Source organism: Petromyzon marinus, chromosome 36 (genome assembly GCF_048934315.1).
Source record: "Petromyzon marinus isolate PM22_M1 ecotype Great Lakes invasive population chromosome 36, UKy_Petmar_22M1.pri1.0, whole genome shotgun sequence".
Taxonomy (NCBI): Eukaryota; Metazoa; Chordata; class Hyperoartia; order Petromyzontiformes; family Petromyzontidae; genus Petromyzon; species Petromyzon marinus.
The window spans coordinates 13,411,041-13,483,129 of record NC_133702.1 but is presented as its reverse complement, the minus strand read 5'-3'; the positions used below and the strand labels follow the sequence as shown (position 1 = coordinate 13,483,129).

General features: G+C 46.4%; 2 protein-coding genes and 2 long non-coding RNA genes across 5 annotated transcripts in view; 2 read left to right on the top strand and 2 right to left on the bottom strand.

The window, feature by feature from the left end:
• Positions 1–3,573: 3,573 nt before the first annotated feature.
• LOC142930100 (chitin synthase-like) lies at positions 3,574–12,401 on the bottom strand. Of its 2 annotated transcripts, none has more exons than XM_076072140.1 (3): positions 10,631–12,401; positions 4,879–4,989; positions 3,574–4,487 (listed from the first exon to the last, which is right to left on the bottom strand). In XM_076072140.1, exons 1-3 carry the CDS (start codon positions 10,697–10,699, stop codon positions 4,281–4,283), a joined length of 387 nt encoding a protein of 128 aa, XP_075928255.1. In that variant the 5' UTR covers positions 10,700–12,401; the 3' UTR covers positions 3,574–4,280. The 2 variants fall into 2 exon arrangements, with proteins under 2 accessions (XP_075928255.1, XP_075928254.1); XM_076072139.1 differs by lacking the exon at positions 10,631–12,401 and adding an exon at positions 7,589–7,692.
• Positions 12,402–16,641: 4,240 nt separating this feature from the next.
• LOC142905338 (uncharacterized) lies at positions 16,642–45,534 on the bottom strand. Its single transcript, XM_076072138.1, has 10 exons — positions 44,504–45,534; positions 42,629–42,724; positions 40,960–41,358; positions 39,530–39,692; positions 38,218–38,304; positions 35,349–35,490; positions 24,629–24,829; positions 23,362–23,646; positions 21,516–21,631; positions 16,642–17,900 (listed from the first exon to the last, which is right to left on the bottom strand). The coding sequence occupies exons 1-9, from the start codon at positions 45,532–45,534 to the stop codon at positions 21,534–21,536; spliced, it is 2,502 nt and encodes an 833-aa protein (XP_075928253.1). The 3' UTR covers positions 16,642–17,900; positions 21,516–21,533.
• A 243-nt stretch (positions 45,535–45,777) lies between these two features.
• Positions 45,778–48,958, top strand: LOC142930101 (uncharacterized). The gene is made up of 2 exons (XR_012946064.1): positions 45,778–45,866; positions 48,118–48,958. It is a non-coding gene; the product is annotated as an uncharacterized LOC142930101 (long non-coding RNA).
• Positions 48,959–70,798: 21,840 nt separating this feature from the next.
• Positions 70,799–72,089, top strand: part of LOC142930099 (uncharacterized) — an 8,516-nt gene continuing 7,225 nt past the window's right edge. The window contains exon 1 of the long non-coding RNA XR_012946063.1: positions 70,799–72,089. This exon is cut by the window's right edge and continues 358 nt beyond it. This is a non-coding gene — a long non-coding RNA (uncharacterized LOC142930099).

Sequence of the window (72,089 nt, the reverse complement as noted above, 5' to 3'; positions counted from 1 at the left end):
GCAGGGTACCACGGTGACTAGGAGATGTTAACTACCTCGCCTGCTATGCCTGTTGTATGCTTTGCCTGTTTGGAGATTGCATGCCTCTTTCTCTTCGTGGTCGCTGGGATTGTTCTCCATATTTGGAATCAAAGTGCGCTTAGAGTATTTGACTGCTGCTACAAATGTACACGTGATTAATGATCCACTTCGTTGAGCTATTATTTGTGGCCAGGTTGCTTATTTAAAAAAAAGCTGTATATCTTAGTGGACTTTACCTGGTAAAATAAAAATAAAAGTTTAGTTTCAGTAGCCGGGGTTGAACCCAGCTTCTCAATGGTACCAGTCCAGCGCTGATCTTTGAGCAACCTGGCTACCTCTCTAATTGTCGACACGACGACTATGCGATGTGGCATTATTTCAAGCGGTTGGTGCATACGCATTTATTTATTTGGATGTGGCAATGCTAAAGTGAGTGGTGCAGTATTGATTAGCGCGCTAAACTGTGAACCCAGCGATATGTAGATTTGGAGGTTGGTTTACTCCAGATAAGAATGCAAATTACACCAACGACCGAGTTCTAACGGCTGGAAGTCGTGTGGGGCGCTGTTGCGCAATCTGTAGGTGGCAGGCTGTCTCAATCGCCCGGAGGGGTGATTCATTGCAGGGCTGCGCCACTATCTCTATGCAAGCAGTCGAGAATACATGACTGATAACGGCTTGCAAAAGTTCAGTAAACTATATTTGTGCAAAGTAAAAAACAATAGGCTATAAAGTGTATATAATCAGTACGTGCCGTGTTACCACATTGTATGTTAATTTACTTAAATAGCATCGTGCAAATATGTTCTCCTACAAATGAACTCTATTCTCATTGCCATGAACTAAAACGTAATCTTGTCAAGTTTAACAAAAGCTATAAATCGCGACGTTATAAACTAAAAATAACCTTTGGGATTTATTGTCAACCAGAGGAGTGTAACCTACATTCATCTGGGGGTGATGGGGGAGGAGTGCACGTTTTACCGCTCACCACCAACGCCTTCGTGCTGTTCCACGTTTCAGACACCATGGGACCAACCCGACAACGCATCCACCAGAAAGACACAGAGCTTAACGTGTGCGTAACCACTATACGCGCCCAGCGAAGCGTGGACCTAAAAGGTTTGGATCGATCGTTAAGCGTTTGGTAAGTGACCTGTTGACCAAGACACTACCGTCCTCAGAAGGTGCAAGGGAATTCACAGTTTTATTTACCAGTTAAACTCAACTGTGCTCTTAGCTCTTGTTCATAGGCGAGCTTGTCACACGTAATGATAGCTGATGATCGCAGTAGCTGATATCACCACACGTGAGAATGTATAACAGCAGTCTAATCATCTGAACCAAGGAACCCGGATAAAAACCCAAGCTCCGACCACCAAAGCGAGAGCACACGCCGACTCCAAAAGTATAACAGAGGCACCGCCAGGGTCCAGCATTGAACCCATGACCTCCTGTGTACCGATCGAGGGAGATAACATCTTCTTCTTTGGTTCTTTCGGTAAAGTCACGTAGAATGAGAATAAAATAATAAATTGATAAAATAAAATAACACAATAATATTCTCATAAGTGAGAATAAAATAACACAATAATATTCTCATAAGTGAGAATATTATTGTGTTATTTTATTTTATCAATTTATTATTTTATTCTCATTCTATGTGACTTTACCGAAAGAACCAAAGAAGATGAATCATTGCAGTCACGAAAGCTTTAAATCGAAAGATAACATCTTCTCAGCGGCAAATAGCAGCGAAACATTGCCTTAGCATTAAAATTATGGATTCACATCTCCAATACAATATTTTGGGGAAACTATCTGAACGTGGTGCTCTGGATGGATGACTGCTTCTTCTCTGTCTTGTTTAATTTATCCACACAGTCTCAATGTAACTCTACATCTCTGTAAATAAACCACATTATACATATCAATCTAGCGTCCACGCAACGATCCCCTCCCCCTAGCCCACACACCCCCTCTTTCCCCCCCTTGCCCCGCCCCCCTTTCTTACCTAGAAACCTCTTACCATGGCATCTCTCTCCCACTTCAGTAGAAAAAACTTCTTGCTGTTGGTTTTCCCACCTGATGATAATTGCTTGTGTTGCAATAGAAACGTCGTGATTTATTTTATTTTATACCTACGTGACTTTACCGAAAGAACCAAAGAGTATTATAAATATCTATAAATATATGTTGGCATATATATCTGACCATCAGTGAACATGAAATAAAACTCGTGTTCATAGCCCTGCACAAGTATCTGAGCCTTAGGACGCTAGTTCGACTCCCACTCATGGCCACCAACAATAGTGGTGATTATCTAAACCGGTTCTGGGCCTCCCCTAGGTCGACTCAGCCTCAAATGATAAAATGGTGCGGTAATGCAGTTTTACTTGGTGCTGGCCACCCACCTTGTGTGCTGTGCCTGCCGTTATTAGGTGCTCACTAACAGCTCCATAAGGCTATTAAAGCGATATGGGGAATCGTTTTCTGTGTTTGGTAGAGAAACCTTTCTAAAAACAAGATTTCCCATGTGGGTCGCTCGACCTCTAAATTAATCAGGCGTAAAAATGTGATTTGATCAACTTCTATGGTTAACGGGACAGTCTATGTGTGGGTGATGTTTACATCCCTGATAGCATGGTTGGCTAAGTGCAGTGCAAAATAAATTGAACATACAAACAACAACAGGACGTTTCCTTCATCTGACCACTGCTACATAGAAGCGACTTCTCTGTCCGTGGCCAGGAGCAGCTTCAAAGCCCCTACATTTACTTTAGCCGATGATATCACAAGTGATGTCCACCGTTGTTGTTCAGCAGCCCTTTTGACTGCATTCCATTGTAATGAGAGGCTGCCCTGCTGCAATTAACACGTCACCACACTTGCGATCTAGAGGTCGATCCTTAGGCCTGGCATTTGGAGCGACGCTGCAAGCTTCTTAAATCTCGCTGCCTCTGTCCACCCAGCTGCGTAAATGGATACAGCACAGTTGGTCGATCGGCAGGTCGCATGCGGTGGTGGGGTAAAGCGTGGGTAACTCCCACCTCTTCCAACAAGGGAAGCATCTTGCAGGGCTGCACCTTTACTGACCGCACCATCATTGATAAACCACGACGTGCATGGGTCCACGTATGGCATGCGAGTAGGGGGTCCACGAGCAGCGTGCGAGGATGCGAGGAAGGGATTCACGTGCAGCGTGCGAGGAGGGGGTCCACGAGCAGCGTGCGAGGAGGGGGTCCACGAGCAGCGTGCGAGGGGGGGGTCCACGAGCAGCGTGCGAGGAGGGGGTCCACGTTCAGCGTGCATGGAGGGGGGCCACTTGCGGCTTGTGAGGAGGGGGTCCAGGGATCTGTAAGACAATCTCTCTGAGACGGCGCTGCTGAGCGTCATCGTCGTCTCCATCGTTGACGAATGCTTTGTTGTCTCGACCAACAGCACCCCTCTTTGACTGCTGGCCCGACGACGACTCCACGTAGGAGAGCACGTGCAGCAGCGTGAACAACCTGAACGGGGGCAGAGGGGGGGCACGGAGGGGAAGGGGGAGGGGCACGGGGCGCCACGGTGGCAAAATGTCAGGAGTTAACGGGACAGACTTAGGAGCCAATGGTTGACTGACTGAGATGACTGACAATGCACCAGCTGTGACCCCTACTGTGCCAAATTGTTGTGTTTAGCTGCCCGGTGCTCTGCTTATGGATGCGAGCATCGCTCCTCTGCCCTCCATTATTGCTGGTGGGCGACTGCCTCCAACTGCCAAGTAGCATCTCCTAAGGAGTGGCCGATCTTGAGACCGCTGGTACCAGTTATTGGCAAGTCCACTCATCTCTATATATCCTCTTGTACCATATCATTCCTTTTTTTCCCTAGCCCATGCCGTGCCCTTTTAGTCTGATCTATCCTGCCAAATAATAGCTGCTTTGCCATGCAGTAGCTGGGCATGGGGGCTACATGACCCAGCCAACACAGCCACGCTTGTGAGAGGAGCTCACCAATGGGAATGTGTCTAGATCTTTTAAGAATCTGTGAGCTCCTGACACAATCCAGTCTGGTTAAACCCAGGATGCATTGTAGGCAGGGTGACCTGAATGTTTCTAACCGGTGCAGATGTTACTTTAGACACCTATGAAGGCCGGTACGGCACAAGGGGGGAGGTCCAGGACCATTTCAGATAATCGTTACTGTTGTTGGTCACTGAGTCGGCATGCCCACACACCCCCTATGGCCACGCATGGGTCGACCCCCTCCCCTCCTCCTCACCTGTGGTACAGCATGGCCAGGAACTGGACAATGAGCATGCTGGAGAAGGTGATGAGGAACATGAAGACGAGGGGCTGCACGTCGATGACCGTCCCCTCGTTCTTCGTGCTCGGGATCTGGATGTAGAGGTCGGCTCCCACGAACTGCAGTGCCAGGGTCGCCACCAGCCACAGTGCATTGATCATGAAGTAGACGAAAGTGCCCTGCACGTTGGGACAGACAGACCAGGCCTGATTTACATTGCATTGGCCGAGTGGCGGGGGGGATGACCCCGGGCTGTTTATGGATCCCCTCTTTGTGCGTTCATTTTCCTCCCCCACTGTCCACTCTCGACGCCAAATGGTCACTTCTGTTGTTATTGTTTTATTGTTCATGTATTTTACAGGATTAGCAGATTTTTGGAACAATTGACAATTAATTCGAAGGAATAATAAGGCATAGGTAATTCAATGCCGTTTAAATCTTCTTCTACCACATGCCAAGTACGGTAAGTACTCGCTTAACGCCTGCTGTTTGCACAACGCGTTGTCGCTGGAACGCAATTTTTCTGTTATCGAAGCATCTCCGCTACTCGCGATGACGCGTTGCCAGTACCTTGTTTCTTATCTCGAAGAGTTCCTGCTTCACGCGTTTCCTGTGATCGTCATCTTCCTCCAGAGGCTTGAGGTAGTCACTGATCATGCTCTTCCAAAACTCGTCTTCCTCCTATACATTCCCATCTACGGGACAGAAGGTTCACTTTGTGCGATTGTCCAAATAACAACAACTTATTCCGATGAATAATATTAATATTGTAATAGTAATAGGTTTTACCCTTTTAACTGGCACAAAAACTGACACCTTTATTCAAGGCATCATGTTTGCAATAACCACAACACAAGCAATCAAAATGCAAACAAAAGAGACAACTCTGATAATAATATGCACTGTCCTTGAATTTGATTGGTCCACACCCAAGACAGCTTTTCTTAGAGCCTAGTCTCCACTGGTGTTAAATGCTCACCCCGAGCCCTCAATACTCTGATAGTGCACTGTTTTTGAGTTGTACGCCTTTTGGCGTCTTCTGGTCCAACACCAGTGGAGACTAGGCTCTAAGAAAAGCCGTCTCGGGTGTGGACCAATCAAATTCAAGGACAGTGCATATTATTATCTGAGTTGTCTCTTTTGTTTGCCTTTTGACTGCTTGTGTTGTGGTTATTGCAAACATGATGCCTTGAATAAAGGTTTCAGTTTTTGTGCCAGTTAAAAGGGTAAAACCTATTACTATATCTTGTTACTGGCAAAGGAGGTCTCATAATGAAAATATTAATATTCTTGGTTCTTTCGGTAAAGTCACGTAGAAGGGAAACAATAAAATAATAAAAATATAAAATAATACAATTCTTACGACATTTCGACTGCAACACAAGCAATCATCATCAGCTGTGAAAACCACAGCAAGAAAATTTGAAAAAAGTGGCGGTTTTATTAACGTTAGCACCACGTAGAGCGATTTTACAGTTTGTTCAGATGGACGAGTCCATCTATGTTCAGAAAAGATGAGGGGGGAGACGAAAATAATGGATGCGGTCTGAAAGCCACCGTAAGCGTGAACAATCAATTAAGACCCGAAATGGTTTATCAAATCCTTCCAATGATTGCTAAGCCACAATCCATCTTCTCGGTTTAAATTGTCTCTGTGTTTGTATACGTGGATAGCCTCATGAACGAATCTCTCATGGTAGCCAGATGGCTTGCAAAGAACCTCTGTCTTGGAGAAGTCAATGTCAGGTGAGCCTACTGAATTATAACAGTGATCTGCCACGGCCGAGGTATTGGTCCTACCATGTTTTAGGTCTGCTTTGTGTTCACGAATGTCGTTTGGTTTCTCTAATGTAACTACTACCACAGATAATTTTGTTGTTTTATATTTTTATTAGTTTATTGTTTCCCTTCTATGTGACTTTACCGAAAGAACCAAGAATATGAATCCCTGCAGTCACGAAGGCTTTAAATCAAAATTAATATTAATGGTAATTTGTAATGCCCGATCACTGCACAGTTATTTGCTCGCTTTCGACGAGAGACATAGGGAGGGATTCAGAGACACGAGGAGGAATCACATATAGATGGGAAGGCAGCAGCAATGCACACCATGAGACGGTGCTACCAACAATTGCCCAAGCTCTGCAGTCCTCTGCATATAAATGTGTTCTCGGCCAATTAAGGATTGTTCACATGTGGCAGAAAACCGGAGCAACCGGAGAAAATGCACGCGTGTGGGGGGGCAACGTTATATCCTATACAGACGGAACAGGTGGATTCTACATTTGCTGTACCACCCGCTCCTGGCAAGCCAGGGTGCGGCTCCTTTCTGACGCCCACTGGAACTGAAATTCACGGCATCTTCTCAGTGTGTGATCCACCAACCACGTGTAGCACCAGCCTAGCCACCACCACCTCCAAGAATCATGACATCACTTCCTGTCCACTCTCCAGAATTGTTATCCAAATTGCACTGTCCTTGCACGAGATAAAAACTGCGAGTGGAACTCTCCCAGAACAATGCAGTGCTAAGGTACCTTTTTTTCAAAGTCTCAAAGCCACACATTAGAGGAACGCGCCACTTGTTTGATCGTCACAGAAAACGACACTCAGTCAACTGACGGCAATATTTGGACATCTGGCCAATGCGTTGAACAATTAAGCGAGACAGGCAGCCGGGGGAGGGAAATGATGACTTCTAAATTAATTGAGTTGCTTAGTACAAGAACCCCAACATTAATGTAAAATCTTTAACGTAAACATCTCGATATTATTTTGATAGATTTATTTATTTCAGTAGGAAGGTCCCAATTAGCTGCCAGGCAGTTTCCCGATATATTTTCTTCATTGAAGTTGGTTGTTATCTTCTGGGCACTTATACACGAACTAGGACAAAGATCAAAGATCCCCCGTGTAGTCTTAACAGACTGCTGGGGCACGTGCTGTTAGCGACCACCTCTGAAGGCCAGCACGGTACACGAGGAGGTGGGTGGCCAGCACCACGTCCGGCCACCTTTGTCTCTTCAATTTGGGATATTTATACACTACACCAGGTACTGATTTGAGGCTGAGTCGACCTAGGAGGGACATAGGACCGGTTCAGATAATCGTCACTGGTGTTGGTGACTGAGCGGGAATCGAACTCAGGTTCGTCGTTTCTAAGCGCAGTGTGTTAACCACTGCGCCACCACTCCCCACAACGTATATGTAGCACACGTACAAAGACCGACACAGACATAAAAACACACAGACATAAAGACACACAGACACAAGGACGCACCTGATTGAGGCTGCACCTCTGCGTGATGGCGTAACCCTGAGGCAGGATGTTCTCAAACATGACCTGCATCTTCTGGTGGCGCTACCACACGAGGTCATGGCGCCGTGCAAGGGACAAAGTAGGATAGCGATGTGCGGTGCACTCCCACAGAGGCTCGGGAAAAAAGTTTACTGTGACTCAGCGAAGAGAGCTGCGCAGACGGTAGTGATTATTTTCATCGTTAGGCTGGTTTAGCCTGCAACAAAGCCTGGCTGAGTCGCAAGGCTCTGTGTTCATGAGGGTCTTACCAAGTTACTGTAGTAGAGGGGTGATGTTGCTGCTGAGTGCGGTCCAAATTATGTGATTTGCAGTTATCTTTTTCAGAAGTGTAAAATTTTGGCCAATACCAATGACACATCGGAGGAAACTGGAGAAAAAGATGCCCATGCAGAACAGGGGGAGAGAATTCCTCAATCTCCCACGCTTCTACTGCAGCAGCAGCAGCAACATGCCCAAATTACAGAGTGCTTGCCACAAATGAATCACAATAGCTTGCTAATCTCGTCTAGGAGCATTAACCATCACCCACACTTCCTTCATCCATTCATCGAACAAAGACAGTCACCGCATCGCGTGATTTCAGATGCGCGGTCTTGTTTAACTGGCAAGCAATGACTTCGCCTTTAATTTTCGATTTAAAGCTTTCGTGACTGCAGGGATTCATCTTCTTGGTTCTTTTGGTAAAGTCACGTAGAATGGAAATAAAATAATACAAATAAAACATAATAAAATAAAATTCTCACGACGTTTCGGCCACAACACAAGTAGCCTTCTTCAGGTGAAGGAACAGAACTGTCGGGACGACAACACTTCAATGAACGCTGCTAAGGTTCACAGCGTCTTTTAAGCTAGGTGGGACAAGTAAAGCGCCTTGCCAAAGGTGTTTACATATCAAACAGCATCTTTTAGCATTGAAATAGCGGTGTTAAAGTGTTGGATCAGCAGGGTGTTAAAGTCAGAAATTAGCTTGTAACTGGGAGATTAGCATGATGTTAATGTGAGGGATTAGCATGTGACTGGTCACGGAAATAGCTATGTTAAAGTCGAAGTTTATATATCAACAGAGGCATTTAGTATATGGACGCTAAAGGACTGCAACTACCCAACTATCATACAATAAACCAATGTGAACAAACTAAGTATAAACTACATCAATGTTATCAATAAACTCTATATACTCTCCAATCAGCTGAGCTACTAACAATAAGTCATTATACTAGTCCATCTATGTTCCGAAAAGATGAGGGGGGAGACGAAAATAATGGATACGGTCTGAAAGCCACCGTAAGCGTGAACAATCAATTAAGACCCGAAATGGTTTATCGAATCCTTCCAATGATTGCTAAGCCAGAATCTATCTTCTCGGTTGAAATTGTCTCTGTGTTTGTATATGTGGATAGCCTCATGAACGAATCTCTCATGGTAGCCAGATGGCTTGCAAAGAACCTCTGTCTTGGAGAAGTCAATGTCATGTGAGCTTACTGAATTATAACAGTGATCTGCCACAGCCGAGGTATTGGTCCTACCGGGTTTTAGGTCTGCTTTGTGTTCACGAATGCCGTTTGGTTTCTCTAATGTAACTACTACCACAGATAATTTTGTTGTTTTATATTTTTATTATTTTATTGTTTCCCTTCTACGTGACTTTACCGAAAGAACCAAGAATATGAATCCCTGCAGTCACGAAGGCTTTAAATCAAAATTAATATTAATGGTAATTTGTAATGCCCGATCACTGCACAGTTATTTGCTCGCTTTCGACGAGAGACATAGGGAGGGATTCAGAGACACGAGGAGGAATCACATATAGATGCGAAGGCAGCAGCAATGCATACCATGAGACGGTGCTACCAACAATTGCCCAAGCTCTGCAGTCCTCTGCATATAAATGTGCTCTCGGCCAATTAATGATTGTTCACATGTGGCAGAAAATCGGAGCAACCGGAGAAAATGCACGCGTGTGGGGGGGCAACGTTATATCCTATACAGACGGAACAGGTGGATTCTACATTTGCTGTACCACCCGCTCCTGGCAAGCCAGGGTGCGGCTCCTTTCTGACGCCCACTGGAACTGAAATTCACGGCATCTTCTCAGTGTGTGATCCACCAACCACGTGTAGCACCAGCCTAGCCACCACCACCTCCAAGAATCATGACATCACTTCCTGTCCACTGTCCAGAATTGTTATCCAAATTGCACTGTCCTTGCACGAGATAAAAACTGCGAGTGGAACTCTCCCAGAACAATGCAGTGCTAAGGTACCTTTTTTTCAAAGTCTCAAAGCCACACAGAGGAACGCGCCACTTGTTTGATCGTCAGAGAAAACGACACTCAGTCAACTGACGGCAATATTTGGACATCTGGCCAATGCGTTGAACAATTAAGCGAGACAGGCAGCCGGGGGAGGGGAATGATGACTTCTAAATTAATTGAGTTGCTTAGTACAAGAACCCCAACATTAATGTAAAATCTTAAACGTAAACATCTCGATATTATTTTGATAGATTTATTTATTTCAGTAGGAAGGGCCTAATTAGATGCCAGGCAGTTTCCCGATATATTTTCTTCATTAAAGTTGGTTGTTATCTTCTGGGCACTTATACACGAACTAGGACAAAGATCAAAGATCCCCCGTGTAGTCTTAACAGACTGCTGGGGCACGTGCTGTTAGCGACCACCTCTGAAGGCCAGCACGGCACACGAAGAGGTGGGTGGCCAGCACCACGTCCGGCCACCTTTGTCTCTTCAATTTGGGATATTTATACACTACACCAGGTACTCATTTGAGGCTGAGTCGACCTGGGAGAGACATAGGACCGGTTCAGATAATCGTCACTGGTGTTGGTGACTGAGCGGGAATCGAACTCAGGTGGCTCGTTTCTAAGCGCAGTGTGTTAACCACTGCGCCACCACTCCCCACAACGTATATGTAGCACACGTACAAAGACCGACACAGACATAAAAACACACAGACATAAAGACACACAGACACAAGGACGCACCTGATCGAGGCTGCACCTCTGCGTGATGGCGTAACCCTGAGGCAGGACGTTCTCAAACATGACCTGCATCTTCTGGTGGCGCTGCCACACGAGGTCATGGCGCCCTGCAAGGGACAAAGGAGGATAGCGATGTGCGGTGCACTCCCACAGAGGCTCGGGAAAAAAGTTTACCGTGACTCAGCGAAGAGAGCTGCACAGACGGTAGTGATTATTCTCATCGTTAGGCCGGTTTAGCCTGCAACAAAGCCTGGCTGAGTCACAAGGCTCTGTGTTCATGAGGGTCTTACCAAGTTACCATAATAGAGGGGTGATGTTGCTGCTGAGTGCGGTCCAAATTAAGTGATTTGCAGTTATCTTTTTCAGAAGTGTAAAATTTTGGCCAATATCAATGACACATCGGAGGAAACTGGAGAAAAAGATGCCCATGCAGAACAGGGGGAGATCATTCCTCAATCTCCTACGCTTCTTCTGCAGCAGCAGCAACATGCCCTCATTACAGAGTGCTTGCCACAAATGAATCACAATAGCTTGCTAATCTCGTCTAGGAGCATTAACCATCACCCACACTTCGTTCATCCATTCATCGAACAAAGACGGTCACCGCATCGCGTGATTTCAGATGCGCGGTCTTGTTTAATTGACAAGTAATGACTTCGCATTTAATTTTATATTTAAAGCTTTAGTGACTGCAGGGATTCATCTTCTTGGTTCTTTCGGTAAAGTCACGTAGAATGGAAATAAAATATTACAAATAAAACATGATAAAATAAATTCTCACGACGTTTCGGCCACAACTCAAGTAGCCTTCTTCAGGTGAAGGAACAGAACTGTCGGGACGACAGCGCTTCAATGAACGCTGCTAAGATTCGCAGCGTCTTTTAAGCTAGGTGGGAGAAGTAAAGCGCCTTGACAAAGGTGTTTACATATCAAACAGGATAATTTAGCATTGAAATAGCGGTGTTAAAGTGTTGGATCAGCAGGGTGTTAAAGTCAGAAATTAGCTTGTAACTGGAAGATTAGCATGATGTTAATGTGAGGGATTAGCATGTGACTGGTCACGGAAATAGCTATGTTAAAGTCGAAGTTTATATATCAACAGAGGCATTTAGTATATGGATGCTAAAGGACTGCAACTACCCAACTATCATACAATAAACCGATGTGAAAAAACTAAGTATAAACTACATCAATGTTATCAATAAACTCTATATACTCTCCAATCAGCTGAGCTACTAACAATACGTCGTTATACATTACAATGCCACATGGCGAAAAAATGTGTGGCGTTTTTTTTCTTTTCAACGTTACTACCACGGAAAGCGACGAGCTTTGTTCAGACGGACGAGTCCATCTATGCTTGGAACGGAGGAGGGAGAGAAACATCCACGATGCGCTGCTCTGTCCTGTGTTGCGTTACAACTATTTTATAAACTAGACTACTATACATTGCAATGTTATACCTTCCAATCTAAACTACATTGTATAATATCGTATACACAGCCCAATGTAAGCTCTAACATTATGCATTATATTGATATGTCTCCAACTAAACTTCTTTCTACATTACACGACTATACACCGTAATATACACTGGCATAGACAAACCCACCCTTGAATTATACAATGCGTTACTATACACTACCCTATACTTTAGACTGTAAAATATTAGATTTGTAATATTACACTGTATTATTCTACCAATCCTACTGTATACCACACTGCTGTATATTCACTACACAATTACGATACTATATATTGCCTTATAATTTACGTTAAACATTACGATGTTATACTATGTATTATTATACAACATACTATAAACCATACCTTTGACCGTTGTGTGAACGGTATTTAGAGGCAGTGCCAGCGAAGTCACCAAAGTTCCTGTACCTGACACCATTGAAGACTTGGTTCATCAAGGACTGCATACTGATGTACCCCCCCCCTGGTGAGACACTGTTTAACCAACACATACTTCACCTGGAATGGAACTTTCTACAAACAAACTGAGGGCACCCCAATGGGCACCCCCCTATCTCAGGTTGTAGCCAACGTTTTCATGGAGAAATTTGAAACTGACGCCATCCAGACTGCCACTCTACGCCCGACCTTATGGAAGAGGTACGTGGATGACACTTTTGTCATCTGGCCACATGGCCGGCCTGCTCTAGACCAATTCCTCGACCACATCAATTCCATACACCCAGCCATCAGATTTACCATGGAAGTCGATAAAGATGGCAAGCTACCCTTTTTGGATGTCCTAATTAGAAGGAGACCTGATGGTTCAATGAGCCACTGTGTCTACAGGAAAGCTACGCATATGGATGTTTACTTAAAACCAGATTCCCACCACCATCCGTCCCAGAAGAACTCCCTCATCAAGGCTCTATACCATAGAGCCCAATGCATTTCCGACCAGGAACACATTGCCAGTGAACTCTAGCACGTACACCAAGCTCTCAAGGCTAATGGTTACTCCGACTACACAATCCGCAAAGCCATCACTCCAGTCATGAAGAAGGATCCTCTTGAGGAGCCATTCAAAACCATCACCTTACCCTACATTGCGGGGGTCACAAAAAAGATCTCCAAAATCCTGAATAAACACAAGATCCAGGTCCGATTCAACACAGTACATAAAATCCGTGATCTGGTTCCATCTGTAAAAGATGTGGTTCCAGACATACAGTACCCGGGCATCTACAAAATAAGTTGCCTCTGTGGTAGCAGCTACATTGGAGAAACCAAACGACATATCTCGGACCGCATCCGTGAACATAAAGCAGACTTGAAACACGGTAGGACGAACACCTCAGCCGTGGCAGATCACTGTTATAATTTAGTGGGCTCACATGACACGGAGGTTCTCTGCAAGCCATCCGGTTACCATGAGACATTCGTTCATGAGGCCATCCACATATACAAACACAGAGACAGTTTCAAACGAGAAGATGGATTCTGGCTTAGTAACCATTGGAAAGACGTTATAAACCATTTCGGTTCTTAATTGATTGTATTTTACGGTGACTTTCAGACTGCAGTCCATTCCCTGGCATTGCCTCTAAATACCGTTCACACAACGGTCAAAGGTATAGCATGTTGTATAATAAATAGTATAACATTGTAATGTTTAACATAATTCATAAGGCAATATATGGTATCGTAATTGTATAGTGAATATACAGCAGTGTGGTATACAGTAGGGTTGGTAGAATAATACATAGTGTAATATTACAAGTCTATTTTACAGTCTAAAGTATAGGGTAGTGTATAGTAACGAATTGTATAATTTAATGGTGGGTTTGTCTATGGCAGTGTATATTAAGGTGTATAGTCGTGTAATGTAGAAAAAAGTTAGTTGGAGACATATCAATATAATGCATAATGTTAGAGCTTACATTGGGCTGTAAACGATATTATACAATGTAGTTTAGATTGGAAGGTATAACATTGCAATGTATTGTAGTCTAGTTTATAACATAGTTGTAGCGCAACACAGAACAGAGCAGCGCATCGTGGCTGTTTCTCCCCCCTCCTTCGTTCCGAGCATAGATGGACTCGCACGTCTGAACAAAGCTCGTCGCTTTCCGTGGTGCTAACGTTGAAAAGAAAAAACCGCCACCCATTTTTTCGCCATATGGCATTGTAATGTATAACGACTTATTGTTAGTAGCTCAGCTGATTGGAGAGTATATAGAGTTTATTGATAACACTGATGTAGTTTATATTTTAGTTTTTTATTAGTTTACTATATGGTATTCATTATATAGTGTAGTGTATACCCAGTTACTTTATGTTAATAGCTCAACTTATTGAAGAATATATTGAGTACATTTATTATATTGATGTAGTTTATACTTAGTTTTTTCACATCGGTTTATTGTATGACAGTTGGATAGTTGCAGTCCTTTAGCGTCCATATACTAAATGGCTCTGTTGATATGTAAACTTTGATTTTAACATAGCTATTTCCGTGACCAGTCACATGCTAATCCCTCACATTAACATCATGCTAATCTCCCAGTTACATGCTAATTTCTGACTTTAACACCTTGCTGATCCAACACTTTAACACCGCTATTTCAATGCTCAATTATCCTGTTTCATGTGTAAACTCCTTTGTCAAGGCGCTTTACTTCTCCCACCTAGCTTAAAAGACGCTGCGAATCTTAGCAGCGTTCATTGAAGCGCTGTCGTCCCGAGAGTTCTGTTCCTTCACCTGAAGAAGCCTACTTGTGTTGTGGCCGAAACGTCGTGAGAATTTTATTTTATTTTTATTATTTTATTTCCATTCTATGTGACTTTAACGAAAGAACCAAGAAGACTTTGCCTTTGTTTGATGAAAATATTACCTCTGGTATGGAGGGCGAGGTCTGTGTCTGATTGCTCTGGAGGTCGACTTTTGCTCTCTACTTCTTCTGGATGCTCTGTCTGAGTGCTCGCGATGTCTTCTAGTCTCGTCTCTGCTCCTTCTGAATGCTCCATCTGAGTGTTTGCGATGTCCTCTTCTCTCAACTCGATCTCTGCTCCTTCAGGATGCTCTGTCCCAGTGCTCGCGATGCCCTGTCATTTCTCCTCGCTCTCTACTCCTACTGGATGATCTGTCTGAGTGCTCGCGATGTCCTCTGGTCTCGTCTCTGCTCCTTCTGGATGCTCCATCTGAGTGTTTGCGATGTTCTCTCCTCTCGACTCGATCTCTGCTCCTTCAGGATGCTCCGTCGGAGTGCTCGCGATGCCCTGTCGTCTCGCCTCACTCTCTACTCCTTCTGGATGATCTGTCTGAGTGATCACGATGTCCTCTGGTCTCGTCTCTGCTCCTTCTGGATGCTCCATATGAGTGTTCGCGATGTCCTCTCCTCTCACCTCGATCTCTGCTCCTTCAGGATGCTCCATCTGAGTGCTCGTAGTGTCCTGTTGTCTGGCCTCAATTGGACGCAGCTTCATCTCTCTGTCGAGTTCCACCGCGCACGACTCCACTCGGCTGGGATGGATGATGATAAACTGTTAAACTAAACCATTATTTTTATTTTACCATGTAAGGCCCACTGAGATATAAAGCTTTTTTGTAGAATCGACCTGAATATCACAAATTATAACTCAATGAGCGGCTTATCACGTGGAAATTACAGCAGCCAAATACTCTAATCACATGATGATTCTAAATGAGGAGAGAAAAAATCAGGGGACCCGGAGAAAAATCCACACCAACATAGGGAGAGAAAGGAATAGACGCAGACTCCATATAGGCAACAGGCATCGTCAGGTTTGGGATCGAAGCCACTATCTCCTGCATACCAGGGGAGGTAGTTAACATCTAGCCACCACGGCGCCTAAGATACAAGCACAACTAGAATCACAATTGATAAGTTGAGACAAGACTCAGTATTGACTTGAGTAAAATGTTACATTGTAAATCCTCCTCCACCCGACACAGCCAATCAATAATCAGAATCTGTATTTCTACTGCAGGAGGAGGCCAATGAGCTATGAACCTCTTTTCACAGATGTCCAGTAGGTGTAGGGGATTAGAAAGTTAGAACATAAAACGATAGCAGTGCTAAGTATAGGAAAGATAAGAAAATAAATAAAGTATATGAGTGCAACTTGCATGAGTACATCAGTTACTGCCAATTTTTCAATACTAAATGCATAACTTGGGGCAAGGCAGCAAAACAACAGTCCCAAACCACACCAAGATAACACAGTCCCTCAATAATATGGGACATAAACATTGAACTATTGATACACGAGAGGTAAGGATCAAAGTTAAAAGCATGGCTACAGGCTCTCAGTGAGGTGGTGGCACCTTGAACTGTCATCCTCCTGACTCAGCGCCGAGTATTTATTCGGAAGGACGCTGATCCTCCACTGGAAGCAGTCCCACTCGAGTGGCAGTATACAGCATTTCGTTCCATTCAAACGATGCTTGCGTTCCTTCTTCTGCTGGGACAGGATGGGCATTGTGCTGAAGGCAGGGTCCTTCAATGATATCAAACCAGCGGGAAGCGCACACAAGCTGGAAGGCAGTTTCAGCTGCTCAGTGAACTGGCGCCAATAACTGTCCAAGCTCTGCGGTCCTCCATGTATGAATACTTTATTGGCGAACAAGAAACCAGAACACCATGGAATAGACCCACAAATGCGAGGGGGAAACATTGCGTTCTATTCAGATGGAACAGATAGAGTCCATAATTGTCATACTGCATTCTCCTGGAAAGTCAGTGAACGACTCCTCCTCGATACCCACCGTGTTGGATTAATGGACACGAGTGGCACAGCCACCACCACCGTTCTTGTCAAGAAACATAAACGATAATTTTGCAAACTCCGGTCATCCTCATCAGTGGATTTTGGCTAACCATTGAACAAAGACAGTGACCACATCGCGTGCTTTTGGGTGCGCTTGTGCGTCCATTTGGAACCCTCTTCCTTCCAATATGAGAAAGCAATTGGAGCTATGCACTTTTAAATCATTGCATTGAAAACTAATTTCTTAAAAACTGATCTTTGTGTTTAGAAACGTTCCTTCCTTCGCACCTCCAATTAGCACAGTTGGCTACACATGGTGTGAAAGAAGTTCAACATACATACATCTGGACCTGTCCTTCGCCTTCCCTAGATTGGCTCAGCCTCAAAAATAGCCAAATGTGATGTAGTAAACATGACAACAATGAAGACAAAGGCGGCCGGGCATGGTGCTGGTCACCTACCCCCTTATGTGCCATTCCGGACTTCACAGGTGCTACTCGCTAACAGCACTTGCCCCAACGGTCGGTTAAAAGCTACATGGGGGATCGCTGCCTTCGTCTTGGCAGGGGTTGTGGGCATATGTTACACTTTTTTTGCAATGTACGTAGCCAATCATGCTAATCGGAGGTGTGGGACGGAGCAACAGAGGAGAATGGAGCGACACTCCAAATAACGTTCGACACAAAAACAACAACGACAATAACGATAACACACAAAGTAACTCACCTCCTTGGGGGAGGGCTCAGAAGGCGCCTTGGTCTCACGTGTGCCCCATGATACGTTGTACATGTTGACCAATGAGTAGATGAGCAGCAGCAGGTATCCCGTGGGAATGCAGATGAGGTACAAGAATCCGTGCACGATGCAGAAGAACTCGCGTGATGAGATGGATGCCCGCGAGAGTGATGAAGAAGATGCCGCTGATTGTGAGGATACCGTTCTTGACAATGTCGCCGACCATAGCGAGCAGCGTGCCCGTCATGAGGAACATGTAGATCACGGTGAGCACCATGGCCACCTTAAAAAAAATACCAGGTATAAAGCTCTTTTCAGAAGCCACCTGGCCACAAATGATAGATCAACGAAGTGGCTCATCACGTGGTAATGTATATCAGCAGCCAGATTAAATGTGGAGGGAAGATAGAGAGAACACGTGGACTCCAAATACATAACAGGCGTTAAGGTCGGGATAGGGATCAAACCCACGACCTCCTGTATACCATGCGAGGGAGTTAACATCTCGCCATTGCAGGAGGAGACCTTAGCCATCGGCGTCACCATCGTCCTTTTGTCCAACCACCACCAATTCTTGGGAGTTACTTTGCATTTATTCCGCACTTTTCCACAAAGTCCTCAAGACCCTGCACTTTGCAAACAACAACAAAATAATGATAGCTCATTGTTCTTCTGGGTTCTTTCGGTAAAGTCACGTAGAATGGAGATGAAATAATAAAAATAATAATAACAGAATAAAATTCTCACGACGTTTCGGCCACAACACAAGTAGCCTTCCTCAGGTGAAGAAACAGGACTGTCTGGAAGACAGCGCTTGAGTGAACCCTGCCAAGCATGGCAGCGTCTTTTAAGCTGTGTGGGAGGAACAGAGCACCTTGACAAAGCAGTTTACATATAAATTAGCATGTAACTGGGGGATTAGCATGATGTTGGTGTGAGGGATTAGCACCACGGAGAGCGACGAGCTTTGTTAAGACGGACGAGTCCATCTATGTTCAGAACAGAGGAGGGGGGAGAGGAGTTTACATATCAACAGTAAATTAGCATGTAACTGGGGGATTAGCATGATGTTAGTATGAGGGATTAACACCACGGAGAGCGACGAGCTTTGTTCAGACGGACGAGTCCATCTGTGTTCGGAACGGAGGAGGGGGAGGAAGAGGAGGAAACAGCCACGGTGCGCTGCTCTATCCTGTGTTGCGTTATAACTATGCTATAAACTAGCAGTTCACATGGTGATGGGGTCGCACTAATTCACCGTGGAGAAATCTGCGTGAAAGTCCTGAGCGACTCATTAACAATCACATAATTCAAGCTGCTGCTTGTGAAAATAACGAACAGCATGTGGGGGCTTACGATCGCTGTCGTCTATCGACCGTCGACTTCACAGCTGTCAGAATTATTTTCCTAGCTTTCTGGTCTGCGAGACTGTGAGACATTTGGCTCTCGCTATATCATCTGTGATGACCAGAACTGTCCCGGACCGACTGGTTTTTATGGTAAAATCAACAGTGATCTCGCCGAAACGTTCGACAGTCAGTTTAACTCAGCACGTCAGCGGTGCAACATGCCGCTCAGGAAGTATACTGGATCACATCTTCACATACGGCGACGTCGTAACTTTAAACGACGTTTTTATCGAAGATAAGAACGTCAGATCAGTCTTGTAACGTGCAAAATGGCATTACAAATTATTTGCCCACCCATCACAACGATATCATACAGGAACTGAAAACGACTAACCCACGATGCTTTCAGTCAGAAGATCCGGTCATCATTGGCAAGTCTGAATAATGCATCGACGGTCTATTCATTTGCAGCTCAATTAGAACATGGCATCATCGCTATCTTTGAACGTGTGTCCATCCAAACAAGCACACAGAGAACGGGAAAGCACGAAGTGACTTACTGTCACTGGAGGCGATACTGTGAAGAAGACGCGGAGGAGGCTGGGGTGTCTTTGAAAGAAAACTAGTTTTCAGATTGTCCGACTGCTTACAGAGCCGCCTACAGATTTGAAAACTAGCTCATTATTGAGTCTCGCAGACCGTTCTATGGTCTGTGCATCAATGAGTCAGTTCGCGACCCCGTGCTCTGTGGCACATTGTGAAGGGTCTGTTGCACTCCAACCCCATCAACCAGTCAGCCGGTTCTGTGCACAGTACTTGCAACGTTCTTCGCCAATAAAGTGATGATTAAGACGGCAGTTTCTAACTTGCAAGCAACGCATTCTCCTGGTCTGTCATGTGAGTTTGATCAACCTGATAACCAATGCAAAACTTGAGACCCTGGCACCATCGTCAGTAGCAGAGGTGTCAATGTTCATTGCCCAGCTGCCAAATAAGACATCGCCGCTCGACTCCGTCCAGATATAAATTCTCAAATTATGCTTGGACGTACTTGCGCCGCTGATTGTCCACCTGGCAAATATTTCATTCAGCGAGGGCTGTTTGCCAGACCATTGCAAAATGGCGCAGGTAACACCGCTTCTGAAAAAGTTGGCTTGAGCCATAGTGACCATCCAGACTATCACCCGATCTCAAACCTGAGTACAATTTCAGAGGTCATTGAGTGCCTGTGTCTGAAGCGGTTAATTCCCTACGTCACTGGGATGGGCAAATTCAACCCATTCTAGTCGGTGTACCGACAATTCCACAGTCTTGAGATGACTCTACTAGATGTCACTGTTGACCTCTAAAAGATCATGGCTGACCGGTGCATCGCAGCATTGGTTGGCCTCGATTTCTCAGCCACCTTCGACACCATTGACCATGAGATACTCATTGAGCAGATAAGGTCAAGGTTCAGTGTATCGGGTATGGCACTAAAGTGTATTGAGTCATACCTGTATGGTGGATTACAGTTTGTCAAGCTAGGTGATGAAGTCATCTCCTATGCCATGCCTAGTCGGTATACCACAGGGTCCGCCTTCGGGCCCTATTAATTTTCAATATATGTCTCTCCGATCGCCGATATCATCTCAATATGAAGTTCTATATATATGCTGATGACTCACAATTGTACACCGCAATGAAGTCCAAGTTAAATGTGGAGAGCATCGGCAACCCCGAATATTGCAAGCGAGTGATGCACGTGTGGTTTGCATGAAACGAAATTGTGCGAGGATCAGGTGTGGCAGTCGCAGACTCAAGGATTCAGATTGTGATTAAAATAGCCTCGGCGTCACTCGACCAGAATATGTCAGGTGATCACCACATGCAAAATGTAGTCAATTTCTGTAATTTTCATATCAGGGCTCACGACACATTCGACCACTATTGAGCAGTGACATAACCACCGCGGTGATGTGTAGCATAGTATCGATAAGGCACAATTATTGCAACACACCGCTCTATGGGACGTTGGCACGTGTTGTAACAGGCATTGCAAGACCCGACCATGTCCATCCAGTGCTCGCCGAGCTGCTTTAGCTTCCAGTTGCCGACCAAATACATTGTTATAAGGTCGTACTCGTAACACAAAAAGAGCGTGCCACAAATGAACTACAATACCTTGATAACCACGTCAAAGAGCATAAACAATCACGCGAACTCCAGCTATCCTCGCAGTGGCTTTTGGCTAGCCATAGAACAAAGACCGTTACCGCATCACAAGCTTTCAGATGCGCTGCTGCGGCCATCTGGAACGATATTCCTTCCGATGTTAGGAAGCCACTGTAGTTTGCACTTTTAAATCATGTAGATTGAAAACTAATTTCTTTAAGAATGCTTTTTGTGTTTAGTTTTTTGTACGTCCCCTGCAACTCCGATGAGCAAGGTTGGCTACGTACGGTGCCAAAGAAGTTCAACATATATACGTACATTGTGTTTCATTTGTGGCAAGCACGTTGTGTGCAATGAGTGCCACGTGCTTCTGCAGAAGAAGCGTGGGCGCCCACCTTGATCTGCGTGTCCGGCTACGTTTTGAAGCAGACGGCGATGTATAGAGCAGGCGGAACGATGGAGATGAGAAGTGCCCAGTTTTGGTCCATTTTGAAAACGAAGGTGAAGCAACCTGAGCACCGGCACGAGACAAATACCACACGAGCTGAATACCATCATTAATACATTCCTGCGGAGGGAGCTGGTAGGAACGTTGGGTTGCTCGGTCAATGGCCAGGGTCAACGGCGGCGTGGTGTATTCCGCAAATATGCCCGACTGTGAGGGGAGACACAAACTGGTGTGAGTAGGTTAAACGTTGAGTTTTATAAGGGCACCACGGAGTGACCAGCCCCTCCCCACCCCTCCCACCCCCCACCCAGCCCCACCCTCCCCACCCTCCCCACCCAGCCCCACCCTCCCCACCCTCCCCACGCAGCCCCACTCTCCCCACCCCCCACCCAGCCCCACCCTCTCCACCCAGCCCCTCCCAGCCCCTCCCCACCCAGCCCCTCCCCACCCAGCCCCTCCCCACCCTCCCCACCCAGCCCCTCTCAACCCTCCCCTCTCCACCCAGCCCCACCCCTCCCATTTTATTCGGGTGTCCGGATACAAGTGAACAGACATCCACAGACATACACAATTAATCCCCTGCCTCCTGTGATAATCCCGGTTGGGCTTCCAGTCCACTACGTTTCCTACCAATAATGCCCACTAGGAGCGCATTTATTATATATCCGGGTGTCTGGATACACGTGGACAGACATCCACAGACGTACACAATTAATCCCCTGCCTCCTGTTAATAATTCCGGTTGGGCTTTCAGTCCATACAAGGGCACCACGGGGTGACCAGCCCCTCTCCACCCAGCCCCACCCCACCCAGCCCCACCCTCCCCACCCAGCCCCTCCCCACTCTCCCCTCCCCACCCAGCCCCTCCCCTCCCTACCCTCCCCTCTCCACCCAGCCCCACCCCTCCCACGTGGACAGACATCCACAGACATACACAATTAATCCCCTGCCTCCTGTGAATTAATCCCGGTTGGGTTTCCAGTCCACTACGTTTCCTACCAGTATCATCTCATCACCACAACCACCACCATCATCACCACCATGATTGACAACGACAACCGTTCAATCAGCTGTAAAGAAAAGAGTGCACTCAGATGAACAGAATCGTGCAGCCTGTGTGTATAGAATTTTTGGCTGAAAGAAACATGCAGCAGTTTGAATACCCTGGTACACAAGCAATACGACTCGCAATATTTTTAAAACGCAAGCAGTGCGCATACGTTATGATGAGAGGATTAACACGACCACTCACTTTGAGGTTGTATGCGTTAAACACCCAACGATGGCCAATTGTTATCGTTAAATATTTGCAATAAAAAATCTCGTGGAAGGAACAACTCTGAGTGACGACTTGAAGCCATACACGACTGTGAGCAGAAGTGTTCCAAGTTAACTTTTTTTTAAAACGAAACTATTTTTAATATACCAGATAAGGCCCACTGAGCTATGTAGCTCTTCTTCATAAGCAACTTGGCCACAAATTATAGCTGAACGAAGTGGCTTATTACGTAGAAATTTATAGCAGCCAAATACTCAACGCGTGATGTTGATTCTAAATGTAGAGAGAAAAACCGGAGAACCCGGATAAAAATCAACACAACCACGAGGAGAGACATGCGAACTCCAAATATACAGGCGTCAGGGTCGGGTTCGAACCCATGACCTCCTGTATACCAGGCGAGGGAGTTAACGCGTCTCCACCATGGCGACGTCTCTTTTGATGTAGTCCCTGCATCAAAAGGATGAACCCGGGTAAATAAAAAAACCCAAGACATGTGGCAACCCGAATTCACCTGCAATCATGAGACAGACGGTGGCCGGACCCATGATGGAGGTGGCCGTGTAGATGATCTGATAAAGAATATAGAGCCGAGAGATGGACGGGTTCTTCTTGGCCGTGCGAACGCCATTTTCCAGGATGCTGAAGGTGTTCGCCATCGTGGAGGGGCCCCAACGCCTCCGCTGGTTGAAAAACTCCTTGAATTCCTGCGGGGCGTTGGTGTAGGCGTCCGATCCGGTGCAGTACTCGACGCGCCAGCCCTGCTGCAGCATCAGCGTGCACAGCCAGCGGTCCTCACCTGCACCAACAAATGGAAGAGGGGACGTCCGCGAGGTAGAGGGTAACCGGCTCATAATACCCACAGCCAGCACCAGCTCCTGGCCGAGCGGCATATCTCTGTAGCTGCACCGGCAGTAGCCCTCTGCAATTATCTCTCTCTCTGCATCTCCCACTGCTGCATACGCAGGAGCCACAGCAACTACATCCAACCAGCATCATCCACCTTCAAACATTTTTTATATTTTGCTTGCCTTTCAATATTCGGATTTTGCTAATTAAACCAAAATCGACGTAGTTTCCCCATGACCTAACAACCTTACCTGATTGGCTCTGTCGGGTGTTGGACGCTTATAGTTAAAACAAATTTACACTAAACCTACACGACAATCTAATCCAGCAGGAATGAATTGTGAATCATGAATATTGGTCGTGAAAGTCTACGTATTAAATTGATCTTGCAGGGTCTTGGCCCAAGTATTACCACGATACAGTGAGGGAAAAAAGTACTTGATCCCCTGCTGATTTTGTACGTTTGCCCACTGACAAAGAAATGATCAGTCTATAATTTGAATGGTAGGTTTATTTGAACAGTGAGAGAATAACAACAACAAAAATCCAGAAAAACGCATGTCAAAAATGTTATGAATTGATTTGCATTTTAATGAGGGAAATAAGTATTTGACCCCTCTGCAAAACATGACTTCGTACTTGGTGGCAAAACCCTTGTTGGCAATCACAGAGATTCTAAGCACGTGATGTTGCATCTAAATGAGGGAAAAACTAGAGGACCCTTAGAAAGTCTACGCAACCATGGGGAGAGAGACGCAAATTGCAATATACACGCGTCAGGGTCGGGATGGAACTTACGACCTCCTGTATACCAAGCTTGGGAGTTAACATCTCGCCAGCGTGACATGTATACATGTTGACCTTCTTTCGCACCACACGTAGCCAACCGTGCTAATAGGAGGTGCGAGATCCAAACACACGTCGACGCTTACCTTGGTCGTACTGGATGTACTGCAGGGCCTCGGTGGCCACTGTGGTGTAGGTCTTGAGGACGTTGTCATCCATGATGGACTTGGCTCGGAAGAGGCTGAAGCAGCCAGGGCTGCAGAGAACGCAGCCCATCACGTGCTCGGCCGTCTTCTGTAGCCAGTGGCCTACCGCGTACTCGAACTTCTGGTAGCAGACGAGCGGCCCTGTCGGTGTATAAACAATTGTGGTTAATTGGCTGAACGCAACTCAAAGTGAAAACCCAATGGAGCAGTCCTACGATTCAGGTGTGGCTTTCTTGGATTCATTTATGTTGTACTATGTTGTTTATATATGTTGTATGTGGGTTATATGTTGTATTGTGTATTGTATTCATGCTGTATGTACGTTGTATGTATATGTGCTGAAAAAAGGACTGTGGGTTTTGCATTGAAACCACAACCAAAGGACGTTTTTTTGTAAGTATGGAGAGCGAGGTTAGAACTTTGAATTCCGAGATTGGGAGGAAATGTAATTGCGGACTACGGGGGATTAAGGGCGAGTCAAGAGGAGGGGTGGGGAGGTACAGGAGGAGGGAGAGGGAATAGGCAGGTGGGCAATGGAGGGGAAGATCGGAGACATTTGGGGGTGGAGAGGGAGGGAGGGGTTGGAGAAAGAGTGGACGGCTAGAGGGTAGGGAAGGGAATGCTGGGGAGACGAAAGGAGGGGGTTATGAGAGAGGGCAGGAGGTGAGGAAGAGAAGCAAGCCGGGAAGAGCGATCCGGGAGGCCACGGTGGGAAAGCGGGAGGGCAGGGAGCAGAGGGATGGGTGGGGTCAAGTAAAAAAATACATGCTCTTTGAATTATTCTCCTGTTTTAATTGCGTATTTGTTATTTATTAAAAAATGTGCATTCATAAATAGATGTGATTTTTGTTATAAGAATAAGTCAAGGAGTGGCTAAATTTGTGCTCTCCGGTTTCCTGGGTGTCCTAGCCGGTCCCGCCTAGCTTGACCACTTAATAAACGAAGGACATTTGAATTGTGCCGTTAAAGCATCGAGATTAGATATTAGTGCGTGCCATGTAGTTTGATTTCGTCGTAACTATTGTTGGATATGAGCTTTTTCCAAAATTGATATTAACAATAATATCTGCCGATATATATTTTTTTAATAATAAAGAAAAATAATGCATAAAACACACAAACCCAAAAACATGCAAACACAGATGGAAATCGTAAAAAGGACATAAATGTATAGAATAATAAACTCCAAGAGAGGGCAGAGGTTATCTGCGAAATCTCCAGACTGCCACGGAAGGACGGTGAAAAGGGGGTATCTGTTTTCTCTCACTCAAGGGTTGGAGAGAGAAAGAGATCCCGGCCGTCTTTGTCTCTCCCCGCAGCACGAGAAAAGAATGTAACACCCAGTGAGGAATGGCTTGTTGTTACAAAGAGGGTCGTACCCTCCGCCCCCCAGGATCATATAACGCAGATGGCTTGTGGAATGCCACACACACGCACGTACACACACACACACACAGGCCACGCCCCCCCCCCCCTTTTCACTGCGCAGAGCGGAGATTTTTTTTATATATAACGGTCCAACCATTTTTTCAAAAGTTCAGTCAAGACAGATCAACAGTTCAAGAAGTTCGACAAGACACGGGCAGTCGCAGCGAACGGCTGGCTCCAAGAAGCGCGAGCCTCGCTGAGTAGCGAGGATCGCCGAGTCGCGATGTATCAACGAAAGTGATTTCAGAGCCGAAGGGACGAAGTATCACTCAAAACTTTATTCCTACATCAAGTGCCAGCTTCTAGCTGCAGCGCGGCCAGCGCTGCCAAGCAAGAGCGTGCAGCTCAGTCATCCAGCAGTGAAGAAGCCGGCTGCCAACGAATCAGCTGAGAGCGCTCGGGCATCTCAACAGAGAGAGCGCGTGCGACTTGGCTTATCCAGCAGCGGACAGAGCCTGACCAGCAAGAGTGTCAGCGCCACTGCGCGCCACTGTTCGGGCCACCAGCGCCACCACTGCGCGCCACTTCAGAGCGCGCCACCAGCGCCAGCCAGCGCTACAGCGCGCCACTGTTCGCGCCACCAGCGCCACTTCACGCCACCGTGCGCCACCAGTGCTGAGAGCGTTCGAGCAGCACCAGGAGAGAGCAGCGGGCCCGCACTCAACACCCATCGGCGCGACGACGGCGAGCGTCGTGCCGACTCTTCCAGCCAGCTGTGGACAGAAACTGTGTACCGTGTTCATATGCCCCCTCCCCCACACGCTCACCCTCACACCCCCACTGCTCTGCAGGGAACAAACACATTTTTGACATAAGAGATGCCAACCTCGGCGTCTGCTTTATGCAAAGAATTGAACCAGTGATAAAGAAGACACACGATACGCATATCGGGATAATCAAGAAGGGTTGCCACTCCAAGGCGGTGCATTAAAAATCAATTGATAATGAAAAACACTGCTGCCATTGAGTTACGTGGATAAGGTCATTTAGAAGCAAAAGAGTCGTACCTTTTTCTTTTCAATGGCATAATCTTGCCAACGAATCCATTAACGCACATTTGTGCCTTTAGGAATAATACTTGTTTTATTGTTTTTCGTATGAATATCGTCGCATAATTTTAAGGACTTTATTCATATTTCTCATATGTTCGTGTTACATTGCATAAAAATTTATTGCCGATACCCAAAGTGAAACAACGTGATAAGAATTGACTTGAAGGTCTATGAAGGGATGTGGTACTGTGTGGGCAATTTTCAAATACGAATTTGCATATTATAAGGTTAAGGTTTTTGTTAGGATAGCATATGCATGTTCTTAGCATCTCTCTCTCTCACCAACTGCTCGCGCTACGCGGGGGGGAATGAATGAAAGTGAAACGCAATCGTGATGGTTACCGTGTTAATGCTGTGTTGAAATTCCGAGATTGAGCATTCTCATATTATCCAAAATTAAAGTTTAGCTAGAGAATAAAATTGATTAAAGCAGCAGGGCTGTGTGTGATTCTTTCTGAAATTCCGCATAAGAATTGTTCTGCGATTGAGATCTGAACCTGGTGGACCTATCATAAGCACACTAACACACATAATCAATAAATGTTAAAGCGAGAATAATCTATCCTTATTGCTAATACGGAGTTAAACAACGAAGCCAAGTTGACTCTCTCATTCACGCTCACAACACCTGCATAACTGCATGCGATTAATTGTCTCATCCCAATTGATAACCAACCTTCGTCACCGAGGCTGGGCCCGATTATCATAACGACCTGCAGTATCATAACCACACCCACTCGCATAAATTAATACGATTATATCTCGAATTAGCATAATTTATATGCATAATTACACAAATTCATGTAATTTTGGATAAATTATGCTAATTTTAAATTTCATTTAATTTTCATTATTTTCATAAATTTTTCATAACCCACATATACAACACTGTTTGGTGTTAGTCATACTCTTTGGTTCTATTGGGTAAAGTCACGTAGGTAAAAAAATAAAATAACAAAAATCACGACGTTTTGACCACAACACAAGTGGCCTTCATCAGGTGAAGGGACCAACCTGTCCGGAGGACAGCGTTGGAGTGAAAAAAGTCAAGCGCAGTTCGCCTCTAAGCTGTGAGTGGGTAAACAGAAAAGAAGCCTTGACAAAGGAATTAGCATAAAATGTAAAGCTGTGCAAGCTCGCAAATAGAATCAAAGATACATTAGCACCACCGTGAGAGTTTGGGATGCCACTAATTGAATGAACATACTGTACCATTAAACAAGTCCAGCGCAAGTCGCCTCCTTTAAGCTGAGTGGGTAAACAGAAAAAACGCCTTGACAAAGGAATTAGCATAAAAATGTAAAGCTGTGCAAGCTCTCAAATAGCATCAAAAATACATTAGCACCACCGTGAGAGTTTGGGATGCCACTAATTGAATGAATATACTGTACCATTAAAAATTCCTTTAACGTTTGGTTCGATTTAGAACATCTTTCCAATGGTTGCTTAATATGAAGCCATCTTCTCGGTTGAAATTGTGTCTGTGTTTGTAGATCTGGATTGCCTTGTGAGCAAATCTCTGATAAAAACCCGTGGGTTTGCAAAGAGCCTTGGTATCGGAGAAAATTATATCGTGATCACCCAAAGCGTTGTAACAATGATCAGCTACGGCAGAAGAATTCGTTTTGCCGTGTTTCAAATCTGATTTGTGCTCGCAAATTCGGTCAGAGACATGTTTCTTTGTCTCCCCGATATAGCAATCACCGCAGGTACAACTCAATTTGTAAACCCCGGGGTACTGTAAGTCAGGAATGACATCCTTCACGGATGGGATCAGATCACGAATTTTGTGTACTGTATTGAACCGGACCTGGATCTTGTGTTTGTTTAGAATTTTGGAAATCTTTTTAGTAACGCCTGCTATATATGGTAGTGTGATGGTTTTGACCAGAGTATCAAGTGGTTGTTTCTGTATGGAGGGAGAAACAGTTTGGCGGATGGTACGGTCAGAGTATCCATTCCTTTTGAGGGCCAGGTGTACATGTTTTAATTCACTGGTCAGGTGGTGTTGGTCCGAAATGCAATGAGCCCTATGGTATAAAGTTTTGATGAGAGAATTATTTTGGGCTGGGTGGTGGTGGGAATCAGGTTTCAAGTAGGAATCTGTGTGGGTGGGTTTCCTGTAGACAGAATGCCCCAATGAGCCATCAGGTCTCCTCTCAAACAGAACATCTAAGAATGGTAGCTTTCCATCTTTCTCCACTTCCATGGTGAATTTGATGGCGGGATGTCTGGAATTGATGTGGCGTAGGAAAAGATTCAGAGCTGGGAGGCCATGTGGCCAAATGACGAAAGTGTCATCCACATATCTATTCCACAGGGAAGGTCTGAGGGTGGAAGTCTGGATGGCGTCTGATTCAAATTTCTCCATGAAAATATTGGCTATCACTGGTGACAAGGGGGATCCCATGGGGGTACCCTCATTTTGTTTGTAGAAGGAGCCATTCCAAGTAAAGTAGGTATTTTTGAGGCAGTGCCTAACCAGTGCAGGTGTGTCGGGGTCTAGTCCATGTTGGACCAAATTTTCAATTATTTCAATGGTATCAGGTACTGGGACCTTAGTGAACAAAGAGACCGTGATATGATCCCATCCGTGAAGGATGTCATTCCTGACTTACATTACCCCGGGGTTTACAAATTGAGTTGTACCTGCGGTGATTGCTATATCGGGGAGACAAAGCGACATGTCTTTGACCGAATTCGCGAGCACAAATCAGATTTGAAACACGGCAAAACGAATTCTTCTGCCGTGGCTGATCATTGTTTCAATGCTGTGGGTGATCACGATATAATTTTCTCCGATACCAAGGTTCTTTGCAAACCCACCGGTTTTTATTAGAGATTTGCTCACGAGGCAATCCAGATCTACAAACACAGACACAATTTCAACCGAGAAGATGGCTTCAAATTAAGCAACCATTGGAAAGATGTTCTAAATCGAACCAAACGTTAAAGGAATTTTTAATGGTACAGTATATTCATTCAATTAGTGGCATCCCAAACTCTCACGGTGGTGCTAATGTATTTTTGATACTATTTGAGAGCTTGCACAGCTTTACATTTTTATGCTAATTGCTTTGTCAAGGCGTTTTTTCTGTTTACCCACTCACAGCTTAAAGGATGCGACCTGCGCTGGACTTGTTTAATGGTACAGTATGTTCATTCAATTAGTGGCATCCCAAACTCTCACGGTGGTGCTAATGTATCTTTGATTCTATTTGCGAGCTTGCACAGCTTTACATTTTATGCTAATTCCTTTGTCAAGACGTCTTTTCTGTTTACCCACTCACAGCTTAAAGGAGGCGACCTGCGCTTGACTTTTTTCACTCCAATGCTGTCCTCCGGACAGGTTGGTCCCTTCACCTGATGAAGGCCATTTGTGTTGTGGTCGAAACGTCGTGATTTTTGTTATTTTATTTTTTTACCTACGTGACTTTACCCAATATAACCAAAGAGTATGGATCCTTGCAGTCACGAAAGCTTTAAATCTAGAATTGGTGTTAGTCAGCCTGTGATCTGCCTCAGCTCAGCATGGCACGTGCCAGCTCATGCCCACTGCTATCTTCTCCTGGCAGATTTCATGGCCATCTATTTATTTATTGTTTGCGAGCCAGCTGGTCAGGAAGGTTGGACGATTACCAAGGTTCATCTTCTTTGGTTCTTTCGGTAAAGTCACGTAGAATGAGAATAAAATAATAAATTGATAAAATAAAATAACACAATAATATTCTCACGACGTTTCGGCCACAACACAAGCGGCCTTCATCAGGTGAAGGGACGAGACTGTCTGGTAGGACAGCGCTGGAGTGAAAGAGCCACGTTCAGATCACGGCCTTTAAGCTGTGTGAGAGGAACAAAGCGCCCTCAACTTTAGTTATCCATGGTGCTAAAGTTGAGGGCGCTTTGTTCCTCTCACACAGCTTAAAGGCCGTGATCTGAACGTGGCTCTTTCACTCCAGCGCTGTCCTACCAGACAGTCTCGTCCCTTCACCTGATGAAGGCCGCTTGTGTTGTGGCCGAAACGTCGTGAGAATATTATTGTGTTATTTTATTTTATCAATTTATTATTTTATTCTCATTCTACGTGACTTTACCGAAAGAACCAAAGAAGATGAATCATTGCAGTCACGAAAGCTTTAAATCGAAAGATTACCAAGGTTGGCGATGTGTTGGATTATTACATCCGCGAGTCGTGAGAGATGGCGACGACTTGGGGGGAGGCCTTCATCCCGCAGTGTATGGACCACGGCTGATAATAATGATATTGATTTTGTTTTCACTTAACAATTCTATAGGATTTGCGTAATTTACTCCGAAGTCTTTGCAGTATTTTGGTATTTCATTTGAGTTATGTAAAGTTAAACTTCCATTACTAGCGGTGGTAGTGGTCTTTCTCAGACCACTTCATGATATACTAATCCTGCTCCATGTCCACTCGGTATTGCTGTGGTGGATGCGTGTTGATTTAATTACAATCCTTCCACCGTGCTTACGTGTGTGTTTATTTAACTTTATTTAAACATCCCGAGTAGTTGTGGTAGCAACGGCGCTCTGTGATTCACAATAAAGGTTTTTGGGTTAGATCACGTAAGTATAAATGTGTCATAACCCTCCTCCATCCGACACAGCCAGTAAGCTTGATTTGGAGCTTTCGTGACTGAAGGAATTACTTTTTGGTTCTTTCGGTAAAGTCACGTAGAAACAAAATAAATTAAATAATAGAATACGACGTTTCGATTGCAACACAAGCAATCATCATCAGGTACGAATGAATGAGAAAAAACAAACCTGGTCAACTTAGAAATATAATGCAATACAACGTAATCAACCCTACCTGGTTGATTACACTCTTCCAAAGATTGCTAAATTTGAGAGACAAAACACGGACACGGAGACACATATACAGACACGTCAGCAGAGAGAGACACACACATAGGCACACAGAGAAACATGGCCTCTGTGTCGAGCACTTAAATAGAGAGAGAGGGGGGCAACGAGAGACGGGGGGTAGATAAATTAGCACGTCAATGAGAGCTTTGGAGCTTTCGTGACTGCAGGAAACGCTAAAGAGAACATGGAGACACAGAGAAAATCAACTGAATAAAAAAACTTAGTAAAATTTGGGAAAGTATTAAAATGCAACACGGAGAGTCGGTCAACACACAATTAACGCATAGCCTGGTTGATTACGTTCTTCCAAAGATTGCTAAATTAGAAGTTAAGTGTAAAATTTGAGAAAGAGACAAGACAAACACGGAGACACAAAGACAGACACAAGCAGAGAGAGACAACACTTTTACAATTTGAGTACGAGGTTTTGCTGGTAATTGCATTCAGCATCATCGGGCGATTTCACAAATCGTACTCGAATTGTAAATGTTGTAGATTTACTCTCCAATACACGGGTGGGCTGAAGCAGTCATTAATTGGCGCATTTTGTTTAAGTGACAAACCTGACTGGCTGTGTAGGGAGGTAGAGGGTTACGAAACATTTATACGTATGCGAACTAACACAAAAACCTTTATTATGAATAATATTGCTTGCAAAAGCCTACGTGTTAAACTGGCGTTCTGTTAGTCTGCTGAAACAGCGTGTGCACTGAGGGTGAATCTTGCGTGAGGATTGCATCAGGGACACCCTAGGCCACTGCATTTGCATGTTTTCCAATTACTTCAACGATAACCTGATGGGAACTAATTGTTGAATGCTTAATTCCGACCTGCAACGGTTGTGCGTAATCTGATTGGGTTGAGTGCCATTTTACTGCAGGACTTTAACAGAGGCGAAGGCGTTCAAGGTGCTGAAGTTAATACGCCGAGCAATAAAAAGCCGAGCAATAAAACGTGCGGGGCGGGCATGCGGTTCGCACAGTTAAATTGTGTGGCACGACCAGGAAGTGGGGGTGGGCGGGGCGTTGATTTCCCCACCCAGAATGCAAAATCAACAAAATCAGATCCGATCCGAACGTTAATCACTGTCGCGGGTTTCACATTTCCATAACTTGTAAACAATTAACACATTCCTGTGGAGGGAGCTGGTAGGAACGTTGGGTTGCTCGGTCAATGGCCAGGGTCAACGGCGGCGTGGTGTATTCCGCAAATATGCCCGACTGTGAGGGCAGGCACAAGCCGGCGTGAGTAGGTTAAACGTTGAGTTTTATAAGGGCACCACGGGGTGACCTGCCCCTCCCCACCCAGCCCCACCCCTCCCACCACCCAGCCCCACCCTCCCCTCCCCACCCAGCCCCTCCCCACTCATCCCCTCCCTACCCTCCCCTCTCCACCCAGCCCCACCCCTCCCACGTGGACAGACATCCACAGACATACACAATTAATCCCCTGCCTCCTGTGAGAATTAATCCCGGTTGGGCTTCCAGTCCATATAAGGGCACCACGGGGTGACCAGCCCCTCCCCACCCAGCCCCACCGCACCCAGCCCCACCCCTCCCACCCCCCATCCAGCCCCACCCTCCCCACCCAGCCCCTCCCCACCCTCCCCACCCAGCCCCTCCCTACCATCCCTTCTCCACCCAGCCGCACCCCTCCCACGTGGACAGACATCCACAGACATACACAATTAATCCCCTGCCTCCTGTGAATTAATCCCGGTTGGGCTTCCAGTGCACTACGTTTCCTACCAGTAAAATCACGCTGTACACATCTGCCATCCACACGCACCCTGTCCAGGCTCGGCGCTGCTGATATCTGGTGACATCCCGCACCAAAGACAAAGATCCCCTGTGTAGCCTTAATAGACAGTTGGAACAAGTGCTGTTCACAAGAAGCGCCTATGAAGGCCAGCACCATGCCCGGCCGCCTTTGTCTCCCCAGCGGCGACATTTAAACATCGTACCAGGTTATAATTTGAGGCTGAGTTGACCTAGGGGAGCCGCTGTACGGGTTCAGATAATCGTCACTGGTGTTGACCTTGAGCGAGAATCGAACTTGGGTCGCCAGGTTCATAGCGCAGTGCACTAACCACTGCACCACCACTCTGCACCACACACACGCGCATACTACACCACACACACATCCTGCACTACACACATCCTGCACCACACAAGCATCCTGCACTACACACATCCTGCACCACACACATCCTGCACCACACAAGCATCCTGCACCACACACATCCTGCACCACACAAGCATCCTGCACTACACACATCCTGCACCACACAAGCATCCTGCACCACACACACACATCCTGCACCACACACACACATCCTGCACCACACACACATCCTGCACCACACACACACACCCTGCACCACCACACAAAGACAAAGACAAAGATCCCCCATATAGCCTGTAACAGACTGTAGGGGCAAGTGCTGTTAGCGAGCACCTATGAAGGCCGGAACGGCGCACGAGGGGGTGGGTGGCCAGCACCACGCCCGACCGCCTTTGTCTCCCTAGTGGCGATGTTTACACACCGCACCAGGTACTCATTTGAGGCTGAGTCGACCTAGGGGAGGCCCGGGACCGGTTCAGATAATCGTCACTGGTGTTGACCTTGAGCGAGAATCGAACTTGGGTCGCCAGGTTCATAGCGCAGTGCACTAACCACTGCACCACCACTCTGCACCACACACACGCGCATCCTACACCACACACACATCCTGCACTACACACATCCTGCACCACACAAGCATCCTGCACTACACACATCCTGCACCACACACATCCTGCACCACACAAGCATCCTGCACCACACACATCCTGCACCACACAAGCATCCTGCACTACACACATCCTGCACCACACAAGCATCCTGCACCACACACACACATCCTGCACCACACACACACATCCTGCACCACACACACACATCCTGCACCACACACACATCCTGCACCACACACACACACCCTGCACCACCACACACACCCTGCACCACACACACACATCCTGCACCACACACACACATCCTGCACCACACACACACATCCTGCACCACACACACACCCTGCACCACACACACACACATCCTGCACCACACACACACCCTGCACCACCACACACACATCCTGCACCACACACACACCCTGCACCACACACACACCCTGCACCACACACACACATCCTGCACCACACACACACATCCTGCACCACACACACACATCCTGCACCACACACACACACCCTGCACCACCACACACACCACAGCTGTCTGCGCACCCACGCCCGTCGTGTGAATTCTCCCGCAGGCGGTGCCAACGGTGGAGTCCCTCGTGAGTCGGTCGACCAGCATGGAGAGCGCCGAGGGGTAGAAGTCCGTGTCTCCGTCCAAGGCCAGCACGTAGGTGTTGCGCTTCTTCCTCTGCGGGGGTGAACGGGAAGTAGTGGCATGGAGACAGATCAGCAACAGCGGTGGCATTACAGCCGTGACCTCGTACAGAGCAAGCAAAGCAACCGTCTCACTTAGCTCCTCAACCCCAACGCTCCTTCTCCTACCTCTAACAACCAAACACACAACGTATGCATGCTGTATGCAAGGAGGATGTGTCCCCCAATATTCAAATATGCTCAAAATGTCCCCCCCAATGTTTTGCTATAAAATAAATTTCTGTTTATATGATTGTAGTTATGGTTGCACTTTATTAATCCCTGATCTCTGCCATTACATACAATGAAACAAGAAAAGGTAAATAAGAAAAACAGAGCATTGGAATACAATACACTATTAGACATTATTGTAAAAAAAAGTCCTATGTGTTAGTGAATATTTTTTATATATTTTAGGCAGGAAATTGCAGGAAACCAGTATTCAAATTAAGATTTTTTTTTCTGGGGGAGACCCCCTGGAAGACTTAGTCCCCCCCAATGTTGACTCCAAGGCTACGGCCTTAGCGGTATGTATTGTATGTATGTATAACTTCTTTCGCATCGTATGTAGCTAACCATGTTCGTCAGGAAAGGATACAAACTAAACACAAACTGCATTTCACATAAATGAGTGTTCAAATAGATTATTTAAAAGTGCATAGCTCCAGTGGATTCCTAATAACAACCACGCGGGTGGAGAGATCGTTTCTATCTGCAGCGCTACAACCTCAGGAAACAACCTCCCTGAAGCGGTGCACACACTCGACTCCATCGTCACTTCATTAAGTGACAACTCAACAGCAACAACGCGGCTCTTTTCGCTTGCGTACACCAACAACTAACTCCGGTCATCCTCGCAGCAGCGGCTTTGGGCGAGCCATCGAACAAAGATGGGCACTGCATCTCGCGCTTTCAGATGCGCTTCTACGGTTGTCTGGAACGCTCTTCCTTCCGATATTAGGAAGCAACTGGAGGTTTGCACTTTTAAATAATCAATTAGATTGGAAACTACATTCTCTAGAACTGCTTTTTGTGTTTGGTTTGTTGTCCTGCCCCCACACCTCCGATTAGCACGGTTGGCTACGTACGGTGTGAAAGAAGTTAAACATAAATACAACTAAATTTCAGCCGCAAACCTATTTTACACTTCTATTTTAAACAACTGTAATAAGTGTATATATTTTTTTCTTTTTGTATAGAAAGTTATATTGCTATTGTAGTGACCTATATTGGGTCACTACGGTGTTTAGCACCAGTTACTGACAGAATAGGGGAACTGTGCGTGTTAGAGCCTCTCTCTGGCACCAGAGTATGTTTGGCATGGAAGGGCGCCCTACGGGGCATGCTTCTGGTGACTATCAGAGAGAGGGCAGTTGAGGACGTGACAGTCTAGGTGAACCCGAGAGGGCACGTCACCAGGACAGGATAATGAGGGGGGCCAAAAGGTGGCGAGAGGGACACGTGATATTAAGCCCATAACCTTCTGGTAATATCCAGAAGGGTGCGTGGCCGAGGGCGGAGCCAGGCCACGCTCAGGGGCATAAAAGGGAGGTCCCGAGAGCCGATCCAGGCTGTCTGTTGGAATGGAACGCGTCGGTGCTACGCCTCTTCGATCCTCGGTCGTCGGTCTTTAGGCTCGGCATCGTGGGTCAGGCAGTGTGTTACTTACTGACCCGGTTATGTAGTTACCCCGTTGTGGTCTAGTTACCCGTTGTCGTCTAGTTAACCTGCTGTATGTTTATGTAGTTACCCTGTTGGGGTGTAAGAATAAACGTGTTGCCTCCGAGTTCAAGTGTGTACCTCCGTGGAACCCACTACACTATTTTGAGTATCAACGTGATGATGGCGCGTTGAGTGACAGATTGTGCCAGAAAGGCAACCAAAGATTAACTTCTAAATGTGCCGACTCTGCGTGCAGAGACACGCATAGTGCACGCTATGACTGGGCCTCGACCCAGAGGGAAAGGGCCTGAGAGAGAGAGAGACCCTCTAACAAACGAAACAATTTAAATTTACTAGGCAAGACCCACTGAGCAATTAGCTCTTTTCAGAAGCGACCTGGCTATCACAAATAATAGCTCAACAAAGTGGATTATCACTTGGATATTTATAGCAGCCAAATACACGAATTGCGTGATGTTGATTCTAAATGTGGAGGGAAAAACCGGAGGACCCAGAGATATATCCATGCGGCCAAGGGGAGAGAGACACGTAAACTTAAAATATGCAGGCATCAGGGTCGGGATCGAACGCAGTGCCTCCTGCATACCAAGCGAGGTAGTTAAAATCTCGCCATGGCGGCACCCTAGCAGGGTGTATTTGGCCTACACTTCCACACTGCTCCCACGTCTTGGGAGAAGTATAATTGGGTAGGCCCTGCACGTTCCCTGGATGGGCAGCTTGCGTGCGGTTCGCGTGCGGTGGGGTAGAGTGCGAATACTCACACTCTACCCCACCGCATGTAGAACTGCCCATCCACGGAATGTGCAGGGCCTACCCATTTATACTGCTAAGTTGAAAGTGGCCTCCCCTATGTCGGCTTAGCCTTAAATGAGTAAACATTAGCACTGGCGAGAAAAAGGCGGATGGGCGTGGTGTTGGACACACGACCCGCTCGCATGCCATCCCACCCTTAACAAGTGCTCGCTAACAGCACTTGCCTCAACAGTCTGTTAATGGATATATGAGGCGTCGTTGTCTTTGCAGTTTACAAAATCCTTACCTCTACCCATTCCTCTTGTTCATCTTTCTTAACTGTGTGGATCTTGCGGTAGATCTTCCAGCCAAGGAGGTAGTACAAGTACATCACCTGTACAGAACACGTCAAGGGGTTTAATAACAACAATCACCATCAGCAGCAGCAGCAACCGTGATTGATCCACTACTGGATTAAGACCTACCCAAGTCGTCGCGATGTTTCATGAGATCCTGAGTCGTTATCCACCCAGAACCTCTATTACCGACTGATTCCATCGCTCCATCTCCCCAGTGGTCACCTCTCTGCAATGAGTTCCATTCTTTGGCTGCCGCTCCGTTATTATTCTCGACCCAATGGCCATGACAGCGCGTGCTGCTCAAGTGTAACTCAACAGCGCCACCAACCTTCCCCCCCCCCCCCCCCCCCCCAGTCGTGGATAGAAGGCAATAGAACAACACGCAAATGAGCATCGGCGTGAGATTGCTGTGATACATCGATAACAACCCTGGTGCAGTCATCATCACCATAGCACTCAACGGGTAACACCACGGAACACCAAATCAATCGAGTCGGGGAATACTCGGTCACGGACAACACTGCTGTGTGCAACTCGTTTACAGCACTTGTCCCAAAAAGCCTGCTGAGCCTATACGTGGTATCTTCGTCTCTATGGTGTGCACTGATTCGCACGTGAAACGAATTATTAATCATCACGTGATTTAATTTCAATATGAGAGCATGACTCTCGAGGTAGCATACAGATGGCTTCAATAGATGTGAGCTATTGCCATCTGCTTCTTACGGCTGATGCTGATGTCGACTCGTAGAGCGAGCTGTAAATTTACATCGAGGTGGTTGACGATCCAGATGATTGCGTCAGGAGTAGCGGAGTGGTGAATCATCGCTGCTGTGATGATGCCTCTCCCTTCATTCGTGTTGTGAATCGGGTGTTGAGTCGTGTGTTCAGTCGCTCTGTTCCAGGTGGTGACCACTGTCCATATTAGGAATGCACCGAAGCTGTGCACTTTTAACTCTAGATTGGATACTAATTTATTTAGAACTGCTTTTTGTGTTTATTTATTTTTATCTTTCTCTGTACCACCAATTAGCATGGTTGGTGAGGTACAGTGCGATAGAAGTTCAACAAACATACGTATCGTCGCCGGACACTGACCGAGATATTTACTTTTCTAATTGTGCATAATCGTCATCGTCATGTATAAGCACATCAGCTGTTGCTGTTGCTACTATGCTCTAAGTGTGGATGCGGTTGTAGGGTTTGTGGCCCAATGAGATTTGGGGCAGAAGATCTGAAGCCCAGGGATGCAACAAATACCTGGGACCAGCGCTTGCGGTGGTGGATCATCTCCTTGTCTTTGAGGTGCACGCACAGCGAGTTGCCGTGCGGGAGTTTGTAGAAGAGTCGCGCTCCGTACAGCGTCTGAGTCCTCTCCATTGAGGGCGCCTCTTGTGGAATCTTCGAGTTTTTATCAAAATACCTTCACATCAGCAGCACAAGCGAAAGAGAAGACGTGCTCCAATTACTATGTTCCATTGCTGCTACTGCTGTCATATCTGGGATGAAGTCCCCAGTTGCCACCTCACTGCTGCACTCGAATTTTTTTTATAATTTTGATTATTTTGCTGCTATAAATTTCCACATGATAAGCCACTTCGTTACGCTATCATTTGCGGCCAGTGCGCTTCTAAAAAAAGATTATACCTCAGTGGGTCTTACTTGGTAATCTGTCCTATACTTTGCACTCCTATCGTGTTGTTTGTTGAGGTAACGGTCTGACCCGCCCCTGCTGGACATCTGTGAGATAGAGCTTTTAGCTCATCGAATTCCTCCTGCAGTATAAATACATGTTCTGATTCGGAATTGAGTAAAGCAGCAGCAGTCGTGGGTGACTGATGATCCAGCACTCAAAGATTATTTCCCAGTCGTTTGCTTGCTCTCTGCCAGTCAGTCGCCTCCGTATCTCACTTCTATCGCTACTACTTCTACAACCATTGCTACTGTTCACACGAATTTCGCTGCTCGATTGCTCCACCCACGGCGAGGGCCTCGGTCGCCCAGACTGAGTCGTCTCGTTGCCCAAATTCTTACCAACGCACGAACAAAAGACAAAGATCCCCCCGTATAGCCTTCAACAGAGTGTTGGGGCAAGGGCTGTTAGCCAGTAGCACCCATGAAGGCCGGCCCGGCACACAAGGGGGTGGGTGACCAGCACCACACCCGCCTGCTTTTATCTCCCCAGTGCTGCACCGTGTGTAAATTATGTTAAGCGCCTAGTCCGCTCTACAGCAAGGTTGGCTACGTATGGTGCAAAAAATAGTTCAACAGATGAGGTTTCTGCTCAATTCAACACGCGCGTGAACGTCCATCTATCACACCGCCCACCATAGTGTCTCTGTTTGCCGGCCAATTGTCAGTTTGTGCACATTCGGATTTGCACTCAACAACGGTGATGGTGACGCAAGGAAGGCATTGCTAGCCCTGCGATCCGCACTCACTACGTTCATCTACGTGACCATCACCAATCGTCATCGTTCACCATGATCTATTCACTTCTGAACGAAGGCATCGGCGCAACCTGTTGCCATCCTTCCCGTGGTCTCTCACACCACGAGCTGAGCTTAACCACCCCGTGTCGTCCCGTGCTTTGTTATTACAAGGCCCGTGCCTCTATCCATCCATCCCTCCCTCCCTCCACCCACCCACCCAGCTCATCGCTACCACAGAATAACATCCGGTGCACTGACCGGCACATTTCAGCGATGACGTCCGTGAGGCTGGTCACGAACTGGTTGACCACCATGCGATCTCCCTTCCTCTCGAAGGCGTCGTCGAAGTAGATGTGAGCCGAGAAGTCGTACGGTTCCCGCTTCACCGTCTTCCCCTCCTCCTCCTCATGATTATTCTCCTTCTCCCACTTCTTTTCCTCCTTTTCCTCCTTCTGCTTCTTTTCCTCATTCTCTTTCTTCTTCTTCTCTTCTTTATTTTTCTCCTTCTCCTCCTCCTTCTTCCCATCCTGCCCCTCCTTCCCCTCTTCTTCCTCCTTCTTATTCCCCTTCTTCTCCATCTCCTCCTTTTTCTCATTCTTCTTCTTCCCTCCGCCGCGGGAACCGACGTTGAGATCCATTGGCTCACTCCTGTCCAGCCTGGCAGCGGCAAGGGGGGAGGGTCGTTATTGTTATCCCGCCACACGCTCCCCATCGAGTCAAGGTCATGGTACAGCATCGCTCTCCTCTGCAATCGAGCGCTCTCCCAATGTCTCCCGCCGAAACGTTTCCTCCACCTTTCTCATCCCACTGATCACAGCAAACTTCCACCGCATCCTACTGAGTTCAACTCACAACGACCTCTACCCATCGCCGGCACCGGCTTCTGGATGAGTGCGTTTCTCTGTAGCTGTACCAGTCAGCAGCCGTCTGGAGCTCTCTCTGTATCTCCCACTGGTGCACACGCAGCAGCAACTAAGAAGCAGACTCTAACCCATCCAGGCTCTCATCTGTCCAGGATCTCACCTGGTTGAGGCTCTCACCTGCCCAGGCTCTCACTTGTCGACGCTCTCAATATTAGCATGCATCATAATAATTTTTGTTGCGGGAGCCCAGACGTGTTAACTCAAGAGAAGTTTACAGCTTGCACAATTCACAAACATCGTTCAATGGTCACATACAAAGAACGGTCCGCGTTAATCACGATCAGCTGATTAGTTGCGACGTTCGAAGGAGGGCAAATGTTCTCGAGGTTAGGAAGGCGCTGCTCCATGTGAAGATGTCATATTTACGAGCATCCAAAGAAAATTGAAAATACACCGCCCACAAATACTGCACTGCGTGTAAGCAGTTAAATGTCCAAGGTCGAAATATGACGGTCGTATATGCGACATGGTAATATGGCATTGCTGTAGATTGTCCAAATAAGAGCCACAGTAATGTGGTTCTATTTTGTTTAACATTTTTTCACCGGCATATGCATTGCTGCATATATCACGATATATTTTTTTCAGGACACTTTAAACGTGCAGTTTAGATTAATATCCTCAAATCCCGTTGAGCTGAAGGGAGGGACGCGGTAGCGTGGTAGCCTGACTGGTGTGGTGCCCTGCAGAAATGAATGTACGTATGTGTGGTGGACTTATTTCACACCATACGTACCCAACCAAGATAATCGAATGTGCAGGAGAAGGATAACAATCTAAACACAAAAATAAATTCTGAAGAAATTAGTTGTCAATATTATTTAAAAGTGCATAGCTCCAGTTGTTTCCTAATATCGGAAGGAAGAGTGTTCCAGACGGCCGCAGAAGGGCATTTGAAAGTGTGCGGTGCCGTGACCACACCCCATCTGCATAATCGCGAGGGACCCCCACTGGCCCTTGGGATCCGGCCGCTTGATGGAATTGGGCGATAGGGAATATACCACCTCAGGATGGACGAGATGATCTTCGTCATCTCCTCCTTGGTCTCGTGCCACATGGTTGCGCACAAGTAGATCTTCACCCTCTCTTGCTTGTGGTTGCTAGAGGATACAACGAGAAGATGAAATCATGTTCACATTGAGAGAGGGAATCGCAGAGCGCGGTTCTCTGTTTTATGCATTGGGAATATTGTGGGATGGACATATTTCAGTCTGTAGAACAGAAGGGCAAACGTCACAAATCGTCATCATTAGGAAATAAATTCAGAAAGAAAAAAATCCTGCTTTGATTACAATGCTCATACTTAACCTCCGACACTCAAAACACAAAACATAGACAAATGGATCGATCAGACTAACACAAACTAAAAACAAAGATCGCCCATAGAGCCTTGAGAGACTGTTGGGGCAAGGGCTGTTAGCGACTAGCACCGATGAAGCGGGAAACGGGACTTGAGGGAGTTTATGGCCAGTCACACAGACACACACCTAGTCACACAGACACACACCTTGTCACACAGACACCTAATCACACTTACACCTCGTCACATAAATACAGCAAACAAAAAGAGTTCCCCTGTCTAGCCTGAACAAACTGTTGGGGGACGTGCTGATAGCGAGCACCTATGAAGGCCGGCACTGCACACAAGCGGGTGGGTGGCCAACACCACGCCCGGCCGCCTCCCCAGTGGTGATGTTTACACACCACACCAGTTACTAATTTGAGCAAGGGGAGGCCATGACCTATTCACACACACCTACTCACAGAGACACCTAGTCACACACACACTTACTCACAGAGACACCTAGTCACACACACACACACCTACTCACAGAGACACCTAGTCACACACACACACCTACTCACAGAGACACCTAGTCACACACACACATCTACTCACAGAGACACCTAGTCACACACACACACCTACTCACAGAGACACCTAGTCACACACACACCTACTCACAGAGACACCTAGTCACACACACACACACCTACTCACAGAGACACCTAGTCACACACACACCTACTAACAGAGACACCTAGTCACACACACACACCTACTCACAGAGACACCTAGTCACACACACACACCTACTCACAGAGACACCTAGTCACACACACACCTACTAACAGAGACACCTAGTCACACACACACACCTACTCACAGAGACACCTAGTCACACAACCGCCATTCGCCACTAAGTGGCGGTGACGTCACCACGACGCTTGTGCCAGGCCATGTGCACCTTGAGGCCACGTAAAGTGTTGAACGCCCGCTGGCAGGAGGTCACGGGGCAGACCCAGGTGCTACGGGTCGACTGACTGAGATGACTGGCTGATGCACCACCTGTGCCAACCTGCTATGCTTTAGCCACACGGCGCTCGGCTTGTTGTTGTGAGCGTCGCTCCTCCGCCCTCCGTTGTTGTTGGAGGGCGACTGCCTCCAACTGCCCAGTAGCATCCTTCACGAGCCTCCTCCACAGAGGCCGATCTTGACACCGCTGGTACCAGTCATCGGCAAGTCCACTCAGCTCCACGTCCCCCTGTACCACATCACTCCATCTCTTCTCTAGCCCGTACCGCGCCCGCCTAGCCCCCTCGATCTGGCCGAACAAAAGCTGTTTCGGCATGCGGTGGCTGGGCATGCGGGTTACATGAACCAACCTAGTCACACACACACACCTACTCACAGAGACACCTAGTCACACACACACACCTACTCACAGAGACACCTAGTCACACACACACACACCTACTCACAGAGACACCTAGTCACACACACACACCTAGCACCTAGTCACAAATTACTCATAGTCACACACGCTCATAGTCACACACGCAAGTCCAATACACCGCACCAACACCAACATACGAACCTCCTCTCCTCCAGCACCACCACCTCCTCCTGCTGCTGCTGCCGCCGGTTGAGCAGCAGCCCCGCGACGAGACACGCAGGCTGTGGGGTGCGGCGCACGAAGAGCTCGCGTGTGCGCTCCATGCGCCTCGCGTCATCTGGGCGCAACGCGGGCGCCGCCGCCAGCAGCAGCGCCGCCAACCACAGAGCCCCGGCGCCGAACGTGGCCACGGCGTCCACCGCGGAGTCCTCGCCGGCGCCTAAGAACGAGCAGACTGCGGCGGCCGTGCGGTCGTAGAAGAGTGAGGCGGTTGCGGGCGTCGTCCGCTCGGAGCCGTTCCACCGTCGGATCGACTCGCAGTCGTAGCGAGAGTCGCCCGAGGCGTCGAGCGCGAGGTGGAGGGCGAAGACGACCGCCAGGGCGGCGGGCGTGGCGAGGCAGAGCGGCGTGGCGAAGCAGCTCCCCTGCTGGCGGATCTTGCAGGCGGCGTTCGCGAGCCACTTGCAGAGGATGGAGGCGCCCGCCTGCACGCCCAGCAGAGCCAGGGCGAGCGCAATGCTCTCGCGGTGTTCCGCGATGCCGCCGATGGCGCTGAAGCTCCTCCACTCGCCCTCGACGCCCGCATCCAGCAGCACGACCGCCACGATGATGAGCGTGCGCACGAGCGTGCCGTAGAACTCGGCGAGGTTCCGCGATTCGCCGATGGCGTCGCGGAATTCCCGGAGCCAACCGGCGGGCAGGAAGTTCTCCCACCACGACAGGGACACGAGCAGCAGGCTCAGCAGCAGCAGCGCCAGGTGCGCGAACCTTCTTGCCTCCGTGGAGCCATCGTCGGGCGCCACCAACGCCGCCTTGGCGACCGACAGTGCTAAGGCGACGAGACAGCAGCAGAGGGAGGCCAGACTCAGGAGCTTGGACGTCCGGGGCGGCTTCCTGCGTCCCGTCCACCTGCCGGCGAACTGCAGCGAGCTCGGCACCAGGGTGACACCGTTGAGGAGGAGGATGCTGCTGAGAAGGTTCGCCGACTCCGCCGGGAGGACGACGATGGCCATGAGCGCCGCTCCGAGGCCGATGAAGCCTTCCAGCAGGCAATTCTGGGTGACGGCCAAACAAACTCAAGGACATTGAGACTTAAAGAGATTGAGGATTGTTGGAATGGTGAAACACACGCCAAACAAACGCCGGGGCTATCGTGGTTCTTTTTTTAAAGGCCTAATTGTCGTCTTTGTACAAAACAGGTGACAACTGCGCTGGCCAACGTTGGTGAGGCTTGGGAAAAAATCAACCCCCACTGATGGACATGGCCCAACGTGGATTAACGACAACAACAAGACCTCCTTAAAAGGAATGCATACATCAAGGCCCCGCAGAGTTTGTTATTAAGGTTGTTATTGTTTCTAGCTTTGAAGCTTTCGTGACTGCAAGGATCCATACTCTTCGGTTCTATTTGGTAAAGTCACGTAGGTAAAAAATAAAAACAAAAATCACGACGTTTCGGCCACAACACAAGTGGCCTTCATCAGGTGAAGGGGACCGTACTGTCACGAGGACAGCGTTGGAGTGAAGACAGTCCAGCCCAGGTCGCGTCCTTTTAAGCTGTGTGGGAGGACACAAAACGCTTTGGGAAAGGAATTAGCATAAAATTACCGTAAAGTGCAATAGGACCGGCAAGGAGGGGGGGAGAGGGGGAGGGGAGTGTGAAGGGGAATGACCGTAACGTAGAGGACCGGCACGGGGGAGGGGGGTTTACAAATGTGGTGTGAAGTGAAATAAGCTGCAATGAAAGTTCTGTATATCACTACTTGGATAAATATACTGTACCATTGAATTCAGTTTAATGTTTGGTATGATTTAGAACATCTTTCCAATGATTGCTTAATTTGAAACCATCTTCTTGGTTGAAATTGTTTCTGTGTTTGTAAATCTGAATTGCCTCGTGGATAAATCTCTGATGAAAACCCGTGGCTTTACAAAGGACCTTAGTATCGGAGAAAATGCTATCGTGATCACCCACAGCGTTGTAACAGTGGTCAGCTACGGCAGAAGAATTCGTTCTACCGTGTTTCAAATCTAATGTGTGCTCGCGAATTCGGTCAGAGACACGTCGTTTCGTCTCCCCGATATAGCAATCACCACAAGTGCAGCTCAATTTGTAAACCCCGGGGTACTAAATCATACCAAACATTAAACTAATTTCAATGGTAGTATATTTATCCAAGTAGTGATATACAGAACTTTCATTGCAGCTTATTTCACTTCAAACCACATTTGTAAACTCCCCTCCCCCTCCCCCCCGTGCCGGTCCTCTACGTTACGGTCATTCCCCTTCACACTCCCCTCCCCCTCTCCCCCCTCCTTGCCGGTCCTCTTGCACTTTACGGTCAATTTATGCTTATTCCTTCGTCAAAGCGTTTTGTGTCCTCCCACACAGCTTTAAAGGACGCGACCTGGGCTGGACTGTCTTCATTCCAACGCTGTCTTCGTGACAGTACGGTCCCCTTCACCTGATGAAGGCCACTTGTGTTGTGGTCGAAACGTCGTGATTTTTGTTGTTTTATTTTTTACCTACGTGACTTTACCGAATAGATCCAAAGAGTATGCTGTTGTTGTTAATTGGCCTTGGGCACCACTGCCAACGCAGCTGCAGCATCCCCAACATACTCTTTCCACATTTTGTATGTCCAGCAATGGATTGTCAAATGACTCCGTGAATGATATTCATTGTTTCATTTTTATTAGTGACATAGACGCGATGTTGCTGCTGCGAGGTAATGGTCAGCACAGTCGACGTGCAATTCCTTAGGCCGCCGGGTCTATCTCCCAGTGCGGCAGCTGAAATAAACGGGCGAGTTTGTGACCTCTCCTCGCTCTGCCCACCCAGAACCAAGGGAGGGCGGGGGGGGGGGGTCTAGCAGAATCATTTACATTTATACTTGAGGAATGCGATGAGCTATACAACTCTTTTTCTTAGATGTCCATTCGAGGTGGGTCAGATCGTTACAACAACAAACAATACAAAAAACACGTAAGTGTAAAGTATGGGAAAGATAAGCAAATCACTTATAAACAGGATTTACAAAAAAACTTTACTTTAGCAGGTAAAGTCCACTGAGCTATTAGCTTCTTTTTCAGAAGCCATAAACGATAGCTCAACGAAGTGGCTTATCACGTGGACATTTATAGCAGCCAAATACTCCACCCAGGGAGAATATGCACACTCCAAATATACAGGCATCAGAGTCCGGATCGAAATCACGACCTGTATACTAGGATAGGAATATAACATCTCGCCATTGTGGTGACCCATTCGCTTCCTCTTCCCTCCCCTCGCCCCTCAACTCCGTCTCTTTCTTCTTTTTATAGCTCTTCCGTTACCCCTAAGTATGCCTCTATCACTCTCACTCATTCCTCAATCCTTGTAACATGCCCGTGTACACTAGATCATTCCATTCTGTAATTGTTATGCAAGCTACATCATAGAGTGCATGGGGAGAAGGCGCTCTATAGAAATATAACTTAGATTAGACATGGGCTTGCAGCGTGGACAAGTAGGGCAGCACGCGTTGACAGAGCAACTTCAAGACTGCACCTTTGCCTTGTCCTCTGTCCGTCTTTGTCTCTCTGAATCTTACCAGAGCGATCATCATCCGATTGGAGACATCGGAGTTCTTGAAGGCGAGCCGGAGGCCGCAGTGGATGGAGCTGAAGATGTTGGGGAGGACGAGAACGAAGGCGAGGACCCAGGAATAGAACTGGTTCTGGTCGAGCTCGCCGGCCTGCCTGGCGACCCTCTTCATCTCGGCCAAGTACACCAGGCTCAGTTGCATTCCACCACATTGCACACGCGAGACAGAAAAAAGCGTCACGATACTCTGCGCATCCTATCTACATAGGGAATCCTCGTTGAGCGTGCGGCATTCACTCTCCGCGTCTTCTGCTTTCACGCAATTTATATTTTATGGAAGGTTTTTCGTTAAACGCGCACTGCGCCTGCTATAACGCGAGTCTAGTATGTGACAGACTTCTAGCTATAACGTGAATCTTGCTTGTGGCACACTGCTCGCTATACATGTGCAGTTAACCCTCCTCAGATTTCTGGCAACTGCCTGATGATGCTGGCTGTAACTCCCAGCGAGGCGTCCATACCCAGTTGGTGAATGTGGGTGGATCATTCTCGAACAACAACAACAACCACACCAATGGTGCTCAATGTCAATCAATAAATCAATGCTCCTGCTGCTGCTGAAGCAGTAATACACATTGATTGGCTGCACATTTGTTCAGTGACAACCTCATTAATTAAGTATGGCTTAAGTGAGATATATCTCGTCTATGTACACGGGTGTGCCTGTGTGTATCCGCAACATCTGAAAGGCATTGCTGTGTCAGCGGTTATGGTGAGGGCAGTGTAAAGTATTTCATGGCATGACAAAAAAATAAATATGCTTACAGAATACAATAAAACCCACAGACCGAGACGTCCCACAGGTTGTCGTCGATGAGACTAAGAATAATAGCAACTGAGATGCCGACTACATGAACACGATGTGAGGGTTGAGGTGACGAGATGTTATCTCGCTCGTCTGGTCCACAGGAGCTCGTGGGTTCGATCCCGTCCCTGACGATGCCTATTTTATATTTATAGTCTGCGTGGTCTCTCTCTCCCCGTGGTCGTGTGGATTTTTCGCTGGATCCCCCAATTTTTCTCTCCACATTTAGAATCAACATCACGTGTTCAGAGTATTTAACTGCTATACATTTCCAAGTGATGATGATACATCACTAAGTTGAGCTATCATTTGTGGCCAGGTCGCTCATGACATTTGTATTCTATGCAACTCAGTGGGCTTTACCTAGTAAAATAAAAATTTGTTTTAGTTTTTTTCATATCGAGGGCATGTGTGTATATATCTTGAGCTTCTTTCCCACTGTAAGTAGCCAACCGTGCTAATCGGAGGTGTGGGAAACGAATCGCGTGATCGTGCAGCAATGAGGTGAGGCTGGGGAGAGAGGTGAGGGAGTTCCTCCTCCTTTCTCCTCACCTTGCTGAGCACCGCCGTTCCGAACACGGCGAGGAAGAGCAGTGTCAGGAGGATAAACCTGAGAACCCGAAGACCCCGAGTTGAGGACTCCTCCTCATCGATGTCTGGGCGAATGTTGAACCTGTCCCAGGATCTACGGTGGAAACAGACGTTCGGTCGAGTCACAGTGAATGTTGTGTTGCGAAATTGCTCTCCTTAATCAGCTGCTGCTGTTGCTGAAGCTGCAGTAATGCATTAGATCTTTTGTTCACGTAACAACTTTTTTAATTGGTTGCGTTAGGTGGAGGAAGCTTTGCGACACGACATTTTACACATACGATCTGACCCGAAAATCGATTACGAAGCACGATAAGTGGTCGCAACAGTCTACACTTTGCTAGATTCAGTCGAATAACTTCAGAGCTTTAATCGACGATATTCGTTGCCAATAGGAAGAAGACGTTGACGAAGCAAATGGAGAGGAGGGCAAAAAAACAACCCTCTTATAATTGTGCAAAGGAGACTGGATCGGTGGACGCTGGGCATTGCACGAAGAGGCAAGGAGAGGAAGACCATGCGTGACCATTCTGGTCAGCGTGGACTGGGGAAGATGCCACTTTGTGACCAATGCTCACCCATGCCTGAGAGGAAATTGACATCTCCTGTCGCCGAGTCTGGAGCGATGGCAACCTCTGAGACATTGATCCCAGACGATGGTGACTCAAGCAGCTTGAGCGACGCATTCTGGGGCATTGCTTCGCTTTGCCAGAAACTGGTTGGCTATTAAAGCTAAACATAAGAGGGTCGGTTTTATTACGTAATTGTTTTTAAATATACATTTTAGTTTGTCGCCTACGATCGAATCACCCACCTGTTTGCTGGTGCTGCTGAAGTAACCAGGTTCACAGGGCAGTTGGCTGACCATGATTTGTCTCACGCACGCAGTAACTCCATTATATGTTTTGACGAAAACTTACCAGTGTCTTCAATGCCACCAATTGGGGGTGATACGGAATTCGCCAAAATGTTATTTGCGTGTTTGTCCATTGCCGTTTCATTTGAATCTCGCCCCTCATTCGAGGCTAATCGACGCAGACAATGAACATAATCGAGGGATGCTGCAGTGTTTGCGATTCTCCCGTTGCGGCAGCTGGCCTCTGTCCAACCAGCAGTTCAAGTCGATCGACTGATCGCATGTGGTGGGTTGAAGTGTGGGTACCCCCACCCATTCAATACGTCATTTAGGCCCGTCTCGAAGAGTGGGCCGCATACAACCCTAGCGGGGGCCCATAGGACTCCCCGTGGTGAAGGGAGGCGCTGCCACCAGCAACACCACGGTGGCGAGATGTTATCTCCCTCGCCTAGTATGTAGGAGGTCGTGTATTCGATCCCGACCCTGACGCCTATTGCATATTTGGAGTTTGCATGTCCTCTCTCGCTGTCTCCCCATGGCCATGTATTTTTTTGCGGGTCCTCCGAGTTTTCCCTCCACATTTGGAATAAAAATCACGCGTTTAGAGTATTTGGCTGCTATAAATTCCCACATGATGAGCCATTTGTTTGAGCTATCATTTGTGGCCAGGTCGCATGTGAAAATAGCTTTACAGCACAGTGGGCATTACTTGGGCGAGAACATTCCACAAAGCACCGTGAGAGATGACACCGACTTGAGGCAGTGTTCATCCAGCAGTGGATGAATCAATGCTGATGCTCACGATTATTGATGGCGGTTGTGGTGGTTGTGGGGGTGGTTGTGGTGTAGGGAGTGGTAGTGTGGTAGTTAGCACGCTAGCACGCTAACTACCACTCGTACAGACGATTATCTGTATCAGTCCTAGGCCTCCCCTAGGTCGACTCAACCTCAAATGAGTACATTTTTGTAAAAATCGCCACAAAGGAGATAAAAGCGGCCGAGCGTGGAGCTGGCCACCCACTCCCGAGTGTGCCATTCCAACCTTAATAGGTGCTCGATAACAGCATTTGGGCCAACAGTCTGTTAAAGCTATGAGGTGGATCTGTTTCTTTTGCGGTGGTTATGGTGTTAGTGTTGTTGGTACTGTGTTGTTGATAGTGGTGGTTGTTATGGTGCTGGTTTTGGTTGTGGTGATTGCGGTGGTGGTGAAACGTTAACTTACTTCTCGCATTGGGTTTGGGGCTCCACTTCTTCTGATTGTGCTTTCCTCTGCACGTCCCTGCGTTCGTCCGCACACGGGCAGTCGCATTTCCATTCAACAGCTCCCGCCTCTCCTTTCTCTGGTGGCTTTAAGGACTTCGGTGATGCTTGAGGCTTCGTCATCGCCCGTCTACGCGTTTGGGAGCTCAAATGCCGGTGGTGGTAGAGTCTCCCTCTCGGGTCTCCCTTCAATAATCATTAAACCCCTACCTGTCTGCGATGAGCTGTGGCGTGATTAATGGACATAACTCATCTGTAGAGCTCAACTGAGAGTCGTTGAGACAATCAGCCCAATAGTTTTATCTTTGAGATGCGATTGTGTTGATACGCTACACTCTTACAACGTGTATTATAATTGTCACACGAACTAGCGATAATAATTATTATGAAATTGGCAAGATTCATAGTTCATAGTTCATTTTTTTTGGTATAGCCCTGTGAGCCATTCGGCTCTTGAATCGGGTGCAACCGCAACAAACAAAAAACATGAACAAGAAAACATCTTAAAGTGATTATGTGACTGTGCAAACAGAAAATACAGGAAAAAAATATCAAAATATTCCTGAAATAGCACCGTACACCAACGCTGTGTGCAAAAATCCCAGTGGGATGCAAGTCAAATAACAACAACAACCACAAGACAACTAAGATTAAGGCCATCAGTCTAACTCCGTACTACAATAAACAAAAACATGGCCAAAACAAAAAAAAACGTTTCGAAATCACCAAAAATAAAAGCCATAAATCCAATGTAACAGTGATCATAGGGACTGTGACCGAATTTTTAACAATAAACTACATAAATAAATTATAACACCAAAATCTAGAGCGATATTTTAGGCCACTGAATAGTGGCAGCTAGGGTTGTACAACTCCTCTAGAGCAGTTTTGAGTGAAGATCTCATAGGTAGTGATTCAAGTTGCAGTTTATTGGCAACAGCATTCCAGACCCTGGGGGCATCAATAGCAAAGACCCTTCCTCCAGTTTTTGTACGGCAATAGGGAATGTGAAGCTGGTAAATGAGCGAAGACCTGAGGTCAAATTTGTTCTTTGAAACAGAGAGGAGATCCAGTAGGTAGTCTGCGGAATTTTTTGTAAGTACATCGTGAATAAATAAGATCTGGTTCACAAGTCGTCGAACATTAAGAGATGATAAGTTTGACCCAATGTAGAGATCAGTGGTGAGTCCTATATGGGCAGTTCAATGCAAATCTTAAGGCCGAGTGATAGATGGAATCAAGCTTCTTCAGTACAGTACTTGGGGCTGATTTATACACGATGTCACAGTAGTCAAGTAGAGGCAGTATGGTAGCTTTTATCAATTCCAAACGGAACATTGGGGGGAAGCAGTGCTTGTGTCGATACAGAAAACCAATTTTTATTTTTGTCTTTTTACCAATATAATCAATGTGATCTTCAAAACTAAGTTTTGAATCCAGGATGACCCCAAGATACTTATAGATCTTGACTTGCTCTATTTGATAATTATTCAAGGAATGTAATTGGGGAAAAATAACTTCCTGCTTTAGTCCCGGAGAGAAGCATAGCACCTTGGTTTTGGAGGTATTCAGGACTAGTTTAAGAGAAACTAGCTGATGCTGTAGTTTGTTGAAATCACCCTGGAGCTTAGCAATCACGTCATCCGGAGAGCGGCCAGCAGTAATCAGTATCGTGTCATCTGCAAAAAGATTTACCCTGGAATGATCCAGTTCAGTGCCCAAGTCATTGACATAAAGAGAGAACAAGAGGGGGCCGAGGATGGAACCCTGTGGAACCCCTTTTGTTATCTTAACACTGTTTAACCTCCAACCATCTGTGAATACAGTTTGGGTGCGAGAAAATAGGTATTTTTTTAACCATTGTGCTGTGTTCTCGGAAAAACCGAGGCAACTTAGTTTACTAAGCAGGGTGTTGTGGTCAACTGTATCAAAAGCTTTGGACAGGTCAAGAAAAAGACAGGCACAGTACTGCTTATTATCAAGGCAATTGTAAATTTGATTCAAAGAGTCTAATGCAGCAGATGTGGTGCTGTATTTTTTCCGGAACCCAGATTGTTTTAGATGTAGTAGATTGTTGGTGGACAGGAAACTGCTAATTTGGTAGTTCAATAATTTTTCAAAAATTTTCATCAATGGGGACAAAATTGAGATAGGTCGGTAGTTATTGGGATCATCTTTAGGGCCCCCTTTGTGAAGTGGACGGACATAGGAATGTTTCCATTCTAGAGGAACTGATGCTTCTTTGATGGACAGGTTGAAAATATGGGCTATAGGTTTGTATATTAGGTGACCAACAGTTAGTAGAGCAAAGACGGGAAAACTATCTGCTCCGGTAGAGGAGGACCCTTTGAGGTAGGACAGTTGTTTCAGAACATTACTTTCATGGATTGGTTGGAAACTAAATTCGTTTAATGTTTGGACAGGGGTGTAGGAATTTGCAGGAGCAGGGGTGACTCCCAATACATTATCAAAAAGATTACCAGCTTCAGAAAAATGAAGGTTAAAATTGTCAACTATTTTTTTGGGATCTGAAAAATATTCCCCATTTCGGTGAAGCTTAACGGGCAGATTTTCTGTTTTGGATGCCTTTTCGATAGATTTGATTGTTTTCCAAAAAATCCTGGCATTTCCATGTGATTCCAGGAGAGTGGAGGAAAAATAGGCATTTTTTGCATGCCGTACTTTTTTACGCATCTATTCCTTAAAATCCTGTATTCTAGCCAGTCATTTACCAAATTACTTTTCTGAGCACATGTCCAAGCCTTGTCCCTAGTTTTCATGAGCTTTGTAATCAAAGGATCATACCATGGTGGGCGGTTGCCTTTAGTTTTAAATCTAACCAACGGAGCATGTTTGTTAAGAATTTGGAGAAACGTGTACCTGAAAGTCTCCCAAGCCGTAGTCAGCTTGGGGATATCACAGACCTTATCAATATCCGAGTGAAGCACATCATTTGTAAATGCCTGAGTGCTGAAGTGCCTCAAAGAGTGCTTCTCAACAAATTTAGGGGGGGCTTTTGGTCTGGCTGATGATCTCACACCAAAAATGAAGGAGTGATCACTAAGGTTATTACCCAGAACACCAGTCAGTGCGAAATTGTGAGGGGCATTTGTCAATAGGACGTCAAGCAGAGTTGACTCTCCCGGATTTTTTAGGTTGGGTCTTGTGGGGACATTTATTAATTGAAAAAAGTTAAATTCATCTGTAAAATTTGTGGCCACGGCCGGCGGGTTTAGCCAATTCCAATTTAGATCACCCACTAAAATTATTTCACTTTTAGGGAGGCCCCCAAAAAGCTCTCTCAGTGCCGATGCAGCTTCAACATCCTTCCCACAAGGCGGTCTATAGCAGCACACTACCAATATCTGTTGATTATTTGTGAGAGTTATTCTGAGAGCCAGACCATCAAAGCAAAATGTTTTAAACAAGGAGTGAGCTGGTGGACATGCAATAGTGTTACGAACATAGATGGCAATTCCACCTCCTTTAGATTCTCGGTCAAGCCGAAAAAGGTTGTAGTTTTCAATCGTAATCTGCAAGTCATTGACGGCAGGAGTGAGAAATGTTTCTGTTAGGCAAAAAATGTCCGGGTCAAGATTTGCCACTTCTAGTTTTAGTTGACTTAATTTAATCACAAGCCCTCTGATGTTGACATGTAGAACACCAACACCTTTCCTGCCAGAAAAATCTACAGAATTATACGAGCTCTTTTCATTTGGGCCAGGATGAAGCTCAATACCACCCAGGAATAAGAAAAGTAGAATTAACAGTTTGCATAAGTATTTTCTGTGAAAGGATGAAGAGCGGCGAACCTTGGACGATTAGCAGCAGCTCGCAGATGGTGTTGTTATTTTTAAGAGCAGAATGAAGTTTGGAAGGAGTGCTGGTGAAGTAATGGGACAAAGATAGGGTTTAAAAGGATACAATGATGGAGTGTAGAAGTGTCTATGAGCTGTTTCATTTGCAGGTGTAGTGGCAAATCGAGCAACAAGTATTGACGCAAAATAACGAGGGTAGCCGTTTGTAGAGTTGAGTGTGGCATTAGGTATGGCCGGGAGGGACAGCAGTAGGATACACAGCAGGAGAATTGCCATCTCTAAAATATCCGGGGTATACACAGATTTACACACAAGTGGAAATAGAAAAATATATATATTTGTAGGCCGAGGGTGAGAAAAACGTCTTGCCGCACTCGTCACACATGCACGGCTTCTCGCCCATGTGCTCCAGTGGTGAGGAAAGAAAGCATCTGACACTGAATGCAGATATTTCAACTGTCTACATACTTCTACAGAGGCATCAGCACTGAGCCCTCTAGGGAGCGGGGTACTAGTCTCAGATAGCGTGGTAGCACCACTGATTATATATATCGAAAGGGAGCGATGACCCCGGGTTCAGTTTGACACCCTAATTTGCAAGTGGTCAATGACATAGCTGAGGGAGGCAGAGACTTGCTGAGCCACGGGGCATACATTTACAATGAGGAAGCTGATATTCTCTGCGGCTTAACGTTCACAGTCGCGATTTCGTGAGTTAATGTTCAAAGCAGCGTAATTCCGTCATCATCATTTTTTGCCATGAACAACATCAATCACGTCATCATCATCATTAACATTGAGTCATCAAACATCAACAACAGCGCCATCGCCATCATTAATTGCATTACCACCATTGCCACCATCATCATAATCATGATGAACATTAGCATCATTCATCAACATCACCCACCAGCATCGTTACCAATAGATGATGGAATCCCGACGCCACGTTGGTTGTGGGAGCTGTTTCGACCATACTTGACCACCATGCTGGGTCAGTGCTCGCGACGAGTAGGGTGGAGGGGTGGGGATGGGTGGCGCAGTGGTTGGCGCATTTCGCTACGAACCCGAATACCCGAGTTCGATTCCCCGCTCACGGCCAACATCGGCGACGCCTATCTGAACCGGTCCTGGGCCTCCCCTAGGTCGACTTAGCCTCACATGAGTATCTGGTGCGGTGCGTAAAAACATCGCCACTAGGGAGACAAAGGAGGCTGGGTGTGGTGCTGCTCACCCACCCTCTCGTGTGCTGTTCTGGCCTTCATAGGTGCTCGCTAACATCCCCTGCCCCAACAGTTTGTTCAGGCTATACGGGGTATCTGTTTGAATGGGTGGGGAGCGGCGGTACAGCGGTTAGCCCGTTGGGCTACGAACCCGGCCACCCGAGTTCAATTCCTGCTCACGGCCAGCACCAGTGACGATCACCAGAACCGGTTCTGGGCCTCAAATGAGTACCTGGTGTCGTGTGTAGCAAACATCGCCACGAAAGAGACAAATGCGGCCGGGCATTGTGATAGCTACCCACCTCCTCGTGTGCCGTGCAAGACTTCTCAGGTGCTATTCTCTAACAGCAATTACCCCAACAGGTCTATTTAGGCTACACGGGGGACCTCTATCTTTAGAGGGGTGGGAGGAGGGGCGGCGGGAGGGTGGGGGAATTAGTTCTGAATCCTCTTGCCGTTTGATGTTCGCCGTGGTCGGGAATCTATTCGGGGGGCCGGGGTTCAGAAATAGAATAAGAAGTTGATTAGCCAAGTCAATAACACATTGAACTCTACAGCTCGTTACCAACGGTGACTCGGCCAGCAGACAAACACGCAGCAAGTGTTACAAATCAATAAGCAAACAAATCAAGAAGTAAACAACATATATACATCACTAACATCAAAACACTAGCATTTTCCTAAAATAGTCTCATGGCACTTTGACACTTCCGTGTAATGCATGTTACCTGTCACGATGACGCTGTGAGCTCAGTGAATCCCCACATCCAAAAACGACCGAGAGATCAGGAAGTTGATTGTGTCGCCATGGTCATCATTGATAGCACGACCAAATATAGCTTTCATGTTGAATATGTTTGAACTCGAGGTGGTCGTGTTGAGCAGAGGTCAAGGTGTTGCACCGCTCAGATCCTGGGTTCGAATCGAAAGAGCCACTTGTGATGAAGCTGAGTTCTGAAGTGTAAGGACTCGAGAGTTTTAGCCTAGTCGCTAATGACTCTACGAAACAATCGGACCCATTAATAAACGTTCTTGGGTTAGATCGCGTAATTTATAAATGTGTCGTAACCATCTTACTCTGATGTTACATCCCGTCTGACCAATATAGCATCTGCCACATAAAAGAACACCAAAGAAATGTAAAATTATCTCAAACACAACTGTCGGCAGTGGCAGAACATGCTTGTCAACAAGGACACTCAATTTATTTTGATAACGTTGAAGTGTTGTGTAAAACTAATTATTACTGGCCAAAACCAATTAGAGAATCCATTGAAATTGAGATAAATACTTTAATCGCTATGACAGCTACAGGCTTAGTGCGGCCTGGAAGCGTATTATTAAAAAAAATAGATTACAATTCCAATTCCTTATAGGGGAATGAAATACTAATTAATAACAATTGAAAGATTACCAATCTATTATATAATTACAATACCCTCCCCCTCTCCGCCTCAAATCACTGCACCAGATTAGGTTATATGATGACGTCACCGTGCTGCTCTATTTAAGACCGGGAGTGGAGGGCTTCACTATTCTGGCAAATTGCCTGATGATGCTGGATGTAATTACCAGCGAAACGTCGTACTCAAAAATTGTAAATGATGTTGAATCACTCTTCAACACACCGGTGGGCTAAAGAAGAGAACTATTTGTCTTCTGTGAACGTGACACATTTTCAACTGTTTGGCCATGTCGGGTGGTGGAGGGTTACGACACATTTATAAATAACGCGATCTCACCCAAAAACGTGTATTATGTTTATTATGAATAATATAGGTCACGAAAGCCTACGTGTTAAACGGACCCATTAAGTTTACTTCTCGACTTAATTTTTCAAAATTTCTGTTGTATAGGAATACAAAAAACCAACGTGGTTTTGATTATTTTACAAATGTTACTTTCTGTGGCAGGGGGAAATGAAATAATTTCCCCCAAATGCGTTGACCTTTTGGCGTTCTCTGGTCTAACAATGGTGAAACAATGCCATAAAGAAGGATCTCTGCTGTAGGCAAATCAGTTTTAAAGACAATGCATATATTATCAAAGCAAGTTTCTCAGCATGTTTTGCCACAAGTACTTGTGGTTAATGCACACCGCCTGTTTTTATTTTTAGCCAGAAAGGGTAAAACCGATTCGTATTGTTTCATCCGTGTCTTTAGTATTACTATGTTGGTAGTGGTGCGCAAGCACAAACAACAACAAACCAATCGGATTGGTCAATAACGCTTCCTTAAAATGAAACAGACAATAGCTGACGTTTTGGCCATATAAGTGGATGAGAGTTGCAGTCAGTAGTTTAAAATCATCCCACGGCATTGAGCAGGGTTTGTACGTGGTGACGTCATCACACCTCCCCCCCATCCCCCAACCATCCACCAATACACGATAATATGAAGACAAATGTTTTGCTGGTTAGCTGACTGGAGGAAGGGTGACGTCGACAGGACGCGCGGGCTGCTAGTTACATTATAAAGCAAAAAGTGTTTACGATTAATAGTCTTTACATAAAGCACTGAGTGAGGGATTTCTGGCTTCAAATCTAATTTCAATCGTGAAAGGAAATCCACAAAACTCGTCTTGATCACGGAATTTGTATTGTTCCCTTCAACACGAACACGACCGCGCGTTGGGCAGGGCATCAACACTCATTAATGACATCCACCCTTTTCTTCACCCCGAGCCCCCAGCCTGTCTCACACCTGTTTATAAACTCTCTCTTACTCTCCTCTCTCTTCCTGCCAATGTAGTCTTTGCATTTTAGCCCAAATAATGCATTGGTGGCATCCTTTAACATTTGCCACCAATTTCCAAAGGCGAAATGTTATCTCCCTCGCCTTGTATGCAGGAGTTCGTAGGTTCGATTCCGACTCGGATGCCTGTATATTTGGAGTTTACATGTCTCTCTCTTCTTGGTCAGGTAGATGGGGTTTCCCTACACATTTCTAAATGTGCGTTTAGAGTATTTGGCTGCTATAAATTTCAAAATGATAAGCCACTTCATGGGGCTATCATTTGCTGCCAGGTCGCTTCTGAAAAAAAACTATATAGCTGAGTGGTCTTTATCTGTAAAAATGAAGAAAAGTTTATTTAATGGTTTAAAATCCCCCATCCCATTGTCACGCCTTCTTGCCCGTACCTTTCTTGAACAATTTCTCTGAGCATGGTATTTCGCTCTTTACGTGACCTCCACGTTCAATCACGGCTGAGTTCCGGCACGGCCCCGACCGCAGGATTAGAATGAGCGCAATGCACTTAGTGATGATCGCCTGGGCTTCATGATCATTTCAAAAGAATTAGAGATGCTCTCAAGGAGTGTACGGACCAAACCTATGATATGGGATTGGCTAATGCTTTCGGTTCCTGAACATTTCAAGCAAGTTTTATCTTTGCCCTTGGTATCTAATGTAACTGTCTTAAATACAACAAAATGTGCATTCTGATATGCAGTAAACTATGTATTAACTTAAAATGAGTAAACGCTCTGTATAGCATTTAACAATACAAATATATTTTAAGTGTGGTATTGAGGTGTTCATTCACTGTTGGTAGCGTTGGCTGTGACCATTCTGTGGGTCGTGATTGATACGAGTTCACCACAGCCAGTTCGCTGATCTTGATGGTGATAGTTCAGGAAAGCGGGGATGTCCAGCACTTGAATGGTGTCTCTGATGTCTTCTGTAACAAAGGATGCCAGTCAGCGTTTCGGGGTTTGTGGCTCACTGTCACAAGGCAGTATCCACGAATCTTCCAGCAGGAGCCTTGACTTCTCAAGTGCACCATCATGCAGCGCCAGGACATGATGTCTTCTGTCCTCAAAACATTCACAAGATAGTCGCATTTGATGCTTCACAATCCGTCCACGTTGAGCTGCACGATTCACGGCGATGGACTAATCGGAAGGCTGCCGTGTCCTTCAGGGGTGGTCCATTTGCTTTGCTGCCATCGGTTTATTCGCCAGGGAAGACCCTATAAAGGTGTGTGAAGGTAACACGTGTTGCATCTTCTCTAATTACATGTGTAATCAGATAGTGCCATCTACTTGTTAGTAAAGGGAAGCACGGGTACAGGCACCACTATAAACATTATCCAATCCCAAAAGGGAGAGGTATTTGGGCCAAAGGTGAAGGGTGGGGCTGGCCGAGAAACTCCGAGAACCGGCTAGAAAGTTACACGTGAGAGCGTGGCCGGGGGCGGAGATTAGCCGCGCCTGCAGTAATATAAGCGGAGGCGGACTCGTGGTCGGTGTGTGGAGTCTTGGGTCCGGACTGCGTCGCTGCTCGCCGTCATCTCTCTCCGTCGTCCGGCCACGCGGAGCTCCACCGCCCTCACCAGCACGCGATCAGTCAGCGGCGAGGCCGGGAGTGGACGGGCGGGACCCGCCGGGAGATCACCCGTGTGTGTCGTCTGTGAGGCGTTAATATCTACGTGTGTACTCGGGAGAAGAGAAGATAACGTTGGCCTGTGTTGTGCCCATGTGTGAAATAAAGAAGAGTACCCTCTAAACGACGTGTCGCAGAAGTCGCTCATTACACATGGAAGGATGTCGGACATACTACCATTGCTGTTGCTTCACATGAAGCTGTGTACTGCGGAACACACATAAAGGTGGCCTCTTAACATAGTTGGCAGTTTTGATTTAAAGCTTTCGTGACTGCAGTAATTCATATTCTTAGTTCTTTCGGTAAAGTCACGTTGAAGGGAAACAACAAAATAATAAAAAAATGTTTATTGTTTTATATATATTTTATTATTTTGTTGTTTCCCTCCAACGTGACTTTACCGAAAGAACTAAGAATATATAGTTGGCAGTGTTTGTGTGACTCGAAATCTCATCTAAGTGGTTCTCGCTTGATCAACCGTAGAAAAATGAAACTACTCCCAATCTGGAAATTAAAACGTTATGATTTTGGGCTATGTGATATTCTAAACGCATACCTGCCTTACCAGGTTAAAGCACACTATAAATAAAATAGAGATCAATTACTTTGTTGTCTTGGCTATGATCATTCTGGCATTAAACTGCTTCAGATAGCACACATTAATTATAACTGGACCAAATCACCATAAACAGTAATAGGTATTCTGTAGACCAGGGCCCGATATATTTACGTATTAATGTATTAGCACATTACTTTTAATCACATTTGTATCTCTGTATTGCCAAAAACAAACAACAAAGCACAATCTGTAAAATATTACATTTCAGATTTTTAGGACCACGACGTAAAAAAATACATGATTGCAGAAAACATCGAAATGATACAATTTCAAATCAAGATTGATACAATTTGTAAGATAATTTACAGATTTGTAGAGGCGGATGTAGAACAGCGCTGCTCTATGAACCCGATAATCTCAGAACTATTTTGTTTACGGCCAACATCACTGTTTTGAGCCAGCTGGCCAGGATTGGAAAGAAAAAAAACCTAGCCCACTTAACACCCAGGAAACTGAAAAGCCGCACAGACCAAGATTTTGTGACGTAACATTGACATTAACATTTAAGACTCACAGTAAAACAACAAGCAACATTAAAATATCGATTAAATTCATAATAATAAAAAAATTCTTAAAATATCACAAATGGTCCTCAAACTATTCAGGATACTTATTCCAGTGCCCAGCCAGGTTGCTTTTGGTATTTAATTTAAAACACCGCAAGCACCAACTTAAAAGCTGTGAGTTGAACGCCAATGTTTCTAGACAACTATGTTTATTTTACCATGCAAGGTCCACTCAGCCGTATTGTTCCCTTTCAGAAGCGACCTGGCCATATAGCTCAACGAAGTGGCTTATCACGAAAATTGATGGCAGCCAAATACTTTATTACCTTTCAGATGATGAATGTTTTGATCAAATAAAACCTGGTATATAAACAGGGTGGTGTTCCCTTAAATCATTCATCCCCAACTCCGATTAGCACGGTTTATTACGTAACACACATACATACAAATTTATCAACCCGCACTGACGAGGGTGATCATGTACGGTTAAACAAACCCCACGATCGACAAGCCATGGAAAGACATTCATCCAGCAATAGATTAAACGAGAGCTGTCAATGATTATATATGTAAACAAAAATCGTATGGAAATTTAAAAGTAACTTCAGCATATATAGTCATCAGGGGTAGAGACTCCGCAGATAACATAAGGACCCTCGTCAATGCGGTTGATGTCACCTGTTGTACATTTTGGGTCTTGAAATATAAAAATTATAACGAAAAAATGAAACTAAAAAACGTGTAATTATCCAACGACGTATGTAATTATGCAAATAACTTTATGCTAATTAGGCAGGTGTAATTGTGTTCAGTTATGCAAGTGTATGTAAGTATGCTAATGTATGCAATTATGATAATTAGGCCCTGCCTCGTTGTATAGGGTTGTATTATCAATCGGGATAATACACTGAATTGTATGAAGTTATGCAAGTGTGATGTAAGTATGCTGATTAAGCTCGGCTTCGTTGTCTAGGGTTGTCTTATCAATCAGGATAATACAATGATTCTCACTTTAACTTTTACTGATTGTGTTTTAGTGTTTATGTCAGGTCTCAAGATTCAGATCTCACCGCAGGATACACTTCTTATAATTAAGATTATTATGCATGAACTTAGGACGGCACCACTCAGACTCTTCTGTGTCTCTAAACACAACACTCTAATATGCGAACTCTTATGCTAGGCATGTCAACACAGTACTCCTGGAGATGTCCTCCTCATTGATCCGTACATTTAACCCTCAATGATTACGTTTGTTAAACTGGGTAACAGAACAATCGGTTAATTCCTCAGAGTAAAGCGAGCATACACGGCGATGGGAAAAAAAGTCCTTAAAAATTAATGTTACAATATTCATACAAACAGCAATAAAGAAACATGTCCGGAAAGCAAAGCAGACCTCAATGAATTCATTGGTAAGATTATGCAATTGACGAAATGTCTTGGAACAATGGTGTGCAGCAGTGTGCCTGCTTGTCTAGCGAATGCTTATCAATTGGCTAAGGCTTCAATAAATTCGCGGGCAAGATTTTGTGATTTTACCACAATAGTCTCCCTCTTGATTTGAAGCTTTCGTGACTGCAGGAATCCTACTCTTTGGTTCTTTTGGTAAAGTCACGTAGTTAGAAATAAAATAAAACAAATCACGACGTTTCGATCGCAACACAAGCGGGCGTCATCAGGCAAAGGAGTCAACCTCTAAAGGCAAACTGTTTATAAAGGTTTGGGGATGGGTGTAGCCCAAGTGTATCAACAGCATCAGGAGCATGGGCGGTGCACGAGTGCCAATGCAGCAACAATTCCAATGCAGCAACAATTCCAATGCAGCAACAATGCCAATGTAGCAACAATGCCAATGCAGCAAAAATGCCAATGCAGCAAAAATGCCAATGCAGCAAAAATGCCCATGCAGCAACAATGCCAATGTAGCAACAATGCCAATGCAGTGGGCGAGAGAGCTGCTGTGGCAAGAGGTTATATAGGAAAGAAAGAGGGGGAAGAGCAAGGGGGGAGAGAGAAATAGGGGGGGATGGGGGGGGGGGCGTGAACGCTAGGGAGAGAGAGGACGTGAAGCTGAGAGGGGGGGAGTGGGCGGGGCTGGACGTGGGAGGCTGGGAACGCTAGGGTTGCGGGGGGAAATTAACTCGGAAAAATAGACTCGTACCCGGCAGATATTATGGAACAACCATAAACTGTTGAGGTTTTACCTGGTTAATAACATCCTTCCAATGATTGCTCAATTTGTATCCATCTTCTCGGTTAAAGTTATGTCTATGTTTATATATCTGAATGGCTTCATGAATAAACCTTTGATAGTTAGCCCGAAGGTTTGCAGAGTACCTTGGTCTCGGAAAAAACAATAGCATGCGAGCTCACAGCGTTATAACAATGGTCAGTCACGGCAGAGGTATTGGTTCTGCCTTGTGCTCTCAAACACGGTCCGAGACATGTCGTTTCGTTTTCCCAATGTAACTGCTCCTGCAGGTACAACTCAGTTTGTAGACTCCAGGATATTGCATCTCAGGAATGACATCCTTCACAGATGGGATTAGATCACGGATTTTGTGTACTGTATTGAATCGGACCTGGATCTTGTGTTTGTTTAGGATTTTGGAAATCTTTTTGGTAACACCTGCTATGTATGGTAACGTGATGGTTTTGATCGGCTTCTCAGGGGGTTGTTTTTCCATGGTTGGAGAACTTTGGAGTAATCTTATTCTAGTTCCGATATGTGCGTTATGTGTGCGTTGGTGTATTGTCTCCTTGCTCAACTCTTTGTGTTAAGTAGACGCCAAGGAGGGGCGTTTCTTGTAGCAAAAATTAGTTGGTTCCCTGCTGAGCGATGAGTCGTGTGTGTGTGTGGGCGTGTCATACACACGGCGCCCTCGCTCTCTCTTGGCGATGCTGCAGGCCTGTCTTCTGCTGGATGAGCTGAGTCGGCACGACGCTTTTCTTTGAAGGTGCCCGATTGCGCTCGCAGCTCGGCTACTGCTGCTGGTCCTGTGCGATGCTCGCTTAGTCGATGCTTGGCGCTTTTCCGCCCTTTCTCCAGGTTGATTGCTTGTCGTTACTCGTCACTCTTTCTCTCTTGCTGCAGCTGCTAGTGGGAGCTGGCATTCAATGTAGAATAAAACTTTCAGCGATACTTTGTCTGTCAGCGCCGAACTCGTAATCGGTGACACATCGCTACTCTGCAAGCCTCGCCATCCTGTGTCGATTGTGGGGCCCACCCCCGGAGCTTGCCGCAGCAAGACTCAATTTCCGTTGACTTCGTAGACTCGTGGCTTCTGCCGATGCAGCTCCCTATCGGGGGAAGATTCCCGGAGCCTGCCACTTGCAGAACTGAATTGTGTGTGTTGTGTCCCTGCTTATATCTAAAATTCTCTCCCCTTGGCTTGCCTTCTCACAAATGACCGGAATTCCTTTGATTTCACTCTCAGCTTGTGGGAGCAGTTGTTTGTCCGGTGTACGTTGTGTGTGTGTGTGTTCTGATTTATTAAGCAATCTGTTAAGTCTCATCAAGGCCTGGTTCCTGTCCCCCTCCTCAAGCCATCTCGCCAACTGTGGAAACAGATGCTTTCAATTGTGCCTAAGTGTGTTTTTCTAGTTTTCCAACTTCTGCAATGATTAATCTGGAAGAGGGAGGGGTTCCTTTTGCCCGGTTGCGTTCTCCCCCCCTCTTCCCTCGCCGTTGGAGGTGTTACATTTTCTTGTCTCTCACAAAGAGGGGCGCCGTCTCGTGAAGTGTGACTTCCCGTTACCATGTTTTATGTTCACTCTTGTGGGTTGTGAGTTGAGAGAAAAATAAACATGATTTTCCACCCCTTATCTTAGTGTGTATCCCTTTTTGCGGTGTTGACTCTTTAAGTGACTCAAGGCATATTTTGAGCAGTGTTTACAGTACGCCTGGTTTAGAATTTCTTCGTGGTGTTTGATATCTCAAGGGGAGGCGCCCTCCCTGCATGTGTGATTTATTGCTACCACGTCCTTCTGGAAGACAAAGGCGGATGGGAGGCTCTGATTCTATGGAATACATATTATCTTGGTCGTGTGTTATTGACCTGTTTCGCATTGTATTTCTTCTGGATGACCCTCTGTCTAATACTTTGTAATTATTAATTGGTTTATGTTTAACCAAGATTTGTGATCTACCATAGTTGTTACGTCAGGTATTCTGATGGCTTTATTAAGCTTTGTTCTTTGTCCATGTCACCAGGGATCTGTGCTTCTTATTCTCGAGTTATATTTTAATATCCTGAGGTTGGAGATATAACTAAGTTTTTACTTAAGCTTTCGTGATTGCCAGAACTCATATTCCTTAGTTCTTTAGGTAAAGTCACATAGATAGAAAGATACAATAAAAAACAATATATATGGTGAATAAGATTAAAATAAGGTAAGTAATAAATAAAAGTCACTATTCTCGACCTTTGTCTGGTTCGTAATCTGGGTGAGTGTGTTGGTAGTCTAGGATGTAGACTTATTCTTGTCGCGAAGTTTCAAACTTTACCGTTAACTAAAATAAACTACTAAAAAAGTTGTCTGTTCGGTTCTCGCCGCCCGGGAAGAATTGTGGCGCCTATTGTTTGTACGTGCTTTGTGGCGGTCTTTGAAGCCGTGTAGAGATTTCCCCAGAATATCATTAGCAACCCCCCCCTCTCCCCCTTTTGCACCGGTTTTTATTTATTTATTAAATTTTATGGCTACTTCCTTGCCTGGTGTAGCTTGTGGGAGGCAGCTGCTGTTTGAGGGGAGGGTGTTTGTGTCGCCCCCTTTTTGCCCCAAGCGACACCCTGATTTATTATTATTAAAAAACAAATATTGGCAGAATTATTCTTAATATCAATATTTGGAAAAAAGGCCTATATATACAACACACCACAAAATACAAAATAGAAGTTCCTGTTCAGTACCATGGCAGAAATAGGGATACTGACCCGAATCGTCAATTGGTGCCATATATTGTACTCGCCACCCCTGCACAACGGTCTCCACCAACGGAATCATTTCAAGAAGGTTCACACTCACGCATGGAATTCTCCCTCCTGAGCGTGCTATCCATAGAGGCCCTGGCTGAGAAGACTATAAAAAGCATAGAGATCAAAGTGCTGTCCTGTGGGAATTGAGTAAATCAAATACATCTCTATGCAGACAATATAATATTAACCATCACCGAGCCTGTAACCTCAATCCCTGCCCTCCTGAAGGAGATTAAGGAATATGGAGAAATGGCAGGATATAAGCTAAATGTAAACAAATCATAACTAATTACCATCTCCCAGACTCTCAAGGCCTCCCAATTAAATTCTGCCCCTTCAAATGGTGCCTTCAGAGGATTAAATATCTCGGAGTCATTATTCCGAGTCGGCTGAGTGAGCTTTTTAAGGTGAACTTCTCCCATCTACCCCAATAGATCCAAACTTCCCTGGCAGTGTGGAATCATATCCCATTGTCTCTTCCTAACAGGGTGCACTTGATTACAATGTTGACCCTCCCAAATATATTGCACCACCTGAGAATGATTCCAACCCAGAAAATGACGGGACCAGTTCATGTATCAACGTCCTTGGCCGTGCTTTGCTTGCTCGAGACTGACATCTTGGGGAAGATGCCCCTAATAATTTTGATTGATCAAGGTTGCCTTGAGTTGCCATCGGGCCGTCAAATGGCCTTTTTGCTTTCTCCCACTCGAATGGGCATGGCCACACTACTGTACAAGCGCTTGCGAGTAAGACCGTAAAGATTCCCCCCGGTGTGAAAATGTTCGTTTCTTTATGATTGCGCAAGCCGCTAGACCAGGAGGCGACTGCGGGAAAAATTCTCCTAGGACCCTCAAACAAAGCCATTCGGAAGTTGACGTTGGTAGGCACCCAGACTCTGGTTATCCAATGACCAGGAACCGTTCATTCAAGTCCTGAATGCAGGGTTGGACACGTCTGTCATTCAGGAGGGCACCGTGCTAGCCCACACATCACCCGCGCTTCATGAGGGAAACACCGATAGCGGTAAGGGGGCCGTTTCAAATACGAAGCCGCAACAGGTTTCTGATGGATACATTTCCGAAAATTCTGATTTTTCTGAGTCCCAGAGGTGGGAGTTGAGGGCGCTTTTGCGTGAATTCTCCAATGTATTTAGCAAGGGCAAATTTAACATCAGCCGCACTACGCTTTTGAGTCACCACATCGATACGGGCGACGCCACTCCCATCCGGCAGAACCCCTATCGGCTGAGCCCAAGACAGCCTTTCATACACCACAAGTCTTATTTGAAATTAATCGGCTTCCGATGGGTCTTCATTCCACGCTGGCTATGTTCCAGCGATTGATAGAACTGGTTCTAGCTGGCCTGCAGTGGTTATCGTGCCTGATATGTCTCGATGATGTTATCGTTTTTAGCCGTACGTTTGAAGAACATCTGGAACGGTTACGTGCTGTCATTCTTAAAATGCGTGCGGCGAACCTCAAATTTAAGCCGAAGAAGTGTCATCTGCTCCAAAAAATTGACATCAGCCGCTCGGCAGTTGTATTGGTTATTGGCTGAACCTGGTCTTCATTATGCTTGCGGGTGTTGTTACACGGTGAGTGTGGGAGCTGCTGGTGCTGGAGGGGGTCCAAAGTTTCCGTGTGTTACTGCGTTTTGTTTTTTTCTCTCTCTCTTCCCTTTTCTCTCTTCCTTTTTTTGCCTATTGTTGTTATGTACTTCCATCCTCTTCCCCCATTAGTTACTGTATATTCTGTATATAGTGTATATGTTGTATAGATGGGTGGGGTATTTGTTTGTTGCGGAACACTAAGGTGTTGTTCGTTTTGTTCTTTTGTTGAAGGGGGAGTTGACAGCCGGGACTGCTGAGTGCTACAAAGGTGGGGGGGGGGGGGGGTTGATGTAGTGACATCGCGGGAAGTCACTGTGCAGTGCCGGCCCTAGAGAGGCACTGTGTGTGGTGTAACCACATCACGGATACCACAAAAGTGTGGGTCTAGTACTGGCCTTAGAGGGGCCCGGTGAGCGCTGATGGATAGCGCTAGATGGCACCATGCTTGGCGTGCAGTGCCAACCCTACAAGACAAGGTGTGGGAGTGCTGACCATAGGAATGAGGTTACTAGAGGGCATGGCACTCTGGTTGACCCGAGAGGACACGTGACCAGTTAAGTCTACAAAGGGGCCCAAGTGGTGGCTAGGTTTGGTCACGTGGTTAGCATCCAGATCCTTCCCGAGGATTTTGGAAGGTGGTCATGGCCAAGTGTAGAGCCAGCCACGCCGCAGAGAATATAATCTGGGTCCCCAGAGGGACCGGCGTTGTTGTTCATCCTTGAATAAACCTTTGTCTACGTTCTACGTTCTCCGTTCTCAGTTCAATGAGTCTCCAATACGTGGACCTGGACCCGAGCTGTGGTCCCGGTCCGTAGTAGCTCGGTACGTTGTAATTAGTTTAGTTAGCCTGGTGGTCACCACCATAGGTTGTTATTCTGTTAAGGGGTAGTTATCCCGTGTGTTGGAGTTAAATACATGTGTTGCCTCCAAGTCTATGTCTGCGACTCAGTTGAACTCACTCCAAGTCTATTACATCAATAATACGTGACTAAGTTTGATAGTATTATGTAATTTTTTTTAATTGCGCGTTCTCAATTTACAATGTAGTTATCTTGTTAGCCTCACGTATAATTCAGATGAGCTTAATTGTAATTTCTAAGTCTTTTTCGTATGTATTTAAGTACAGTGCACGTGTAGTGGGCTCACTTGAAAGACACACTGATTCAGGAGGCAACACATTTATTCTATGACCACAATGGGGTAACGACACAAACGCGTCAGGTCAGTCGGCACACTGCCTGACCCAAGTTGCTGAGCATGAAGACCGAAGAGAAGACGTAGCAAGGCGGGTTCCATTGCAGCAAACAGCCCTGATGCAGCCCCGGGACCCCCCTTTCATACCCCTCAGCGGGGCCCCGCTCTGCCCTCGGACACGATTTCATCCAGAACTTACTAGAAGGTTCTGGATCGCCTTCCACGTGTCCCCTGCCTGGCTCTGCCCTCGGCCACGCCCCCTTCTGGAACTCACTAGAAGGTACTGGGTCCTACAACACGTGTCCCCTCTGTCACCTTTGGCCTACATGCCATCACGTGCCCCTGCGGCCAATCGGGCTGCTACATCCTCAACTGCCCCCTACTCTGCCAGCCCCAGAGACGTCTACCATGACATATACTCTGCTGGCAGAGGGCTACTATACCCACTATTCTTCTCTCTGTCGGTAGATGGCACTAGGTGCCGTAGTGACCCATTATATGTCACTACACATGTAATGGACACCCACTGTGAACCAGTTAACTACACGGAACATTTATTCGGTTGGTTGGCATTATATATTATATTTTGTTCAGTCATCTTCGCGCAGAATATATACACGTGTGCAATATGAGTTTAATGTGTGAAATTATTCACGTCAATTATGTTGCCATATTTAGATAGGTGGAAGATTGAGGCATCATACCACGATTGAGCCATTTAATGTCTGTACGCTCTTCGTTAATAAAATATAAGTGTATGCTTGCAGTTTAAATTCTTCATCATCATCATCGGACATGTTTAATCCACTGCTCGATGGATACTGATTTAATTACCAGCTAATGCTCACACACTTGTGTGGTGACGTGGAATGAGTCACTGGAGCGCGTGCCGCTGGGAGATTGGTAGACAATGGCATTAGGACTATCAGCCCGTTCTACCAGTTGCAGCTGTGGGCAAAGCATGAAGCCATCTGAAGGATCCAGAGGGGTGCAGGGCCGAGGGTGGAGCCTGGTCACGCTTTTCAGGATATAAGGCGAGCTCCAACTCACAGTCGGGGCAGCTGCGATCTGGAATGGAATTCGTCGTGCTGTCGTAATTGTGATCGTCACCCTCTTCAAGCTGTGGGTTTGGCAGCATGTTGGCTGTCCCGACCCGGTGTGTGGTTATCCCCTAAGGCTCTGAAGGTCGGAATGAAAGAGATAGAGTACTTCCTATTAGTGTCTGTGAACTAGAACACAACATTTGATGTCAGGCGTGTTAACGAATTTTTTATTTATATTTTAGGGTTGTTATGAATTTTTTCTTCGAATCCTTGAGGGGGAAATAGACTATGCTGAAACACGTGAAGAGGAAGGCTCTCACCCGCATACCCTCGGGCAAGGAGGATTCCCGGGCAGGGCTGGCCACCGGGACCCCTTGTGGGGGGCCCCGGAGTGGTGATCCCGGCGGGGCAGCGAGCAAAGGGCGACGGCTCTGCGCCGCTGCCGGCTGAAGGGGGGCTGCGGGCAATCGGCAAGCGCATCGTGGGGCGGCTTTCCACAGTGTCGACCCTGGTGGGGCAGCTGGGCAGGGAACAGCCGAAGGAAGGGGCTGTGGCTCGGGGGTGGCGAGCGGGCGACTCCGCCATCACTGCCGACCGAGGGCATGAATTGGGTCCCTTTAACCTGCCGCCGACAGCTCATCCGGGGGCACCTTCCCTCGCGCAGCGGCTGCCGCTTCTCAATTAATTTTCGGCTGCGGGGGGGTGATTGGGCGGCCTTCCAGCGGCGGTTCTCCACCACTTGCGAGCTCGCAGGGTGGTCCGATGTGGAGGCGCTACTTATTCTTCCCACCACACTGGATAAGAGCCTTGGTGGCGGTTTTTTTTACATTCCGGAGGTGAACAGAACGAAGCTGCGTCAAGCGTACTCCCAGTTGGCGGCAATTTTTGATCTGCCGTCCAACGCGCGGCAGACATTCGTAATACAGAGTCGGGGGGAGACAGAGACGCCCCGCGCTTTCTGCAGCGCACTGCTGTCGCTGGCCAAGGATGCGTACCCAAAGATGGAGCGGGCAGGACTGGATTCTCTGGTGCTTGA

Excerpts from the sequence above, each read along its gene's own strand:
- LOC142905338 (XM_076072138.1), bottom strand. The coding sequence starts at position 45,534 with ATGGCCATCGTCGTCCTCCCGGCGGAGTCGGCGAACCTTCTCAGCAGC. Across the intron at positions 39,693-40,959 it reads GTCATCGCTGAAATGTGCCG|GTATTTTGATAAAAACTCGA; the intron begins GTCAGTGCACCG and ends GCTGATGTGAAG. Across the intron at positions 23,647-24,628 it reads GTACATCCAGTACGACCAAG|GTGAGGACCGCTGGCTGTGC; the intron begins GTAAGCGTCGAC and ends TTGTTGGTGCAG.
- LOC142930100 (XM_076072140.1), bottom strand. The coding sequence starts at position 10,699 with ATGCAGGTCATGTTTGAGAACGTCCTGCCTCAGGGTTACGCCATCACG. Across the intron at positions 4,990-10,630 it reads AGAGGTGCAGCCTCGATCAG|GAGGAAGACGAGTTTTGGAA; the intron begins GTGCGTCCTTGT and ends GGGAATGTATAG. Across the intron at positions 4,488-4,878 it reads TCTTCGAGATAAGAAACAAG|GGCACTTTCGTCTACTTCAT; the intron begins GTACTGGCAACG and ends CCCAACGTGCAG.